The 72,089-nt window shown below is 37.5% G+C and overlaps 1 protein-coding gene across 1 annotated transcript; it reads right to left on the reverse strand.

Moving 5' to 3' along the window:
* Positions 1–16,051: 16,051 nt before the first annotated feature.
* On the reverse strand, positions 16,052–36,448 carry LOC118580067 (cold shock domain-containing protein E1-like). Its single transcript, XM_036181877.1, is given in 5 exon segments — positions 16,052–16,398; positions 30,159–30,204; positions 34,692–35,572; positions 35,575–36,270; positions 36,273–36,448. Coding segments are annotated over 5 exon segments (2,058 nt in total). The 5' UTR covers positions 36,361–36,448.
* Positions 36,449–72,089: the final 35,641 nt, after the last annotated feature.

Raw genomic sequence — 72,089 nt, forward strand, 5'->3', positions numbered from 1 at the left:
CAGCAGTGGAGGAGAGTTCCCCTTGCTCCACATCCTCTGCAGCATTATCTGTCTTCAGTGTTTTGGATCTTAGCCATTCTGATGGGTGTAAGGTGGTATCTCAGAGTCATTTTGATTTGAATTTCCCAGATAATTAGGGATGTTGAGCAATTCCTTAAATGTCTTTCAGTCATGTGAGCTTCTTCTGTTGAGAATTCTCTGTTTAGTTCTATAGCCCATTTCTTTTTTTGTTTGTTTGTTTGTTTTTGTTTTTCGAGACAGGGTTTCTCTGTGTAGCTTCGCTCATTTTCCTGGAACTCACTTGGTAGCCCAGGCTGGCCTCAAACTCACAGAGATCCACCTGGCTCTGTCTCCCAAGTGCTGGGATTAAAGGCATGTACTACCGCTGCCCAGCTGAGTTCTTTATATATTCTGGATATCAGCCCTCTGTCAGATGTGGGGTTGATAAAGACCTTTTCCCACTCTGTAGGCCATTGCTTTGTCTTGTTGACCATTTCCTTTGCTCTACAAAAGCTTCTCAGTTTCAAGAGGTCCTATTGATTGATTGTTTCTCTCAGTGTCTGTGCTACTGGTGTTATATTTAGGAAGTGATCTTGTACGCCAATGCGTTCAAGACTACTTCCTACTTTCTCTTCTATCAGGTTCAGAGTAACTGGATTTATGTTGAGGTCTTTGATCCGCTTTAAGTTAAGTTTTGTGCATGGTGACAAATATGGATCGATTTGCAGCCTTCTACACATTGACATCCAGTTATGCCAGTACCATTTGTTGAAGATGCTTATTTTTACCTAATTTTAATTGATAAAAATTAAGAGAGACAGAAAAAAGAAACCTAGACAGAGAGAGACACTTGCTGCAGTATAACTTCTACTTGCTCCATCTTTTCTTTCAGCCATTTTGCTTTATCTATATACAGTTTCACTCCCCAAAACAGATACCATCACCTTTACTTTTCATATTTCATATCTGGACATGTCCCAATGCTTCTGCAATGCACCCTACTCTCCTTTTGCCAAGACACTAGTCCAGACACCATCTGTGGGAGGCCAGCTCCGACTTTCCCCCAGCGTATTCTTGAGGGGAGAGGGATGAGAAACTTGTTGATAGAAAGGTAGTGGAGATTGAGACAGACAGAAACACAGGATAGCTTTAGGAGGACCTGAGCCAATATCCACCGGCCCTTTTTGTCTCTTCAAAAGGACTTTTTATAGCAATGCCAAGGGGTGGGGCAAAAGACCTCCCCCTTGATAGATCCAAACATATGTTTCAGAGCCCTTCCAAACACCTGGTAATCACACATGTGGTCAAGCCATCCCCTTATGCAGCCTTGCTGGGTAAAGCATGCTCAGACCTCACTAGGAATCCTCAGTGGGCCTCCACATCAGAAGTTGAATTCCACAATGTATACAAATGAATTAATATTATTTAACATACAAACTTTCTCTGACCCTCTGTGACCTTCAGCTTTGCTACATGTGACTGACCATTTACAAGAATTTTTCTTAAAGTAGCAGTTGCATAGGTTCAGAATACATTAATATACTGTAGGAAAAATTAGTTTGATGAAATCAAAATGAAAATTATAATCACAAATTTATCCACAGAAAATGGTTTTCAGACCAAAGAATGTATTCTTGCAGTGTTAAAAGGGCTTCAGGAGCCTCAGGATGAGGCAGTATACATAGAGAGGAACCCAAGCATGGACCAAGTTCCTCTGCTGAAAGGTTAACCTAAGTCTTGAGCTTTTCAGCTTTATTTGAATTAGGGGCTTAGAATGACTAGATATGGATTTACAGCTGGTGTGTAATATTGTCCATCAATTTTTATATTTAGATTTCTCCAAGGTTTACTAACCTCAAATATGTCTTAAGATCTAAGAATGAAATGAGTAGATAAATTATAACATATATAACAAACAGATTTTCTTAAAATTTTTAGTTTGTAGCTGGGAAATACTTTCTTGTCTGGAATGAATAATTAATATTGTACCATATTTTGAAATATAAGTTTGATGCACACAAATTAGGAAATAATATATTAAATGCATTTTGTACAGTGGCTATAGAAATACTGGGCACCTGGACTTGGAAGTGGCTGTGTACACTTTGACCTTGCTCCAAGTGGTGGTGCACTGATCTTCAAAGTGCACAATCTCTCACTTTCAGAATCTGCAGTCAGTCATTCTGCCCTTAAGGTAAAGAACGGCACGTGTGTCTTTTAACATTTTCCAAGCATAGCCAAGAATGCTATATGCTCATTTGACTGAAATACACAAAAGACCCAACTCTTTATCTTCAAGAGCTTTTCAGTTGAAAGCTGATGAGCCCTTAATTATACATCAGGGGGTTTTGTTCAATGGGAAGGTATTATAGAACTTTAATCCAATTTGAAAGAAGAGAGCAAATCTTGGAGACTGTCCAGGAGCTAATATGTTCTCTCCTACTCATTCTTTACCTCTTTCTTTAGTTTATATGGTGTTTGTATTATTAGCATTGTGTTTTTGACATCTTGCAAACTCAGAGCATAGGTATCAGAACATGTTTGCCAGAACAATGGCCAAGATATCCACATTCTACCCCCATAGACCTGTGCATGGTACTAAGGTAACATGCCAACAGGACTATGGTGTTGTCATTTAGATGAGGATTTGAGACAGAGAGACTATTCTGATTGTCCAGATGAACCTACTATGCAATAATATGTTCCCTTAAAGGAATGTTAAAGGTAATTTAATATAGAATAGAGAGGCCACGAGATACATAAAGACACAAAGATGCCAGACTTCTGACTTTGAAGGTGTAGAAGGAAGTTGCCAGCCGTGGAAAGGAAACAATGCAGTTCTATATGCTGGAAATGACAGGGAAGCGATTATCTAAAACTTCTGCTTTTTCAAATATCTACTTAAGTAGCAAAAGTGGTCCCTTGAAATGTCATGAGACTTTATGATGACTCTTCTAAAATTATTGAAGAGGCAGCAGAAACTTTTTTTTATCGCAAGCCTCATCCCTCTCTCTCATTGCTCCTGCCCACACTTTCTACAGTTTATTGGACTCAGCACTGACACATGATATAAATATAGCCAACCTCTGAACAACCAATAAAGCAAGGCCTGGAATAGAAAGGTCAGGGAGAAATAGCAATATCTCTATCTTCAGTATGTGGGTTTGATCATGCACAGAAAATAAGCTTTTAGTTTATGTATGTCATTATTTCAATCAGAAACATTATCCTTCCTTATTCTTTAAAAAGTGATGATGTTAGCATTGGACTACCTTTCATATTACTGAACAAACAGTTGAATATTAATCACCCTGTGTTATATGAGGTTGACACAAATCACTGAAAGCATGGACTATGAAGTCAAATGCATCTGGTTTGAGCTCATTTTGGTCCTTTAGCATTGGTGGTAGCTTGACATGCAACTGAACTGACAGAGCTCTCAACATGCTCAGTCTCAAAACCGTGTCTTTTAAGACATGCACAAAGCATCTGCCATTGGGCCTGGCCAATGTGACTATTTAAGAATACTGGAAATCTCTCTTTTGCCATGATATTATTGAAAATGCTACTTGCCTATAGAATTTATGAGGTAGGGGTGAGTGCTTGAGATGGCCAAGCTATATAAATTAATTTATTGTTACTTTCTCATTGGCTTTACCAAAAGTCATACTATAATGCTAACTCATAAAATCCCCAGTATAAGGTCAGTGTTTGGCTCAGTTGCTCTTCCTCCCACCACTCTATTTTGCAGCCGTGGAGGCTCATTAACTGTGGTTTCAGAACTCTTGGCCTGCTAGTGGTTGGCAGGAATCAGACAATATGAATGTTTCATAAACAGAATATGCGAGAGAAAGAGAAACCAAACTGTCAAATTTAAGTCTTCCCAAAGCTCTACTTCTATCTGCCACCGAATAGAAGCCCTGTGAATCAAGCTTCCCTGAGAGTACCATTATATGGACACCAACAACACTATTAAATCTCTCTGTTTATTTGTATTTAGTATCTTTTGGTATTGCTAAAATTTAGGGGGATTCCTTTTTGCTGTTTTACTTCTTAGGTCTGTCTTTACCTATTGTTTCTTTGTTTACATGTGTGCTTGTTTGTTTTACTTGAACTTTGATATATACTTTGGGGCAAAAAAAACCTCCTTTCCCTTATCTTTGAGGCTCTGTGTTACTTCATACTGTGACCTCTGTCCATCATCTCTCTGCTGTATCATTCCACTTTTGTGTCAGAATGACACCCCTACTAATTGACTTTCTCATGCATACCATGAAAGGGAAAAATGAAAATAGTCTAAATTATGATTGTTGCCTAAGTTTTGTGGTATTTGCCATTACCAGTTAATCAACATTAATTAAAGTAGTTTTCCAAACATCTGCAAAATATTTTAACGTTATAGATAGTGGTACTTTATCAGTGCATATTATCAACACAAAAGTATCACTCATGTAAGTAGTCCAGTTTTCAAAAATAAAAGTCAAAACTTAAGCTTAACAAAGTTTACTTCACAATGAAAAATCAAAGCACAGACTATGGAAAAAAGTTTATAAACAACATATCTTGTATAAAAAGACCTACATCTGAAGTGTACAGAAGAATCTTAAAATGTATCAGTAACAATTTGACAATAAGAAAACAAAGAATTCAACTACATAGGAAGCACAAGTCTAAGTCTCTGCACATTATCAAAGAAGATATACACGTGACAAATAAGTTATAAAAATGTGCTCAACATCATTTGCAATTAGGGAAGTGAAAATTCCACTTTACACTTATTAAAATGACCCAAGTTCATATAAACTTGACAATATCAGTTGCTAGTAAGAATGTAGAATATTAAACCTCATGTGTTATTGCAGGGAATTCAAAATGATGCAACCATATTGGAAGAGAATATAGCCATTTCATCAAAAGCAGAATATAGAGTACACCAATTACTCTCTGAAGCATTTTTACAGTAGACTTTGGAATCTATTATCATCCAACTCCAGGCATTAAGTCAGAGTCATCAAACTATGGAATAGCCAGTGTTTAGTAAATAGAAATTATAGAACCAAACTGTAAATATTAAGATATTAAATTTTAAAAAAAAGAAGAGATATCAGGACATTTAAAAAAAAAAACATTAATCTTTAGTATTTACCACTAAGCTAAAAAAAAAAAAATTAGGTGAACAAATAGATAAAGAGGATGAAGCCAATCTTAAGTTGCAAATTGCATGAATCTAAATGTGACATTGTATGAATGGTGAACAGCCACATCATTGGTTTGGGTGTAAGGTTAAGTTCCTTCCTGTATACTCATTTCTTTACTCACAGATTCCAGAAGCTTTTTTTCTCACTGCAAAAAGACTTTCTTTGGTCTGCAAACATTTGATGTGGGATGCATTTAGTATTATTTTCTTGATTCTGTTTCATAGAACTAAATTCTTCTACATCAGTCAGTACATCTTGACACTCTGTCCAATATGACCACTGGCTTAGAACAAGTAGCTGCAGATGGTCACATTGTAGAACACTGAAGGTCACAGAAGGTCAAGGAAAGCTTGTGAATGATATAGTATTAATTCATTTTATACATTTATACATTGTGGAATTCTGCCTCTAAGCAGAAACAATTTCACACCATAGAGAGTGGGCCACAAAGTATACAACTAAAAAAATTAAGTTAGAATAAGGAGAATCTAGGATAAAGTACCTATAGAATGTTGCAAAAACAATAAAAAAATTAAAAGCTGTATTGCAAATAATGAAAAGTCACACAGAGAAGCCTGGGAAAAGGTGCTAATCCTAGTCATTTGGGATATGCAGGAACTTCCTCTAGGAAGCTAAAGGCAAAGGAACAATGGTTAAGCAATGTGCAATATAGGATCAAGTTATGTACTACACAACTTGTATATTAAATGATCTTAAATTAAGAATATGTGTAGGTAAAGTTGTAATTAAGGAAAGGGATGAAGTGGGCTCACATGCAAGTAACTGCTAAGTTCTTGTAATAACAATAACAAAGTAAAATAACTGTAAAGTAAGTTAACTGTCAATAGAGAAATGGCTGTATTGTGAAAATTAATGAGGAGAAAATTCCATCAAAATAAATCAATCTAAAAAATTCATTAAGATACAAATTAGCTACAGGATCCTATTTCAATTTAAATTTGAAGCACATTTCAAGGAAAATTGGCATTTTTTATTATAAATTTAGCTCATAAAAATATAAAATATGCATAAGAAAGACACATGAAAATTTGAGGTGGAGAGCACCTTAGGACATAAGTAGATGAAAGAATTGAGAATAGGATGTAGGATTATTTAATCACATTTGTAATATTTTATTTCTTAACCTAGAAGGCAAGAATTTAGCAATCATTTATTTTTCAATTTATAGTGTCATTAAAACATTGCATTTCCACAAAAAAGAGGCTGATCAACAAAATTCAATAAAATGAGACATTTTAAGACTACTATAATGCTTTCGTGCTATTCAAGCAGAAATAGATAAATCAATATTTGATGTCCTCTTAGTTTTAAGGATGGTATACTTTCTGTAATTCCTTTAGGTGAATTCATTGTGTTTCAACCTATATTTGAAAATTTGTTATGACCCCACAGAGTATTCAATTTTCATTGCCACTTGAATCCCAGAGATATTTCATACATTTTGATGTATGGGATTCTTCATGGCCACCATTTCTCACCAAATCCTACCTGTAAATATGAGCCTTATAAAGAGTAAACTCTCAATTGCAAGTGGATAGCATTCAACCTGAATCTGTTTCCTTAGGCAAAAAGATGCTTCCAGGTCCAGGTTTTTAAACTAAAACTAATGTCTTTGTAAATGAATGCATGAAGCTTGTAGGTGTGAGTGAAGGTGTTAATGTAGGTGAATAGCGAATTCCAAATGCATTGTAGCACACCAAAGAACACATTGTGTGGATCTCTATTTTCATAGGCTCAAAGCAGCTCTGACTCATTTAAGGACAAGCTTGGTTTTCAAGGTATACTCCATCTGAAATTATAAGTTAAATTGATGACAAACATTATCAGCGGCCTCAGGCGTATCTGTGTCGTGGTTAACTGATGCCCATTGGCAAAGACAGATGACAGGACAGAGGCCATTTGATGTAATGAAAACTGATGGCTTCTGCCTTTGCAGAGTGAAGCCCAAGTGCCATCAGTTTAACTGCCGACAGTTCATTTCTGACAGAACCAGACAAAATAAGGATGAAAGAACAAGGGGAAGATCTGTACCTCCACCAAGTCAGAGTACAGTGACTGTAAATGTCAGTGCGTAGAATGTATACATTAAATACAAGTGAGGCAAATAGACAGTGAGAACTGTATTTTCCTCTCATTCAAACAGACATTGCCTTCTCTTAAAAAGTTCTAAGCTTTTGCATTTTGATGGTATTTGTATTTTCTATGTATGATTCTCATAAGAAAAAATACGGAAAAATAACAAAATTATCTTCAAGGAAAACTATCCAGAATCAGAACTAGAACATTATTCATACCCTTGTATATGTTTACTCTCAGTTGTCAATATTATTTAGAATGTATTCTTAAGTGTGTGTGTGTGTGTGTGTGTGTGTGTGTGAATGTGTGTGTAAGTGCTGTGTGTGTGTGCCTGTGTGTGTTTGTGTGATGCCTGAAGCCAAGTCTTAATATATAACCCCACTGACATAGTAGAATTATATAGCTTAAAATGACCCTCCTACTTCATAATACTGAGTGTTTTGTTTAGAGGCATGAGACACCACATCATGTCTAGCCAGTTACATTTACATGTATTGTAAAAAACCTATGTTCTGTTTTGTTTTTATAGCTTTGTTATTGACTATACATGTCTTTTCCTTTGTTTCCTTTCTTTAATATATTATAATTTGTTACTTTATTTTATATATTTATTCACAAGCTTAAAATTTATATTTTCTAGTCTTTTGATATTTATCCTCCAGTTTTCCACAAAACTAACCATAAGCAGCCCCTTTTGCACCTTCTTTAAGACATTGACATTACTAGATCCTTTTAGTCTAATGTTATTCCCTAGCGCACACATATTGCTTTTCTGCATTCTTAGGACCATCTTTTTAGTATTCCATAAAAGGGATTTTTTAAAACTATTTTATTCAGGGAGTAGGGCTGTTCAGTTATATTCATAACAGCTTTATTTGTAATAGCCAGAAACTGGAAACAATATGGATATTCCTCAACCTAAGAGTGGGTAAAGAAAATGTGGTTCATTTACACATTGGAGTATTATCCAACTGTTTAAAAAAAAAGCACATCTTGAAATTTACTGGCAAATCAATGGAACTAAAAAATATCATACTGAGTGAGTTAACACATACCCTGGGATACAAACATGGTATGTACTAACTTATAAGTGGATATTAGTTGTAAAGTAAAGGATAACCATGCTATAGTCTACAGACAGAGAAGCTAAGTAACAAGGAGGGCTGGGAGTGGGCACATGAATCTATCTGTGAAGGTAAATAGAACAGGCATCACAGGCAGATGGGGTAGGGGTCTGAATGTAGATAGGTGGGCATAGGATCAGGAGGGATAAGGTAGGCAAAGGATGAAGGAAGCCATGGGAAATATAGAGCTTGAACTGGCCATCTCCTGTAACCAGGCAAGACTTCCAGTGAAGGGATTGGGACACCAACCAAGCCATAAACCTTAGACCTACAATCTGTCCTGCCTACAAGACATGCTGGGATAAAGGTGGCACAGAAATTATGGGAGTGGATAACCAATGACTGGTCCAGTTTGAGACCCATGCCAAGAGAGGGTGCCCATATCTGACAGTGTCTAGAGGGCCAGCACTCAGAGGCAGGATAGTCCAGAGACCCAAAATAGAACCAAACATGGCTGACAAGAAAAGGTCAATGAAATGATTTCTAATTATATTCTGCTATACTCAGGGATTGGAGCCTAGCCCAATGGTCATCATTGAGGCTTCACCCAGCAACTGATAGAAGCAGATGAAGACCCACAGCCAAACTTTAGGCTGAGCTCCAGGAATCCTGCTGAAGAGAGGAAAGGACTGTAGGAGCCAGAAGGGTCAAGTATATCACAACAAAACCCAATCTGGGCTCTTAGAGACTCACAGAGACTCAACTAGGGAGCCTGCATGGGACTGATCTAAGCCTTCTGCATATATGTTGCAGTTGTATAGCTTGGTCATCTTGTGAGACTCCTAACAGAGCAATCAGGGCCTATCTCTGACTCTGTTGCCTGATTTGGGGACTCTTTCATCCTACCAGGTTGCCTTGTCTAGCTTTAATAGAAAAGGGGGTACCTAGTCTCACTAAAACTTGGTATATTATGGCTGGTTGATACCCAAAAAACAGAGAAGGAGTAGACTGGGGATGGTGAGCAGAGGGCAGGGAGGAGAGGATGTTTATTTTTTCTTCATTTAAAATTTTTCACAAAATATATAGATTATGTTTCCCCCTCCCCCAACTCCTCCCATATCCTTGGCACTCTCTACTTATCTGATTTCATCCTCTGTCTCTGTCTCTCTTTTCCTCTCTGTCTCTCTCTGAACAAAAAAAAAAAACAAAAACACAAACATCAAACCAAACAGACAAAAAATATGCCAAAACAAAACTAAATCCCACAACAAACAAATAAATACACAGAACCTGTTTTGTGTTGAGCAAGTACTTCTAAGCATGGGACCCATCCTGGAGTGTAGATTACATACCCAGTGACACTCTGTTGGAAAAAAAAATGATCTTCTCTTTTCTTGCAGTATCAATTGCAAATGGCTCAGAAAGAAGATTTGAATTCACTTTCCCTTTCCAGTGCTGGGATTTTGTAGGGCTTGAGCACAGGCCTTGTCACAGTCCTGTGAGTTCATGTGAATGTCCATCCTGTTGTCTCTGGAAGACAATACTTACTTGGAGTCATCCACCACTGATTCTCATAATCTTTTTACCTCCTCTTCCCCCTAGATCCCTACCCTTGAGGGAGGGTGTTTAATATAGCCATCTCATTTAGCCTTGAGTGATCCAAAGTCTCTCATTTTCTGCACATCATGCAGATCTCTTTCTTAATTGCCATCTACTACTAAGAGAAGCTTCTCTGATGTGGCTTAAGTGACACACTGATTTATGGGTATAGCTTATATGTCATTATGAGCCATATTATTGCTATTTCTTTATCAGAAAAAATAGTAGTAGATTTTCCTTTTGGCCCATGGCCTACTTGGTTTCAGACTCTTGGTGACTTCAATTGTCAGGTATGGGTTCTGTCTCATGGATTGTACCTTAAATGCAATCAAAAAGTGGTTGGTTGTTCTTGTTACATTTGTGCCACTATTGGATCAGTATATCTTGCAGTCAGGTCACCCTTGCATGTTGCAGGATTTGTAGTTGGATGAAATTAATGATTATTTTTCTTTTTCCAGCTGCATGAAGATTACCTTCCAGCAGTATGAATGCTAATCAGTAGGAGTGAAACTTCCAGATGGGCACCAGTTCAACTTCTCCACGTTTGAATATACTAGTCAGTATTATTCTCAGTAATAGGGCCTTACCATCATGTTGTAGAGAAAAACCAATAGCACTGGAATAGCCCGTGAGATTTGGAACACTTTGGGCCAGAAACTAAACAATATGTAACCTACTCCTGGCATTGGAGGTTTTACTTAGGGGGTACATAAGCTGTCTAGTTTGTCCATTGTCTCCCTGATTATATGGTTACGTTATTGAAATTCCTTTCACATATGTATGTATTTTGGGAATATTTATAGTAGTGGGTTTACATATGAGTTTTCAAAAGGTCATTTGTATTAATTGTCCTTCCCCATATTCCTTCCTTGACTCTGTTCTCCCATGCCTCTGCCCATTTAATTCTCATATTCTATCTGTCCTTTTATTTCTCCATAACACTACATTCTATTTCCCTTTCCTTGGAAGATCTCCTTCTCTTTATTGGCCCCTTACTAGACAGATAAATTCTGTAGTTATTTGGATTGTAACATACATAACAAAAATGTAAAAGTTAAAATCTACACAGAAAAACAAACATACAATATTTGTCTTTATGGATCTGGTTTGCCTCACTCAGGTTACTCTAGATCCATCCATTTACCTCCAAATTTCATTTTTCTTAACAACTGAATAATATTCTACTTTATAATTGTATTACATTTCCATTATCCATTCCATTCATCAGTTGATGTATATTTAGGCAGTTTCCAATTTGTAGCTATTATGAGTAATGTAAAAAAGAACATGGATGAATTTAATAAGAAGTAGAGTGCTTTGAGCATATGCCTAAGAGTGATATAGGTGAATCTTGGTATAGATCAAGTCTTAACTTCCTGAGAGGTTGTGTATAGACTTAAAACAGATTTGTATCTACCACCCTACATAGAACCCAACTCCAAATGGATCCAGGACCTGAACATAAGTCCAGATACCCTGAATGTGATGATAGAAGGAAAAGTGAGGCGTAGACTTGAACTTATTGACACAGAAAAGGACATTCTGAACGTGACACCAACATCACAGGCACTAAGAACACCAATTAATCAATGGGGCATTTTGAAGCTGCAGAGCTTCCATATACCAAAGGAAATCATTATTTAAGAAAAGTAGCAGCCTACAGAATGGAAAATATTTAGAAATTCTTGTATAATATTAGAGGCCCAGACTTAATATTATTCATCCCAGGGGCTCAGGAGAGAGAACTACTAATGGCAAGGACTATTTTCAGGAAATAGAATCTCAGCACACCAAGCTCTGTAGTCCACTTGCTTTAATTCCTCTGGCATAACATCCTTTATACACAGCTTCAGTTCCGTTCTCATGCCTAGCTCCTTTTTTGCCTGATTTCTCTCTATACTTATCTCTTGCTCCCTCTAAGTTCTATGTTAATTCTCTCATCTTAATTCTGTCTTATGTAGGTCCTTTTCAGATTGTTCTTACCTAGATATTTTCTTCCCCATCTGGCTCTACCCAGCTAGTACTTTCCTATCTGGCTTTTCCTCATCTTCTATCTTATTACTCCAGTACTCTCTTCTAGCCCTTCAATCTAGTTCTTCCCCATCTCAGTTTGTTCCTCTCAAGTTCTTATCTGTCTAGTTCTTCCATACTTTTTTCTCTTCTCCATCCTCCCGTGCCCAGGGAGTCCCAGTATATATACACTTATAAGCAGTATTCCCTTAGCAGTGCAACCAGGCTACCAGGGTCAAACAGAGGGGTGATAAGAATCACAGAGAGGCAGTAACCATTAATTATCATTTGCAGCCCCAAAGGGAAGTGACCAATGGGGAATGAATTGACTAAAGGCTAAATTTGGGTAATATCTAAGAAGAGAGATCTTACATGCTCAACTATAACCTCAAATGTGATTGGTAGAAAATGTTAAGAATTTATAAGTTGCTAGGTCAATGGGAAAAAATAAAACTGTCTCGTTTTTTCCTGTGGCTCCTATCTGTCCAAGCTATCTGCCGTTTTTTTCTGCAGGGTGGGTGAAAGTATGCTCAGTCGCTAGGCAACCTGTGTACAGGTAGATGCCTCTGGTGAGTTAAAGGGAAATCTGGAGGAAGTTAAGCTTAATTGGCACATCTGTCTCAAACAGGTAGCCTGGATGCTGCCAATGATGATAGTTACAAGGAGGCTTGACCTGGGGTTCTGGCTGAGCATAGCTGTCAGCACAGAAAGTTATCTAAATATTCCTAGAAGTGGTTAGGAAAGGAGTTAACGGTCTATAAAGTTAGTAAGGCTGTAAGAAAGGAGGGTCCGAGTTAAATTGTGTAAAGCTATTACTACTTTATGTCCACCTGACCTAAGCAGTGTCTCCTTGTGGAATTTATCTTAAATCAGGAGACTTGCATGTGAACTGTTATTACTGTTAGTCCTTGAGAGTAGTTAAGGGAGATATCTAATTCCAGAGGAAGCCTTTCCTGAGGCTGTTCTCCAAATACCTGGAATGTGTATGTCCAGATAGTGATCAGTCCACACTGTTAGCCCTTCTTAGAGAAAAGTCAATTGGGAAAACTATGAAGGCACACATGATTTTCATAACAGAATACAGCTGATATACAACAAGCCAAATAACACCAAAAACTCCTTGGAATTTGGCGTCCTCTGGAGGAATTCCCTGATCTCTCCAGGTAGTGACTTTGCCATAACCACCTGAGTTCTTATGATATATTCCTGCAGCCTGCAGCAAGAAATTCCACATTGTATAGAGGATTAATATCTAGAATACATGAAAAATTTTAATCTGACTATGAAAAAACCAAATGACCCAATTTTAAAAATGAGGTAGAGAACTAGAGAGAGAACTCTCAGAATATAAAGCATATATGGTTGGGAAACACTTAGGGAAATGTTCAACATCTTTAAGCCACTAGGGAAAAGGAAATATAAATCACTTTGAGATTTTCTCTTACTCCAGTTAAAATGACTAAGATCAACAAAACAAATGACAACATGTGAGGGCAAGGATATGGGGAAAGGAGAACACATTCATTGCTGATGGGATTGCAGACACATATGGCAACCATATAAATTGGTGTGGAGGGGACTCAGAGCTTATTACTGGGACACAACTATAAATTCACATTTTGTTTTTCCAATACTGCTTTGAGGATATGGTTATAAGATGTTATGATTTTCTTTTTCCATATAAGAAATCTAGAGATGCAGGATTCTTTGTTAGTAATTTGGTTTTATCTCTATTTACTTGAAAGTATCCCCTTCCCTTTGATAACCTTCAGCATCACACTTACGTATCTTGATATGGATTTCTAAGGATGCTTGCATAGGAGGATATTATAATTTTAAAAGATAATAACAATCACTCCCTAATAAGGTTCTTAGTGCCTCATATCTGATACATCTTACAAAACACGCACGGCCTCTTACATGTATGCCTTCCTTATCAGGCAGCAAACATGTCCACAGTTGTATCCATAGAACTACACATACACACAAACAAAATGATAAAAAGTAACAAAAGTATGAGAAGAAATTGATTGTTTATAAATGAATGGATTTTCAGACAGCTCTTAACTGAGAGACAAGCAAATAAAAATTAGTGAAAACAGGAAAAGTGGACAATATTGGCAAAGTAACATGAGGGTCTGAGGATGTAACTCGGTGATAGAATTCTTACCTAGCATGCTTGATGTATTGAGTTTCACCCTCAGGACTGCAAAAACAAACAAAAACAGCTGAGACTTTGACAAACCATACCATGAGCATTTGAATTTCATCAAGGTGTTTGCATAGCAATAGAGAACAAATTATACCTTTAGTAACAGATGCTGTTGTTGATTGTGTATTAATGTGAACAGAATGAAATTTGAATGCCACTTTATATCATACACACACAAAAATGACAATTTGGAAAAATTTCAATATATCTGTGATAAATATACAGCCAACTCTCTTTAGAATTTTAATTATGAGGTAATTTTTTTAAATAAGGTATACTATTTCTTAATTAGAATTAATTGAAAATTTACATTACAATTAAATTGAGGAATTTTTGCATCTGACTGCTGTTACACACACACACACACACACACACACATGACACTTTCTGTATTATGACAGTAACTTTATAATATATATAAATGAATGATGTATCAGAGCATACTTACTAAAATGGCCAGAATTAAAAGTACTGTCCAGGGACTATGTACAGGAGCACAAAACAGGGGAACCTCAGGAAACTTCATGACACAGTCTCCAATGAGTCATTATTCTAACACACTGTGGCCTAACACTCCAACTTTCAGATATATATTGAACAAACCTTCAGTGTTGGGCACCAAAAGCTATTTGCAAACACTTTCAAAGCAGTGTACTTAAGATGATCAAGAAGAAGTAATATGAAGCAGGGAGGTGATGGCACATACCTTTCATCCCAGCACTTGGGAGGCAGAGGCAGGAGGATCTCTGTGAGTTTGTAGCCTGGGATGCTACAGAGCGAGTTCCAGGACAGACACAAAGCTACACACAGAGAGAAACCCTGTCTCGAAAAACCAAAAGAAAAAAAAAAAAAAGAGTTATATGACTATCAATGACAACAGGAAAGAAATCATTCTGTGGTCTACTCTCAGAATTCAGTACTATAATATATGGGCTACAATGCTACTGGCCAACACATAGATAACAAAGAACAAAGGAGATACTCACATTGTTCAAACTTGATGCACTTCAAAATAATTAAAATTTTTATTGATTTATATTATGCAATTACTGGAGAATATAGGTGTGATCATTTTTGTCATATACAAAAGCAGCCTTGTTGTTTCTGTTTTCAAGGGAGGAGGCAGTTGTCATCCAGCACTCTATTGACAGACCTGTGAGTTGGTTACATGGACATTTGTTTGTGATATTCAAGATGCACTGTTTTTTTTTCTGTACACTTACTCTTTTTGTACTGTGTATTACAATTGAAATACTTAGAACTGAAAATGAAACCAACTGGACATAGGAACACAGTTAATCGTATTACAAGAATATTGTAATCCTCCAGGCCAAAGCTGTCAGAACTAAAGCAAGATTTTTTTTTCTATAAAAAAGGGACAGGTAAAAACAATCACTAAAAAACTGTAGTACCCAGGCATGGCAGTATACATCTAAAATCTAGCACCAAGAAGACTGGGGCAAGAATACCATGAGCTTGAGATGCCTACAATTTCTGATAAAAAAGAATTAAAACTAGGGCAGTTAAGCATACTGCAAGTATAGGAGGAACAGGACTGTTCAGTTTTAGTTCCTGTTTCTATCATGTAACAGTGACTGGACTTGAACAAAAGTTTTAAAATCCCATCTTGTTTCTTTCATTCTTTCTTTTTTCCATTTTCCTTTTTCTTTCTCTGGTTTTCCCCTCTCCTTTACCTTCTCCCCCATTCTTTGACTTTTTCCTTCTGCCCCTCTCTGCTCTTATTTTTCACCCCTCCCCCTTTATTTCATCATCCCCCTTCTTCTTCCCCTCTGTTTTTACAATGCAAAGCTGATTTATTTTCCTGGAAAATGAAAAGCAAGCATTCTTCAGGCAACTGGAAAAGACAAAGACTACAGTCGCTGACATCGGGGCCTCCACCATGTGAAGAGCTGCTGTTCTGTTCCCAGGTGTAGTTTGCTTGCCAGGGTCTGTGTCAGGCTATTTAGACAAGCCTCTGTCTCCTGTGCCTGCTCTTCTGCTTGCTTCTGATAAGCAATTTCCCATTCCAAGTGCTCATCATTCCTTGTCTGTTTAATCAGGAGTCCCCACAAGTCTTCACAAATTGTTGTTGCCAACCTCAGAGGTTGAGGTATTCTCAGTCTCCCAGGAGTTTGGTTAATAAAAATGTCTGACTTCAGAGCCCACATCAGACCTTGTCTGACATGTGCCTGGCTGTCTATTTCAGGCCTCTGAATGCCTGGAATGCAGAACCATCTCATCAGGCAAGACTGCACTTTAACCTGGTCTTGAATAAACATTGCAAAAAAAGGTATTCCTGTCTTTTCGTTTGCTAGCACGTCCCTCCCCACTTCTGTCCATCATTCTCCCCACCTCCTAGCAGAGCTTCTGTTGCCTGGTGGTCTGAAGCTCATTGGGTCATGCTGTCTGAGCACAGCTCTGATCTCAGTTTCTTTGTATATGATCCTGGAAAAATAATACAAGTGACACAGAGTTGTACATTTAAACAGAACCAAAACCAAACAAACAAACAAACAAACAATCTCATAATTGTGCCAATTCAGGAGTTAGTAGATTTTAGAAACTATTTTTAAACTCACTCTCCATTTAATTTCTTATATACATGTAGAGGCATTCTCAATGATTGGAAGGATGTAAATGTCATTATTTAAAAATATGAAAATAAAATGAGATTCTTTGAGTCTCAAGAGGTTTGAAAGCATATGATTCTTAGATGCTTCTGAATGAGAATCACTTAGGAACGCACACACACACACACACACACACACACACACACACACACACACACCACAGACTTTGGGTAAATTTAATGTCCAAAATTTAAGTGTGGTACAAACTAAAGAAACGAAAGCTTGTAGTCTTTTAACTAGCAAATATACATATTTTAGTCATCTTCTCTGAAAAGTATTTTAATTTCCAACATTTCTGTGGCTAGCAAAGATAACTTATGGGTTTTATTACAAAACAATGAACACATGTATTACTCTAGGTATGCAGCCCAGTATGGAAGCCACTTTATAATGTGTATTGATTTACATTTTGACTATTTCTAATTTTACTGAAACTTAAAATCCTCAAACATTACCTATTTTCTATTATTCAACATCTGGATATCTGTTCATGTCTCTGGCTATTGAATTAGACCACAGAAATATATTTACCATTATAGAAAGTTCTGTTGGATAGTGTATTTGCTATGTATATGTTCAAATCAGACAATTCCTTTAGATTCTAAAATCATCCCTTTTTCCAGTTTAAGTTTTGTGGATTTTCCTAATTTATACTCTGTGTTGTATTATTTTCTGTGACTGTTCTAAAATTGGAAATATTAGCAATGACCCCAGCAAGAGGTGATACTTGAGAACAGTCCATTAAGACAATCTACCCCACAAAATCAGCTGACCAGACCCTTAGTATCTTATTGCTCTGCACCCTATCCATGTAGATTCTTGCTCAGACTCTGGGGGAGCTGTCTCAACTTACCATCATCTTCCTATTCATACAAACTGACAGCAAAGAAAGAAAAAAAGTTCTGTTTCCCTTAAATCACATACATTGCTTCCTGTTTGGACAGGAAATGCTCCTATGGCCACACCTACTTATAGAGCTACCCAAGAAGAGAATCTTTAGCTTTGTACCTATGGTAGTCCATTTATGGTGCTGTCACACACAGTTGTGATATTTTATAACAAACTAAAGTTTATTTAGCTGGTGGCTCTGCAAGTTGGGGAGTCCAAAAACATGTTACAAGCATCTACTTGGCATCTGGTCCAGAACTTTTTGCTGCATCATATCATGGTAGTAGACATCACACAGGGAGATGGCTCAAATGTCTCTTTTCTCTTCTTACAAAACTACAAATACCACCACATGTTCCACTGCCATGACCTCTTTAATCTTAATTAACTCTAAAGGTCTTGTCTCTATCTGTATTTTAGAGATTAAATTTTCAACACCTAAATTTTAGAAGACTATATTTGAATCACATTAGTATCTCTGGGACTAAGATCTCTATTCCTTCAGCAGATAAAATGAATTAATACTGCCAAATACTAATACATTGAAAAGTCATCTATATACGTACTTTTAATGATCTCTTACACTTATAATTATTTTTCTATTTCTTCTTACTTATGGCTGTTTGGGTGAAGAAGATCCAAAGTTGTGAATGCAAATACTGAGAACACGTCATTTTTATTATCCTGTGACATTGTAAGACAGTTAATATACTAGTTTCATTTTCTAAACCCTATAGGTAGTGTGTAGTTGGAGAGCTTCTCTCCAGGTTCCACCAAGCCCCCGCGGTCCCACAACCCATGTATAAAATAATCATACAGACACTTATATTATTTAAACTGCTTGGCCATTAGCTCAGGCCTACCAATGTCTAGCTCTTACTCTTAAATTAACCCATTTACGTTGGTCTATACTTTGTCACGTGGCTTGTGGCTTATCATTGTCTTTACATGTTGCTTCTCCTGGCAGCAGCTGGCAGTGTCTCCTCTCAGCCTTCCTGTTCCCAGCCTTCTCCTCTTCCTTGTCCCACCTACCCTATCCTTCCTGCCTAGCTACTGGCCAATCAGAACTTTATTTATACAGAGTGATATCCACAGCACTTCCCTTTTTCTTTTTTGTTAAAAAAGGAGGGTTAACTTTTACATAGTAAAATTACAGATAACAAAACAATTATCAAGCAAGAATTATAGTTACAATATTAAAGAAAATATCATATCTATCTTATATTTGTGAGTTTAAAGTTGTATATCTAACTTATCTTTTATCATAACTGAGGAAATTATCTGGAAGATTAAAGTACGTGCACCATACCATTGACACCTATTCAGGATTTCAGTGGGCAACTCCTATGAGTTCTGAAAAGGCTGATTCTGTAATTACACACATATTAGAAGTTATGGCCATCATCACAATACCTGTACAAATTAAGACGGAAAATACCCCAGTATATGTCTCCAATAAAATGAGACAGTTCTTTGCTTATTACAACATAAAGCATGTTACAGGTATACCACACAATCCCACAGCCCAAGCAGTCACAGAAAGATCCAATTGAACTTTAAAGGATATACTAAATAAACCACAACAGGTAACAATGACTCCTAGAAATAGATTACATAGTGCTTTATTAACCTTGAATTTTCTCAATGCTGATGAGAAAGGAACAACAGCTGTGGAGAGACATTGGACGACAGACAAAACTCCTGAGCTAAACCAACTGGTTTATTTAAAAGATCTGTTGACCTCAGAATGGAAACCTGGATATGTCCTACATTGGGGAAGGGGTTTTGCTTTTGTTTCCACAGGAGAAGAAAACCTATGGATAACAAGAAAATTAATAAAAATTTGATTTGAACAGGAAAAACCCCTTGATGAGGAGAAATAAAAGGTCATCCACCAATGTGATATCTCTTCAGGTTGTAAGAAAAATTTAACAATCAAAAGTTGGGGTAGGGTTCTGTTTTTGTCTTTCCAGGATAATGGAAATACCTATCTTCCAGAAATCATAAGGCCTTGGATATCTGGATGTTTACATCAGAAAGAAAGAATCTATTTGTACCAGTCTACACAGGGTAAGATATCACTGTCTAACATCTATATCTCTATCAATCTAGAATAGTTGTGGTTCCAATTCAATTATAAACCAAGCTGGCTTTGGAGATGGAATTGGCTCACTCCTTCTCTAAACCCAAGCATATTGATAAAAGAAAAGGTTGAGAGATTCTTCAGTCCCATATCAGAAGAGCCCTCTGATGTGTGACAGAAGGAAACCAATTATAAGGGACCATTGTCTTCAAGATTCTAATTCTCTCCATGCTTACTCTTGATTTCTTGGAATCCTTTCTTACATGTCATGACATCTTTAAATCCAAACCTTCCATTCTGATAAAAAAAATAAGTTTTTCCAATAGCAATCTCTGAAGTCTCCAGAAGGAAGATGGGGCCCCAACAACAACAACTCTACCCAATCCAGAATAATGCCATGGTAATCATCATCATACTACACTTCTTGCCAGAATTTCAGACAATCTTATCCATTACTCTGAGTTGCTGCAGAATCTACATTTAGTCTAACTGAGATTTAACTATCTGAGCTTTCTCACAATACCCAACAGAGATACCATCGCCCCCTAAACAGCAGGAAGCAATTCTAAGAAAACGACGCCCCTTCTCCCTAAGGTTTCATATTTCTCAGGGTTATGGATAATGGTTCTAAGGTTGGGGGTGGAAGAAACTGTTAAACTCAGTAATCTCCTTAAGGAAAGAAAATATGTCTCAAAAAAAAGGGAAAAGAAGAAATGAAATGGATAGGTATAAGATATTATGGTAGACTATCATATGCATTAGTAAATAAATTTAGTAATATAGCAGCCTTAGATAATTTGCGGTTATGAATTCTTATATATTGATACAAATATAAACTTTTTATATTCCTATTTAAGATAATTTGTATATTGATACAAATACAGAACTATGATTGTTATATTGTATACATATTTTTACTCTTATTTGAAATATTTGTATATTGATACAAATGTAAATTTATATCTGTCATACTGTATGTATGTTCTACTTCTGTTTAAGATATTCTGTACACTCATATATATTTAGGATTATTATCATATTGAATATTGCACTATACATTCCTACCTCTGTTAAACATACTTTGGGTATTGTCACAATTTAAAGTCATTGTCCCTTTACTGTATTTTTGCTTACAGACTGTTTCCCTTACTTATAGGAAGCCTTAGTTTAGGTAGATAAGACATAGATTTATTGTCACCTATGCTTGTCATCTCTATAATTATGTTAGTTAGGTTATCCAGATTTATATACATAGGTCAGATGGACAGGTAATCTTCAAACACTTCATGGACCTAGAGAATATGGCATTTAAATAACTTAGAGTTCTGTTCACTTGAGAGGCACAATTGCTCCTAGCAGCACCAATTTGATCCCGATAGAATGTTGGGCTTCTAAGACATTTCCATTTGGAAGTTTGTCTTCTTGGCACAAAATGGCCTACTGGGCAAAGAACTGCCCTTGCCTCAACTGCTGACAGTACAAATGCTGTCCTTTCTGGACAAGCGGGACACAAGGAAAACGACCACTGTGCTTTGCCAAGACAGGGTGAGATGGTTTTTCAGAATTCCTGCTTCTGAAAATGGTCTGTCAGATACTCTAGGCCTGTAGCCAATTTGAATGCGCCAATGATGCTGAGAAACATTAGGTGACTGTCCAGGCTGCCAGCTGTCTCTGTCTACTCTTGCAAGACTCCTGAAAGTTGCTTGCGTCTTTCTCCCATTTCTCAGGTATTATTATATTCCTTCTCAGGTCTTTGATGAGGTTGAAGACTAGCAGTTATAGTTACACCTTAGTATATATACATATATAATATCTTAGATAAAATATATTAAGTATTAGACTCAGGTTCTTTAGGATAGGACACCTTTTGGAATGATCTTTATAATATGCCACCTACCAACACTCTAGACTTCCCTGGATTTTAGTATGTGTTTTTTGCTTGATATTGTTTGCATTTATTGTAATTCCAACTTATCTAGGTTATTATCTGTCATTACTCCTGGACAATATTTGATAACCATTTCTTTGTATATAGTCTTGTATTAGGTTAGAAACTTCTTATTTAGACAAAAGGGGGAGATGTAGTGGGTAGCCATCGCAGCACTGGCCTGGAAGTTCCAACCCCCATTGAGGCTTCGGTAATGGTCACGCCCATAAGGTGGGGCTGAGAGAGGAAGCAGAAAACCCAGGATTGAGAGGAGAGGTCTCTCTTGGATCTGAGACACTGGATGCAGGAGGTAGACTGAGCAGAATTCTCCAGAGAACACCGCCAGACTGTGCCATACCTTTGCCAGACCCTACAACCTATCCCTTCATTTGTAAGTTACCCCACAAAATAAACCTCCCTTTTAACTACGGGAAGTGGCCTTAATAATTCCACCAATAGTAGTGACTCTTTCTTCAAACCCAAAAGAGAAATTCACTTCCATTTAGCACAAACACTGCAGAAACAAAAAATATTAATTCAAAATGTTCTTTAGCCTGACTAGTTTATTGATCTTGATGAGCGGTGACATGTACTTTATGCCATATATTCATTTGCCTGTGTCTTAAAGCTGAATATTTGAAACAGAAGTGTATTTCTTCTTGAGCTATAGAATAGAATGTTTTAATTACATCTTTTTTGTTTGTTTGTTTTTTGAGACAGGGTTTCTCTGTGCAGTTTTGCACCTTTCCTGGAACTCGCTTTGTAGACCAGGCTGGCCTTGAACTCACAGACATCCCCCTGGCTCTGCCTCCCGAGTGCTGGGATTAAAGGCACCACCAACGCCTGGCTTTTTAATTACATCTTTAACTCAGAGTGCACATTTTATGATAAGCGTGAATTGAAGATTACTGTACATAATATCTAATGACTCAATTAATAGAACAGCATATTTTAATTTTTATAAACTACTCAGTTATGGAACTACAATATAAATGCAATTTAAAGTACATATACTTTATTATTATTTAATTAATAATTAATATAAAATTTAAATTGAGAAATCTCTTTTAATTCAGCTTCTTATTACTTTGAGATGGATTATTACTTTATGTTTGTGAAGGTAGATGAAGTGGATCTTCATGAAAAGTAGGACAGGACATAATTCTCCAGTTTGAGAACAGAGCCTTCATTAGATGGCCCTGAGTTTATGATTTACGAAGCAGCTGGCACCATAACCAGCTTGGGATGACAAGGTCGGGCTGTCTGTTGAAGCAATGACACTTTATTAATAGAGATAGATGGAATATTAAGTCATCTCTCAAAACTTCTCATTCTACTTGGAAGTGTTCATGATTTAAGCAACCAAATACCATAATTAATTACATGATACAATAACATGACTTGTAAAAGTCAGTATGCCTTTCAAAATCAAACTCTCAACAGGTGCTTTTAAGACATTAAACCTTGAGTATAACATCATAGCATCACAGTCCCCTTGACATTTCATGTGTGAAGTATTTCTGGATCAAATATTTCCTTATACTGACCATTTCACTCTGCACATGCTTATTTATTTCTACCCTCAAAATAATTCTTGCTCTCACATAAAGTTTTTATTTCCTGCAAACAGGACCAAAATTCCAAGTTTTTGCATCCTAGATGTTTACAAATATAAACATAGCTTGAATATAGCATATATGTTTTAAATAGAGAACAGAGAGGACCATGAAAGCAAATTAGAAACATTAAAATAAATCTTCCTCCAGCAAATTTAAGCTGCATGTAACTATAATCTTAAACATAAAATTGAATATTTATCTTAAAAGTCTTTTTTCTCTTGAATACAATGATTTTAAGTTCCTAATACTTAAACTTACAGAAAAACATTTCTAGTTTTTGTTTCAATTTTATATTGTTATCCTAGACACTGGGAAAATAAATAGCACCAGAAAATGAAGCATAAAATATTTTTGTTTGGTCTCCCATAGTACCCAACCATTAATTGATAAAATAAAATTTATAAAAAACAATGTTTTATAACAACTCTCTTGTAGTTGGAGAGATTCTCTCCAGGTGCCACCAAACCCCCATGGTCTCACCACCCACATATAAAATAATCATTCAGATGCTTATATTACTTATAAACTGTATGGCCGTGACAGGCTTCTTGTTATCTACTTCTTCTATCTTAAATTAACCCATTTTTATTAATCTATACTTTGCCACTTGGCTCGTAGCTTACCGGTACCTTACATCTTTCTTGTCATGGCAGTGGCTGTCAGTGTCCGTCCCCCCCCCCAGCCTTCCATTTCCCACAATTCTCCTCCTCCTTGTCCCACCTACCCTATCCTTCCTGTCTGGCTACTGGCAAATCAGCACTTTATTTTAACCAATCAAAGCAACATATTTGACATACAGAACATCCCCCAGCACTCTCTATTCAGGCTTTCCATTTATTTTTAGAATGGGAAAATAATGTCACAGTGCTTTAACTTTCTGCTGCTACAATGAAACACTTGAGATAAAACTTGTGAAGGGAACAGTATTATCTTGCCTCACCATTTTAGGCATAAATCAGTCCTTTTGCTTTGGGCCCTTGGGGAAGCAGAATACCATGAGGGGGCATGTGAGGGGGTCAAGAAGAAAAATAAGAGTGGAGATGGGGCCACAACCCCATAATTACTTTCTGAGATACACCTTGAATGACTCTATGATAGTCTTGTCTCTTGACTGGTTTGGGGGGTGCCTCAGTCTAGTGACCTTCAACACTGAATGGGAGATATTTGCAAAGATGATTGACATGTGGTAGAATAACTGAAGGGGGAAATTCCAATCTGAATGTTGGTGTACCTTCCATTAGGCTAGGAGCCACGATGGAAGAAGTTAGAAGAACAGAAGACCAGTGCATCCAAGCAAGCTCCATGATTCCCAAACAAGTATGTCTACTATTGTTACCATCTACTATTGAACATTCAATGCCAAATGTCTACAGTTGCTGCCATTGTCCATGGTCACTCAGTGCCAGCTCTCTGCCATGGCTGTCTTTGTCCTAGACACTCAGTCCCAACTCTCAGCCCATGACTGCCATTGCCCATGGATACTCAGTCCCTACTGTCAGCCCATGGCCTCCATTGCCCATGGTCACTCAGTTCCAACTCTCTGTCCATGGCTGCCATTGCCCATAGATACTTAGTGCCAGCTTCTTCAAGATTTCAATGTCATCACAAAGTCAGCAAACTTTCAGAGAGCTGTGTAGACTTCAGGGTCAGACTTGGACTACTGAGGTTTTCAACTTTGTGGACTGAGAAGATATTGGCTTTTCTGCACTTCTAATGTGCAGGTAGCCATTATTGGGTATTTACTATGAATGTTAATGCAATAAATCCCCTCTTTCACAAATGTTATATCATGTTATAATCACTTCCAATTCCTCTAAAGAACTCTAACAAAAACAAGCCTAAAGACTTTCAAATAAAGATTTTATTATCTCCTAATACATTACACACTAGGGCTAAGCCTTTAACATGTGGACTTTTGAGGACCTTAAAGACATACTTACATCAGCCACTCAGTAGTAAACATTCTTGCTATATTATGCTTATTAATTTTCTCATCATACAATGATCAAATGAAGTCTTTAGTCTGTTTTAAGTCTCCTGGACCTTTTTAGAAGCTATAAGATCACACCACTTCCATTGGCTAAATCATATATTGCTATGTTAAATAAATTTAATGGTCTGTAATTTTTAAATAATTTGAATGCTTTTTACTTTCTTGTGTTTCAATTCTCAGGCATATTACCTTAAACTCAAGTTTACTGCTTTTATAAGCATACAGAGACAGGATACATTTCTGTGTATCTTTTTCATCACATCATGTTCTTAAATAATTTTTCTACTTGCCTATAAACCATGGTTTAATTTCTGCTACAGTCCTGACACAGTCTTTTAAGCAAGTTGGCACAAGTTAGATAAAACAGACATAAAACCAACATCAGCACAACATTGCTGTCAAACTGAAGATCAGTCACTGAATATGACCTTCAAAGCTCCACCATATCAAGTGATCACCTGCACATTCAATCAACCATAAACATAAACATTATGTTTATAAAACATAAACCTATGATGCCCTTGCTCATTTCTAATCCCCATAAATGGCAGAAAATGAAGAGGTTAGTTAGATTTATAAAAAATAATTAAGAGCTTGGTATGGCTTCAGAACATGTTGAATGACCATAAAAAATATTAAGAAAAATTTATGTCATCTTAAAGAACTTAAAGTTTTATCCACTATGGTATGCAAAAACACTAAATAACTTTAGATTAATACCTTAGAAAACCATCCTTGGAAATGTGGATAATTGATCAGAGAGACAGACAGACAAACAGAGACAAAGAGAGACTGAAAAAGACACACAGAAAAACACACCAAGAAACAAAGAGATAAAGACAGAGAGAAGGCAAGACAGTTCATCTACAAGTCTAAGTGAGAGCTGATACTGAGCCAAGATAAGAAAATGATTCTAAAGAAAAAATTCTTTAAGGATAGGGTCTATTTCATATTCCTTTTTTGAGCTCTGAACACTTAAGAAAATCTTGTCACATATCCACATTTAATTTCAGATTACATCCTAAATGAAAAATGTAGCTAGTATAAGAATATGACAATATAGATTGTAAACACATTTTCTAGTTTATTCACTTAACACAAGGATACTGCTGTGATCAACCTGGAAGTAGCAATTTCATGGCCCATTTGTCTATTTCAAGACTTCCTTCAGTTGGGCTCAAATGCCTTTACAATGTGAACACCAAGAAGAAAATGACTAAGGTTTCCTATATTAGTCTATGTTCTATTGCAGTGAAGTGACACCATGACCATGGCAAGTCTCATAAAAAGAAAGCATTTGAGTGTTGCTTTAGAGGTTCAGAGGTGGAGTCCATTATCCTCATGGCAAGGAGCATGGGCAGCATCAGGCAGATATGGAAGCTAAGAATTCTACATCCAGATCCAAAGGCAGCAAGAAGAAACAGAGCTTCTGGGCCTGGCTTGGGAACTCAAAACCTCAAAGCCCACCCTCAGTGACACACACCCGACAATGCCAAACCTGTCCAAACACGGCCACACTCCAAGAAGGAGACCACTCCTAATCTTTTCAAATAGGGCCACTCTCTAAGCATTCAGACATTTAAGTCTTGTTTTAGAGCTCATTCTTATAAACTACCACACTTCCCTTTTCTGAAAAAGAGAAAAAGAAAATCTGAATGTTCCTTACTGAACAAATATGAGGATACTTAATTTCCTCAACAGATCGCATAGGTTGTTCCAGTAATGATTCTCAATTGAATTCAATTTTTTCTCAATTACAATGTCAGGATTTCATGTTTGTTTTGTTTTGTTACTTGTCTATTTTTCAATATTCTCAGAACTTCATAATGTGCCTAAAGTAATGTTGATTGATTAGTTATAAACTTAGGCATGTTTGGGTAACCAATACTCCTTTGTATTACATAAAATCTAGGGAGGATGAGTTCAATGGAATATAAAGGAGAGTGTTGTCCTAAAAAGCTTTGCATGGTCAAAGTATTTAGATTTTTGCTATCTACAGTCTCAATGTCTTCTCTTTCTATGTGCACATAGAAAGGGACTGTACTTGTGAGTGGCATGAAAATAGTGTAGTTGGATGGGATAGCTCTGAACAGAGCTTTCTCTGACAAATCCTAGCAGCTTGTAGTGTCAACCAGATTAAAGTCATGCATAGAGCATAGTTGATTCAGTTTCATGAATAGTTCATTGGGATTTATTTTGTTTCCTTTATGTAATACAGCTCACGCCATTATTTCCATTGTAATCATATAAATGTTTTTAATTTTCATATTCACTGTGATTCATTAAAAATGTTCACGACTTTAACAACCAGAGAAGATGGTGTGGATTCAGTAACTAATGCTTAGATTAGAGATAGTTGTCCAAAAGGAGGGCTCAGACCTCATAATCCTTAGTTCAGAGCAGTGTAAGAAAATAACAGTCACAGCCCAGTCCTTTTGCTACCACTAGAAATCTCTTTATCCACTTTTTTTTCTGATTAACATGCCATGTTATCATGGCAAAAATGGAGAAAAAAAACCTAGCACACAATAAACATTTATTGAGCAAGTCAATCCCAAAGACAAAAAGCAAAGTTGGCCTCAAGTTATGACAATCTGAAAGAATCAATGATAGACCTTCTCAAATAAAGACCAGCTCAAACCAGTTATTTGGGGATAAGACCATATAATCCATTCTCAACTAATGTGGTCATATGAATATTAAACATTGCATTTACTGAAGTACTGTATGCATGTAATGTATACTCTGAATACCTACCATACACTATGACTTGGAGGTTTTCACACTCTGTGATTTTACACAGTGTGAAATAGCCTATCACTGCTTTTTAAGAACTTATTCCTTTCTTTAAGTGATAGGTTATAATTAAATGACTCTTTAAACTTGTTATCTAGTTTTTATTTAACCACCTTTGTCCTTCAAACAGCATGACATTTACTTTCTTAACAAGTTAGACATAAAACAAATATACTTCAACTATCTTTTAAGTCCTTTATTCCTCAACAGCAAAAAAGTGCTTAATGACTTCACCTCTAAGTGTCCTGAATTTATCTGCATCTTTCTACTGATATTCCCCAGATCACATTAGTGGATTCAGTGTCTGTAGGGAGGCATCTATAGAGTAACCACTTAGCTAAGTCTCAAAACCCAGGAACCAGTTGAAAAGATACTGTAATAGGACTTGTGTGACAGTAGCAAAGTTGTCTGGGGCACAGGAGATTGTGAAGCAGCAGGAGGCCAGGAGTGCTTCTGTACAGAGTCTGGAGTTTTGACTGGGCCTTCCTACTTCTAGTAGCTATACTAATTTATGAAGTAAAGATGTGCTCTGAGACAATGGCGCTGAAGTGAGGAGTACACACGAGACAGGAATATTCCAGTGGGTAAAATATGAGTGAATGTAGGGCAACAACAAAGCAGGTGGGGTGGAGAAACGTGGCCCAGTAATATAATAGGTCAAGGGTTGGAGCACGACCCTGTCAGGACAGGCAAGACTCCTCTGGAAATGGCTCAGAAATGGCCACTTTTTCCTGAGGGGGAAATCTATATGTGCAGCAGCTGAATGTCTTTCTTAGGTTTTCTTTGTCTGAATTGCTAGTATTGCCTTATGGAAAAGGATTCTAATATTCTCTATGGAGCAGGCCACTATTAACCTAGTGGTTCCTCCTGCATGACTGACAACAATGGCCTTGACTTTCTTTCTTCTTCAAAACAATCTCCTGGTCTCCTAGGTATGCTGAAACCACAGCAGTCCTTCCTATTGTTATTTTCTCTCCAGTGTAACACTGTAGAATGATAAATGCAGATATTTTCTTTTTCTTGGTGTTAGTGAGGTCTTTTCAATATTTATTTCTCACAGTACTTCAGTAGTATAGGACCTAGGGTGATTACTGAAGTTATCATTTGGGGATCTGAAAGTTATGGGACCATCCTGAACTTTGAACTCTGACTCATATTTACACCCACAAAACATTGATTGGATTTTTAATTTCAAGTCTGAATTGAATATACTAATATGAAAAATTTGACATAGGAAATGAACAAGATTTTAACAATTTTCTATTTTAATGTATTTATCTATTATCTACATGAATTGTCAGATTTTAATGTTTGGCACTAAAAAAGATTGGAGATCTGGCATATATGTCCTACCACACTATGTATCAATATAATGAGTCTATTAGTAAAAAATACCTACTGATCATTACCTCAATTTGTGTATGCAATATATTTTAGAGTTGTCACAGAACATTCAGGTTTAATGTCATGATATTTAGAAATGGCCATTTACTGGGAGCAGTGTTGCCATGTAGTGCCTCATTAAACTGAGAACCACCTTTGAGAGAATGTCCATTAAAATATTTTTAGACATTAAGGGTCTAAAAATCCATTCTTGTATCTTTCAATAGACTTTTATTCATTGGTTAAAGATTGTGAAATGTTTTTATTTGATAAGATTTTATATTCTCAAAATGAACATCTTTATTATCATAACTGAAAAACTAAGCATTCCTCAAAATTAATATACATTTACTACTAGACAATTTTAGTCCATTTTTGATGGATATATCACCAAATAGTGAAAATGAAATGCATCTAAGTAGCAGAGGTCATGACCCTGGGGATGAAACACATCATAGGATCCAGCATGGATATGAGGGATGCATGTCATGAACATTCTTCAAATAGCACAAGACTCAGAAGAAGTTTTATAGAAAATACCCACTTTGCATGACAGTGATCTGCTCTGTATTCACTGCTGCTATTTTCATAATAGCATAGGTGGACTCCTACCCAACCACAGCATGGACACAGCCCATGTGTTTATGCACAACCCTCACCTGTTCGCAGAAGCTCTAGCTCCATAAGAGTCTTCTGTTCCTTCAGCTTGCAGATCAAGGCACAATCAGAAGCAATATGTCTCATCTCTGTATATAGGCATAGTGCTCTGCCTCCTGGGAAACCATTCAACTCAAGAATTAGTAAGTATTTCTTACAAAATAATTTAGAAGATTTCATTCTTTCTGTAACAGTTAGCAAACAGAGAACTCAGGCATTGACCACACCAAAAAAAAAAAAAAAGACTTATGGTACAATTCACACTATAAAATGTTATTCCCAAGTTTAGAAATTTAAGAGTCTTCAAAGGTTAGGAATTTGACTTCTTGGAAAGCAAACAAATCAAGGGTAAAGACTATAATGTGTACATGAAGGGTAGAGATGAATAAAATACCTTTGTTATGTACCAACTCAATCTATTCGGAAGAGAACATTTTCTGCAGAACGGTGGGTGTAGCTGGAGAGTTTCTCTCTGGGTCCTGCTAAGCCCCCCAGCCCCCACAGTCCTGTAGCCACTTAAAAAATAATCATTCAAATGCTTATATTATTTATAAACTGTATGGTCATGGCAGACTTCTTGTTACCTGTTCTTATATCTTAACCCATTTTCATAAATTTACATCTTGCCATGTGGCTTGTGGCTTACCAGTGTCCTACATCATTCTTCTCCTTATGGTGGCTGACCGCATCTCTCTCTCTTTGCCTTTCTGTTTTCCCAGTTCTTTTCTTTATTAGTCCCACCTATACTTCCTGCCTGGCTACTGGTCAATCAGCATTTTATTTATCAGTCAATCATAGCAACATATTCACAGCATAGAGAACATCCCACAGCAGGTGGGCCATGTCTTTAGGAGTCAGCCACATACTCTTCACCATTATAGGTATTTCATATGAACCTCCTCTTACATGGAGTTTCCTTTATCTATTCAGCTCCTAAAAACATCCCATGTTTCTTTTGCAGTTTCTATCAACATCATATTATTAATGATTTAGTCTAAGACACTTATCTGGTAATAATCCGTATGATGTCATCAAAATGTTTAGATGGCTGAATGAATGGCATTCCACATCCTGGGAAGTCATATAAAATGTCATGGGAGTGTAGTGAAGTGAGTTAGAGTACAGAGACAGACACATGCACAAATACATGAACACATAAATATAACTTTTCTGTTTGGAAATCCATCTCACCATAGTAAGGTCCTCTAGATTCATCAATCATTTTGTTACTTAAACTAGTGACTCAAATTATTTATCTACTTGGCGTTGGGAAACATATCACCCCAATTCATACCCACATCAATATCACCAAGGAATATATGGAGAATGTTGCAATTTTAAATGCTGAATTACTCACTTCCCATTTAAAGTGAATTATTGATTCTCCTTAAATCTCACATTCAGTAGATGTGTGAGTTTCTCTGTTCCATGCTGAGAATAGTCTCTTTTCTTTCCTGTAACCTACATATGAATCTAAAGTTATTTTATTTTAAATACTATAACTTAAGAAAATAACTCTAAAACTAGCTAGTGAAGCAATTTATATGAAATTAAAAGCAAAACAATTGTATGTCTTCTATCTGAAATTCATTTATAACTGAGGGTGAGTATAGTACTAAGGTATATAGAAATTGTAGTGATAATCAGTAATAATTTTCTCTTTCTTTTCCAATACATTCTTCTTTAAAACCCATAAATACAATAGATCAACCCTGCAGCTTTATTGTCCCAACCAAGCCCCAAACCAAATATACATATATGTTTATAGATATAGATGCAGATATAGATAAAATCCTAGGCTGTACTGAACTACATTTCATGGCTTGTTCAAATATTTCCTATTTATTCTTATCTCAAGACAAGAGGAATGGAGAACCTGTTGAGAGGAATGAGTTTTGTTTGTTTTTTAAATATCTTCTAGGCCTCATTTATTTGAGTGATGGTATTTACCTTAGTTTTCTTTCTTCTTCATCCAGGATTATAACAATAACAACAACAAAAAATGAGAAAGAATGGAAGAATACATACATTGACCAGCACTATAAATACTTCCTCAAGTCAATGGCTAATTATTGTTTTATAATTAAGCACTAGCAGATCAGTTTTGGATTTTAAATATCTGACCTAAAAGTTTCTCACTGAGGACTAGCTTTCATGCTACCATAAAGTGTCATAAAATCTTCCCAATGAAGGAGGCTACCAATAGTCCTATCCAGCCAGGATGGTTATGAACCAGAACAATGACTAAGATGACACTTTATAACCCTAAGTGTGCAATGGTGGTATACATACCATGCCAATAACCAACAGTTCTCTAATTGGAGTTAGGGACTGTTAAACAAGAGGGAAATCATGCCTGGTACTAAAAACATACCCAACTACTCAGTACTAGTTAAAACATAGATCTTAGAGGAAACCTCCAACAATCCCTTTATTAAACCAACAAAACCCCTAACTGACATATGTAGTGGGTAGCCATTCCAGCCTTGGCCTGGAAGTTCCAACCCCCATTGAGGCTTCGGTAATGGTCACCTACAAGGTGGGGCTGAGAGAGGACACTGAAGATGCAGAATCAAGAAGAGAGGCCTCTCTTGGTTCCAGGACCCTGGATGCTGGAGGTAGACCTAGCAGAGTTCTCCAGAGAATACCGCCAGACTGCGCCATCCCTTTCCCAGACCCTGCAACCTATCCCTTCATTTGTAAGCTACCCCACAAAATAAACCTCCCTTTTAACTACGTGGAGTGGCCTTAATAATTTTACCAATATCTGGCGTCCAACGTGGGGCAAGAGTTTCCACCTAAAACCTGAAAAAAAAGATTCTAAAATAGAGCTAAAAGCAGCTTTCTAGTTATCTCTCTCAAGTTAGTGGCAGCCCGCTGTTTTGAGCTACTATGGTGGGTTCCTGGCATATGCGTCTGACCTACAGTGTGGCTGGAATAAGGAGTCTACAAGTGGCACTTTACTCTGCTGCTTGGTGGATTAGCCTTTGCTGTTTTTTTTGTTTGTTTGTTTGTTTTTTTTTTTAAGGTTTCTGGGCTATGCACTGCTTTGATAGAACTGCTTCTGATAGTTGATGGTACACATGGCTCCAGATCCAGAGCTGGCAGTAAACTGTACCAACACAACTTTGGAAAACTGAGGTGGGCAGAGCCAACAGCCACAGAGGCATTTCAGTCTTACAAAGATGGATATTACACAGAAAATCTGGTTTGTGTTGTCTTTGGGATTTTTAACTGCAGAAAAATATTTGATCATAAAATCTGTTGAGTTAAACACATATGTAAATTTTAAAAGCACCTTGACTTCAAAATTTGGATATAAGGATATGTTGCTTTGGAAAAGAATCTCTGCTTTTGTTTCCACAGAAGGCCAGAGGCTGTGGATTTGTTCCAAATTAAGATACATCAGATTTGACCAGCCAAGACGCCCTGAATGGTCTCCAATGACACCATGGCCAAGATGATCCAACACCCAAAACAGTTTCAAGGCAACTGGTTCAAAAGATATACTCTCATGGACTACTCCATAATCCTAAAATTTTCTTTATGTCCCCATAAGATACAGCACCCCTCCTCCAGCAGGAAGTAGTAAGAGAAACTACGCCCAAATTCCCAAATATATCAAACTGGCTTTGGAGATGGAATTGGCTCACTCCTTCTCTAAACCCAAGCATATTGCTAAAAGAAAAAGTTAAAAGATTCTTATGTCCCAATCCAGAAGAGCCCTCTGATGTGAGACAGAGAAAAACCAATATTTTAATTTAAATCAGGTTGATTATGAATGTGATCTCTTTCTAAAGAAGAAAAGGGGATATGATATAGATATAATAGGATGAAAGGGTAAATTAATGAACTTACTTTTAAAGAACAACAATTTGTTTAAAATGTTTTACATTGGTATAGATTTTAGTCTATTGATACAAACTTAAAGTTAATTTTGTTATACTGTGTGTATATTTCTACTCTTGTTCAAGGTTTTATGTTTATGCAACTCATTTAGATTGTAATGGATAATTAAGAAATACAGATCAATTAGTCTTCTATGATAGTCAAACTTATAGTCATGTTAAGTTTTCTAGGTATACATTTCAGATAGACAGGTAAACTTCAAACACTTCAAAGGTCTACAGAATATGGCATTTAAAATATTTTTAAAATTTAGACTTTCTGGACAGTGAGACATGTCTGCCCCTGGCAGCACCAATTTACTTCAGAGAGGAGGATGGGCATCAAAGACATTTCATATGGAGTTTATCTTCACCTTGGCAAAAATAGCCATTTGGGCAAGAAACTGTTCTTGCCTGGACTGCTTGATCAACTGGACATACAAGACCCATAAAAAAAGGTGACCACTGAACTTTGCTTGACAAAATGGTCCTTCAGTTTCCTGCTTCGCAGAGGAAAACACCAGACATTCTACAGAACACTAAAAAAGGTAACCAAAGAGACTCTAGCTCTATAGGCTGAAGACAAATGCTCCAGCTTTACAAAGGAACATTAGGTGACTGTCCAGGCTGCCAGCTGTCTCTGTCTACCCTATCATTCACTGAGGGAGTTTTGTTTACTTTCTCAGCACTGACTTTATTGCCTTTGCCTTCGGACAAGCTGTATTCAACCATACCTCCCAGCTCTAGGCTATCAACGTCACCAGAGAACTCACTATAATGGAAAAATATTTCCTTATCATGATTAGCTGTTTCAATAAATCCAAAATTATCTTTCAGAGGTGCCACATAACCCAAGAGCCATTTAGAGTTAGAATTACAACCTAAAAGTCTCACACAAGTTGCAATCTGCTGTCCAGGCCTCTGTTTGTCACTAATACTAAATTCAACCTTATCTCCTATTTGAGGAGAAATAGATCCTTCCACCTCCTTGGCTTGAAAAGCAATAGTCAGTTTCACCCCACAGTCATCATAGGCAATAATGCCATCTTCTGCCTCCTTGTCGTTGCCTTTATGTGGGCTTGTGGTTTTAGGATTGGAAAAAGTGGCTTCTTTTTCTACAGTGCCCAGAAAATGATGATCTGAATGGGAATGGAATGAAACTGTGCCCTTGAGAAGTTTTTTAATCCTAATAGCATGATTTCTTTGGGCAGAGAGCATATTAGGAACCACAGTAAACTCTACTTCATCTGCAATGTGGAGCTGGTTCCCATCTAGAATTTCACTGAAGTGGAAGAACATACAAGCAACACGATCCACACACTTGATGAAACCAAAACCATCTCTCATGGCAGCAATCACACCCATCTCTCTGGCTTCATTAGTGAACTGAAATGTATTTGATAGGACCTCTGTGTTTGCTGCTTGTTCTAATTTGTCACGTCGGTCTGTTGAAATATTAAACCTAACATGGTCACCTTCCAGCAGGGTCACTTTGGATTTTGTGTCTTTGTCTCCAAAGGGAAGTTCTTAGGAATCACAAAGTCAACTTTGATTCATCCAGGCAATGGGTCATTCTGGTTATTACTAGGTACTTTTGGGATAACTTTGGTTACAGTTCCTTCAAAATGTTCAATGCTAATATCTTCAAAAATGACTGTTCCTTGAGGCAATAGTCTGACATCTGTTGCAACTTCTTTACCATTTCGGTCCTTGATTGTGAATTCCACATCATCTCCAGGCTGTAAGGTTTCTAGGTTACCCTTAAATTCACTATAGTGAAAGAATATCTCTTTTACAACATCACCTCTTTCAATAAAGCCAAACACCTCCTTCATGGCACAAACTACTCCTTGATAGCAAGCTTGTTTCTTTTTCAAAAGCATAATGTTACGAGTACTTACAGCACCCGTATGTTTATTGTTATCAATTGCAAAGTTAATTTTATCTCCAGTTTCCTGCTGAATGTTCCCTTCCACGTCTTCAGAGGTGTAAGTCAGATAAAACACTTCTTGTCCATTCATTCGTTCCTCAGGATGTATTTCTGGTTTTGTCTTCACCAACTTAATAGCAATAGGTTTCCCAGTCCGTCGGTCAGATGATACTTCAAATTCAACATCATCTCCTACTTTTAAGTCCTGGAGGTTGCCATTGTATTGTGAACAGTAGAAGAAAAGTCTAGCTTGCCGTTTGGAACACTGAATAAATCTATAAGAGGTCAACAGTTTTCAATAACCCCAGTTTCATGCAGTGCTGCTGAAATACCATTGGGGTACCCATTGTGTCCATTGTTGTGGAGAAGGTTTGGATCAAAGCTCATCTCGCAGTGATAATCAAATATTGCACTTTCAGTAGTATTTGCTGACTTTTCTTTTGCAGCACAAGTTCCAAAGGATGAAAGTTGCTAGTATTTAAAAAAATACAGAGAGCGAGAGGAAATGATCTATCAAGCTAATAAAGAATACAACTGCTGCTGCACCGGGCAATCTCACAGTACAGCACTGAAGAAAACAAAGACTGCTAGCAGCGTTGGCACGCGCTCTTTCAAAGCTGTTGAGTAGGCACAAACTTCTTGTTTCAGATCAAGTGTTGTGTCTTCAACTTGTGTACTCTTCTTTGGTGTTGCTGGTTGTTCCAGGTCTGTTCCTTGCCAGATGTGAACTTGAAGCAGCAGTTTCAGGTGGTAAAGTCTGTTTCGTTACACTTCATACCCAACAGCTCGGCGCCTCCATAAGCAGCACGGCCCGGTACGTAGCGAGCTAATTCATTTTTGCCTTCAGATATACTAGTTCCTTTCACTTCCTGTAGTATCTGATCTGAACCCTGAAGAGGTCTAAGGAGCTGGCCCCCAAAAGACCTTGATACAGAGCCAGATAAATCTCTGTGTCTTCAAGGCCAGCCTGCCCAAAAAGTGAGTTCCAAGGCAGCCACTTTCCTGCTTTTGGTCTTCACTTTCCAGTGGGTTTTCATTTGCAGGATCCTATTTCATTTGCTTGCTAGCCATTCTACTGCTTTTCTGTACTGCACTTGTTTCTATTCTTTATCCTTTTTTTTCTGAGATGTAGCATTTCTTTGTGTGTATGAAATGCAAAGTAACTTTTTGAAGCATCACATATTTGCAAACATTTCACTTCTTTTTCCTTGTAATCTATTTACTTTTAACAGTGTGTCTATGTAATACACGTTTTCATTTTCAAATGAAATATTTCATATTAAATTACACATTTTCTTCAACTTTCTTCCTTTTTTTTCCCATAAATATAGACTGGTTAACTTGGTACCATTCATCCAAAAGTCTATTTTTCATAGTGATTTAAAAGTGATGCTTTCTATTTGCTTACTCTTATTGGAAAACATTTCCCAATATATTATACTATTTTCTCAAACCTGCATTCCTATCCTTCCATTAGTATGCTGTGCATTGATTCAGTTGCTTTAGCACTAACACACATTTAATATAGAGTAAAATTAGATTTCCCACTAGTTATTGGACTTTCTGAACATAGCATCTCCTACATACACTGTTAATCCCTACAGACCTCTGAATGACAATTCCATCATTTAATCAGCATAAATGTCATTTTCCTTTCTATTACATAAAAAGTCAGTGTGTTATCCTATTTATTCAGTCTTTTTCAGTTCTGCAGTAGTAATTTAAAGATTTATCCAAATAGTTTATAGAATGTATTGTCATGTGTCTTTTGGAATCTTATATTGGTGGCACTGCATCTTTTTTTTTTTTTCAATTTCAGTTTCTTCTAACTGGTTATTTTTTAATTATTAAGCAATAGTTTAATATATCTAAAAAACCACTTCAGTTATTATATATAACATTTACAATATTTTTGCTTTGTGTATAATTGTTGTTGGTATTTTTGCAGAAAGAATGAAGCTTTACAGTCCAACTTTCTCTGGTCCACAGTACTAAATTCAAAAGATATCACCTGTGTTCTAAAGACCCCTGAGCATAGCTACCCTGGGAATTCCTTCTGCTGTTTCCTCTCCTGGACCCCTGCCTCTTGCCATCACACTGAGCCTCCACACTCTACCCACACTCTTTACTCACTCCTCACTGTGCTTTTGTGCTTTTACCAACTGTTGGAAAGATACTTTCCCTCAAATGATTAATTTGTAACGTAAGAATAATTATGTTATTTTCTAATCATTTTTATATCAAGGTGTTGTGCCCTAAAGGTGTATTACTACAACCAAATCTATGACCAAATTGTTTTCAAAACATTATTTCTTTCTTTAAGCATTTTTGCTATAAGTTTTCCACCAGTGATAGGTTTCTTTTTGTGCATGTGTGTGTATGTGTGTGTGTTTGTGCATGTGTATGTATGTAGCTGCAGGGTTTTTTTAGATATTTCAAAACTATTTCAAATAATAAAATTATGTAAACTATGCTGAAGTGCTGGGAGCCATCCCTGGCAGTGGATGGATCCTGCAGACGATGTACAGAATTGGCAGGGAATAAAGTGAGCCAGGCCATGGTGTTTGAGAGAATCTTACAGCCTGACTGACTGCCTGCCAGAATGTTTCTTTATTTATACAGAACTTAGTTAGCAGGGATACATTCATGATGTTCCAAAAGATAGAGCATATCATTTTTGGTTTGGGACATGTGTTTCACTTCCTTTTGCTCATCTTTTAGTCATCATTAACAAACTATGACAGAATAGACTTATCATTCCCAATCATTTTCCCTCAAGTTTTGACATCACTAATAAACAGAGTTATCATTCTTACTCATTAACCCCATGACCCACTTTTTGAGAATCTAGAGGCATATGACAGCCTGTTCTCAGGCCAGTTGCTTTGGTTGCTTCAAGAACACTAAACCAAAACAAAATCTTCAACCACTGTGGGCATTTTGCCATGTCCCAAGCAATGTATTATTAACTGTTAGTGGTCAGAGTGGCCAGGAAAAATCCTCAGGCTAAAGCTGCTGGAGTTATTATTCAAATTCTGGCATAATACAATCAATGTTCACATTTATATCTTTATTGAATTACTTTATATGTCTAATACTGGCACTATTGTTCCTTGGTCATATGACATATAGTGGCTCTACATGGGCTAACTTCTAAGAGAGGGAGGTCCTAACACCTATACTTTTATCATCTTTCTACCCCATAATTTACTTATCAACATGTCTCTATGTAGGATAGAGTTGTATGCCATGTAATTGTCCGAGTGTACAGTGTGAAGAGGCTTGAATTTTTGAACTGCAGACAATCCCCCTAGCCCACCAAATCTTTTTGACCTTTCTAATTTTACTTTGTTTTTAATATCTTGTCCTGTGTAAGTAGAGGGACAGATGTTTCAAGAATGTCTCATAGCCTCATGAAGAGACTTCTGGCTTCTTTATGTGTCACAACCTCCCAGGCATAAGGAAGACCTTCAAGTAGATAAGAATATCTCCCTCAAAGTGTGAGTGTGTTGGGGGGGGTAGTATGTTCAGGACTTTCCTGGGTAAGCTTAGAAGCAGCATTCCTGAGAGAAAGAATAAATGATTCATAAGGAATTTTCTATCAATCCAACATCCCCAAATTGTACAAATATTAAAAGTGCCCCAAGTATGTAACAGGTGGAGATGAAAACCAAAGGTGGCATGGCAGCCATCCTGTGGCTCAGCTTTGCTGGATCTTTCTCCATCATCTGTGCTGGCTTTATGACTTCTGCCATTCCATTCAGATATGACTGTGCTATCTCCCCCTTTTTTCTTTTAAAAAGATGACTGGAAGGACAAGGAATTTAATACACAATGGCTTCAGTTTCCTTAGATCTAGTTAATAGTGTTATATTATACACTTATTTTTATTTATTCTTATCTTAGATAACACATTCTGAAGGTGACCTCACCTCCCTTCATTTATTCCAGTCCCATCCCTCTACCCCAATGACCTCTCCTCTCCCGCAGATCCACTGCTCCTCCATTTACCTTCAGAAAAAAAGCAGCCCTCCCAAACACTACATAACAAGATGCAATAAGACTAGGCATAAAGTCTCATATCAAGGCTGAAAAAGACAAACCAGTAGGAGGAAAGTGGTCCCAAGAGAAGACAAAGGAGTAAGAGACACTCCCATTCCCATTGTTAGGATTCTCACAAAAATCCAAGACCCTAGGAAGGACACAGGGATTGCCCAATGACAGAGAGATGGATAAGATCTACATGAGCAAACTGGATGTGTGTGTGGGGGGGGGGGTAATGAAGGGCAGGGGTTGGGGAAAAAAGAGCTTAGAGGAGTGGGGGATCACAGCTGGATCAAGAATGGAAAGGGAGAACAGGGAAGGAGAGACCATGATAGATGAGGACCCCATGGGAATGGGAGGAGGCAGGGTGCTAGAGAGGTCCCCAGAAATCCGCAAAGATACATCCACTGTAGACTACTGGCAATGGTCGAGAGAAAGCCTGAACAGTCCTACTCTGGTGATCAGATGGCCAAACACCCTAACTGCAGTGGTAGAACTCTCACCCAGTGACTGATGGAAGTGGATGCAGAGATCCACAGCCAGGCCCCAGGTGGAGCTCCAGGAGTCCAATCGGCAAGAGAGAGGAGGGATTGTATGAGCAAGAGATGTTGAGACCATGATTCAAAAAGGCACAGGGACAAATAACCATACTAGTAGAAACACATGAACTGTGAAGCAGTAGCTGAGGAGCCCCCAACAGTTTCAGGCCCTCTGGATAAGTGAGACAGTTGATTAGCTTGAACTGTTTGGGAGGCCCCCAGGCAGTGGGACTGGGGCCTGACCTTAGTGCATAAGCTGGCTTTTTGGAGCCTGGGACCTATGCTCAGACTCTTTGTTCAGCCTGGGTGAAGGGAGGAGGGGACTGGACCGCCTCGACTGAACCTACCTGGCTGAGCTGAATCCCCAGAGGAGGGGAATCCGTGGCTGATATGTAAAATTAAATTAAACTATAAAATTTAAAAATAATAATAATAAATTTAAAAGGCACATGCTACCACCAACCTTCCATGAAACAAACAAAAAAGCAAAAAACACTTAATGTTTTAAGTATGTTTATGGTTTTGTGTTGGGCCACACTCATAGCCGTCCTCAGCTGTTGGCTGGACATGCCTTGGAGTAATAAGGTGAAAGAAGACAGTATTGTGAGATAAGAGAGTCCTCCACAGGCACGCACATTTGAACACTTGGTCATCAGTTAGTGGCACTCTTTGGGAAGGTTGTGAACCAGAGGAGGTAGAGTCTTGGTGGAGGAAATACATCACTGAGGGTGGGCTTTAAGGGCTTACATCCTTACCCTCTCACCTCTCTCTGCTTCCTATGTGGAAGTGGGTGTAGAAAACGTGGTCAACCCATTTCCTGCAATGCCATGCCATTCCCTGCCGTGATGGATTCTATCCCTCTGAACAAAAATAAACTCTTTTCTTTGCAAAAAAAATAAAAATAAAAACAAGCTAAACAACCACACATATATGCAGGTGACCTAGCTCAGTCACATACATGATCTCTGATTGTCAGTTTAGTTTCTGTGAGACCCGATGAGCTTTGCTTAGTTGATTCTGTGGACTGTGTTCTCCTGGTGTCCTTGACCTTGTGGCTCTTCTCTCCCCTTCCTCAAGATTCCTTGAACTCTGCCTAATGTTTGGCTGTGGGTCTCTGCATCTACTCCTGTCAGTTGTTGGATGCAGCTTCTTTGATGATCGTAATGCTAGTCTCTGGTCTATAAGTACAGCAGAATATTAAGAATCATTTTTGCTGATTTTTTTTTTCTCTTTTTACTTTCTTTTTTTTTTTTTTTTTTTTTTTTTTTTTTTTTGCTTTTTGTCCAGTGATGTGTGGCTCTATGATACACCACTGGTATATCCAGTCTCTAGTTGTTTGTTAGGGACCAAGATTTCAGGAACCAAACATGAACCATGGAAAGTACTAGCTAAGCCAGAGAACAAGTCATAAGCCCACTGCCCTTCCCCAGAGCAGTAACACCTGTTTGCTAACCGGAGGCTCCCAAAGATAAGAACATTCCACAGTCAGGTGCCATGGCAACCGAATGTAAAGAGCATTCCATGGTCAGGTAGCCTAGCAACAGAAGAAATGGCACCTTAGCGACTTCCTGCAGTTGCACAACCTGCACGTCTCCTCTGTTCTGCACACCTTCCACATCCCTTCCCCTTCCCTCCTTCCTGCCCCTTCCCCTCTTATGCTATATAAGTCATGTGGAGGAAAATAAAGATTGGCGGTCGCCCCCATTGAAACCCCACTGGCCAGGGCAGCAGTTGGCCATCCAGGCAGTATAGGGCCTGGGCTCTCTGCATCCTGGTTTGAATTCTCTTTGTTACCTAACCTCTCTGGGTCTGTGGATTGTATCATGGTCATCCTTTACAGCTAATGTCCACTTAAAAGTGAGTACATACTATATTTGTCTTTCTAGGTCTGGATTGCCAAACTTAGAGTGATCTTTTTCTACTTCCATCCATTTGCCTGAAAATTTCAATATGTCATTTTTTAAGAGCTGAGTAATACTACGTTGTGTAATGCACCACATTTTCTTTATCCATTCTTTGGTTTCAGGACATTTAAGTTGTTTCCAGTTTTGGGCTATTATGAATAAAGCTGCTATTGAGCAAGTGTCCTTGTGGTGGGATGGATCATCTTTTGGGTTTATGCCCAAAGTGGTATAACAGGGTCTTGAGGTAGATTTATTCCCAATTTTCTGAAAAATTGCCACATTGAGTTCCATAGATTCTATAATTGTTTAAACTACCACCAGCAATGAAAAAGTGTTTTCTTTGCTCCATATCCTCTCCAGCATAAGCTGTCACTTGCGTATTTTAATCTTAGTCATTAGACAGCTGCAAGATGGAATCTCAAAGGAGTTTTGATTTGCATTTCTCTGATGGCTAAAGATATTGAACATTTCTTTAAGTGCTTCTTGGCCATTGAGATTCCTAGCATACAGATTTTTTTTTAAACAAAAGAATCCATGTTTTAGTCCTTAAATCTTTAAAATTTAATTAATTAATTAATCAATTGTGCTTTTATGTTTGAGTTGTGAGCAGGCATGCTAGGGTGAGTGTGTGGAGGTCAGAGGATAACTAGAATGAATTCTCCCCTTCTACTAGATGGGACCAGATTACCCAACTCACATCCCAGGCTTACAGATGAACCTTTATACCCTGACAAACCATCTTGCTGCCCAGTTTAGCTCATATCATGTGAAAAAATAGTTTTATTTAGTTCTCTTAATTAAAAAAAAAAAAACTTCTAAAACTTGATGAACCTAATCAGGACCTACATCTGTTTTGAAAAGAATTCTTTTGTGTAATATGGAACAGGTAATTATCACTCAAGCATGATACATGTGTGCAACAGTGTGAAAGAGTATTGTTATTACAATTCAAGTCAGACAAAATGGATGTCCTGAAAGAAATGGTAGCCCAAGAGCCAGGGAAGAGGATGGTGTTAAGTTGACACAGTCAACAGATCTACACAGCAATGCTGTTGAATATGTAGAAGCAGACATATGATGGAAAGTTATTGCCTAGTATAAAAATAATTTAGAGAATTAAATCACACTCATTCTTATATTAAAACTATTAAGAAATAACAATGCAGATATGAATATTTTTCATTTACCAAGTTGATTACTAATTCTTTTATGTGCCCAGTAGACATCAGGAACTGTGCTAACTGCTATGGATAAAGCATGGAGCACACAGCTAAGAGTTTTGTCTTTACAAAGCTTAGTGTTTTAAGGTCTTTTAGTAAGATTTTAAGAAGAGCAATCTGAACAAGCTTGAGAAAATCAAAGGAATTTACTGAAACAGTGGGATATCCTGCACTGTGGGAAAACATGCAGTAATCTCAGACTAAGATGCATGCTTTTATTACTACTAGAAATCACAAATTCTTCATTTTCTGTCATCTGTTTCTCTGTGATTTCTGTAGTTTCTATACCCTGCTGCACTGCAAGTGACTTCCAATTTTTTGTATTACTCATGACAGAGAATGGTCACAGACATCTCCCAGTAGGTATGTTGCTAGTCCTGATTCAGAGTACCACAGTCCTAAAAGTTCCAAAATTACTAAAGAAGAGACCCTGAGATTCTATTTAGCTAGATGCTTGCCAATGGATCATCTGTAGCCAGAGAAAGAGGCACTGAATAGGATCAGTACACCAACTCTGGAAAACACAAAGAGAGTAAAATCTGGGAATTACCAGAGTGGATTCTTGAAATACTATTCAAGGAGCCCTGTAAAATGAATTGATAAATGCTCTTATTAATAAAAAACCTGGAACCAAATATTGGGGTGAAAACTGAGAGATCAGAAGAATAGGACAAGCCACAGCCAACCTCACCTCACCAATTCCTCAGCCTCCAGAGAGAGCTACTTCCTGTATACTCATGCCTGTATCCTTTCTGTCCCTGCAATCTCACTTCCTCCCTCCACCCTTCTATATCACTTCTTCTTTCTGCCTAGCTCTATCACTTCCTATCTGTCTGTACAGACCTCCAGACCTCTATGGTTAACTAGTGCTTGGAATTAAAGGTGTGTGCCACCATTCCTGGCTCTGTTCCCAGTGTGGCCTTGAACTCACAGAGATCTAGATGAATCTCTGTGAATGTTGGGATTAAGAGCATGTGCTTCCACTGCCTGACCTCTATGTTTAATATAGTACCTGACTTTTCCCTGATTCCCAGAGAAGTTTATTAGGGGGCACAATATATTGGGAACCACAATATATTACCACAGTACCCGTTACTCAGAAAACACAGACTAAGATTTTTACTGTCTGTGTCATAATAAGGAAAGTTTCAGTCAGTACTGGTAGGCTGAAAATATGGAAGAGGTGATTTTTTTTTCAGGGACAAATTAAAAGGCCTCATTTTATAAATTTCTATAAGGTCTGTATAAAGCAAGTACTAAGTCTGGTTGTCTTATCTATGATATCAGCAGGGTACCTTGCTATGGAGTGTTTAACTTCATCTAAGTGAAAATCAGTTCTAGTGCACCAGAACACTTTACTCTAATAGATCTAGAATTCATTCCTCTCCAGGACAGTGATTCTGATACTGTCACATGTGTATAACTAACTGCAGAAATCTTGCAAAACGCACGCTGTTTCCTCTGAGATGTAGATGAGGACTATGTAAACTCTGGCAATGTCAATAATAACTATTGTAAAATACCTTGAGTAAAATTTCTAGGGCATCTAAAAGAAATATCTCCATTTTGGAGATTCATAGGCTATTTCTAAATTATAAAGACTACTTAGTGTGTTATAGAATTAGATGGATGAATCAAGGGATAGCAGAAAGACATTTTAAGAACAATGTTGAGTATTTTTATGATGAAAAATTGAATAATTCTAAAAGTAATTTTGAATAAATGTGGCATGTCAGTAGATGTCCTGTAATATCTGAGGGGCCAACTGTACATAAGGCAGTTTTCATACCATGTATTTTTATATGATTTTTGTCTGTGTCATGTTTTGTATGTATGGTATCTTCTACTCATTGTTGGGAAATATTGTTTTAAGGTGTGTTACTTTTGTTTGTGTTGCATTTGTTTAACTCTATGAAGCTGTGTAACTGTGCCTTTGTAAAACACTTGACGGTCTAATAAAGAAAGGAGTGGCCAATAGCAAGTCAGAAGAAAGGACAGGTGAGGTTGGAAGGCAGAGAGAGTATATAGGAGAAAAGAGATGGAAGAGGGAAAGAAAGAAGAAGCCAGAGAAGGAGGAGGACTCCAGGGGCCAACTCCTCAGCTGCACCGCAAGCCACAGAGTAAGAGCCAAAGAAACGTATACAGGAGTAGAAAAGGAAAAGCCAAGAGGCAAAAGAAATATGGGATAATTTAAAGTTAAGAAAATCTGGCAAGAAACTAAGCCAAGCTAAGGCTCAGCATTCATAAGTAAGAATGAGCCTCCGTGTGTGATTTATTTGGGAGCTGGGGGCAGCGCCCCCCCCCCCCCCCATAAAGAGAAGAAACAACCAACAACATTTTGGTGTTCCAATGTAGGCCATATATCCACAGGCTCTGAGAAAGCTGGGGAAAAAAGATGTGGCTCCTTTAAGAGGTGCTGCTGTTCAGCTGGCAGAGCTAAATAAAAATGACAAGCTAAGTAAAAGCCGCCTGTGGCAGCACAGGTACTGGCTTCCTGAGTGGGAAGGTTGAGTGCAGTTTTCAGGCAGGAACCTCTGACCAGGGCTATGAGCTATAAGCTTTGCTTTCCCAACACAAGAAGCAGGCAGAGCCCCCGCTGAGAGCCATGTGAAGGATCAAGGCATACCTTTTCAGTCTAAAGTTTGCTCATGTAGTAAAAAAAAAGACTAGAGATATGTAGTAAAAGTAAAAGAGATCCAGAGAGAAAAAACCCTCTGAACAGGTTACAGTATGTTTACTTAAGAAAATGAAAAGGGTATAGTCACAGAAAAAAAAAATGAATAGTTTATATTAAAAAAAAAGTCTTTAAAGAGAGAGTAAAAGAAAAAGCCATGTAAGATGGGAAATACACAGGTGATTTCAATCCTGGATGTGTAGATTTTGCATTCTTTGTCTGTTGAGAAGCAAAAGACAGCTATTAGGACACAAGGAATTGGGAACTGGACTGCTAAATTGAACCAATCTGGACACTTTAGGAATTCCTTAAAGTTAAAAAAGAAGTCAAAAAATATATTTGTCAAATGGAAATAAAAAATGATTTGAAGTTTGCTTGCCACAGAAGATGAGAGGCTGTGGATTTGTTCAGGGTACTATGGATCAGGTTTTATCAGGCAAGACCTCCTGAAACATGGCAGATGATATCTATCAGCAAAGGTTACTGCTGGTCTTCCCAGGACTTGGTCATTATTTCAAAATTTTCTCTGTGACCCTAAAGATACATCATTGGCAGACAACAGGAAGAAGTATGGAGAAAACTATACCCACATTCCCAACAATTGGGATGGGGTGTAGTGGATAGCCATCCCAGCATTGGCCTGGAAGCTCCAACCCCCATTGAGTCTTCGGTAATGATCACGCCCACAAGGCGGGGCAAAGGAGGGAGAGGAAGACAGAGGATCAAGAGGAGGTCTCTCTCTTGGTTCCAGGACCCTGGATGCTGGAGGTAGACCGAGCAGAGTTCTCCAGAGAACACCGCCAGACTGCGCCATACCTTTTCCAGACCCTGCAACCTACCCCTTCACTTGTAAGTTACCCCACAAAATAAACCTCCCTTTTAACTATGTGGAGTGGCCTTAATAATTTCACCAATAATGGGGTGGGGGTAGTATTTGATTATTTGGTGAGATATGGATATTTGTTATAATTTAGAAGAGTATAGTATATTGATACAAATTTAAAGTTATTTTTCGTTTTACTGTGTATAAGTTTCTACTTTTGTTTAAAGGACTTTTGTATATTGATTAAAATTTAAGGTCATTTTTGTTACAACATATTATACATATGTTACTATTCTGGTTTAAGGTATTGTACCTATGCAGTTCATTTTAAAATGTGAAGTAAAGTTCTAGTTTTTGAAAGCTATTATTATAAACTATTTAGGATAATCAAGAAACATAGGTTAGTAGTTAGTCATTTATAACAATCAATTTTGTAGATATGTTAGGTATGCTTTCAAGATCATATAGAGGTATATTTTAGATAGAGAGGTGGCCTTCAAACATTTCAAATATCTATAGAATATGGCCTTTAAATTGTTTCACCAACTTAGAAAGTTTTTCATGACAATGAGACACATCTGCTCCTTGTAACTGAAAATTTTTTTGGTCCCACCTGGCCCCATGCTTCCACAGCTGATTATAAAATAATCATTCAGAGGCTTATATTAATTACAAACTTGGGGCTGGGGAGATGGCTCAGTGGTTAAGAGCACTGACTGCTCTTCCAAGGGTCCTTAGTTCAATTCCCAGCAACCACATGGTGGCTCACAACAACCTGTAATGAGATCTGGCGTCCTCTTCTGGCCTATTGTATACATAATAATAAAATAAATAAACAAGCAAACAAACAAACAAATAAATAAATAAATAAATAAATGCAAACTATGTGGCCTATGGCTTCAGCTTATTGCTAGCCAGCTCTTTCATCTCAAATTAACCCATTCCTATGAATCTATATGTTGCCACATGGCTGTGGTATTACCGGTCTGCTGGCATCTTGTTGCTCTTTTGGTAGCGGCTAATGTCTCTCTTGACTCTTCCCTTCTTCTCTCTCTATTTCTGCTTGGATTTCCCACCTGGCTATAAGCTTTCTTATCATAGTCCAAAACACCTTTATTTATTATCCAATAGGAGCCACATATATTCATAGCATACAGAAAGACATACCACAGCAGCTCCTGGTAGCACAATTTACTTCAAAGATGATGAGCATTGAAAAAACTCCTTATGGAGTTTCATTTTAGGGAGTTTAGCCACTAAGTAAAGAAACTTCTTGCCTTTGACTGCTGACAATGTGCTGTACAGACTAGACACAGGACACAGGAAAATAATGTTGAACTTTATAGTGATACTTTATTTGTATTGAAATGTGATTTTATTTGTATGTTAATAAAGTTGCCTTGGGGTCAAAGCAAGCCATAGCAGAAGCTGGGCGGTGGTGGTGCATGCCTTTAATCCCAGCACTTGGGGGTCAGAGCTAGGCAGATCTCTGTGTGTTCAAGTATACAGCCAGCATGGCGACACACGCCTTTAATCTCAATACCAACCATAGAAGACCTGGAGGTCTGTACACACAGGCAGTGAAAAGGAGGTCACGTGGCTGGGTTTACAACCAATGAGAAAGCAGAACAGAAAGTATATAAAAAAGAAAAAAACACACAGAAGTAGCTCTCAGGTGGAGAGGAAAGATAGAGCAGCAGTGAAGGGTAAGGTTTTCAGCTCTCAGCTATTGCTCTGACCTCTTGGTTTTTAACTCTGCAACTGGCTGTGTTTGTTATTTAACAAGATGGTTACATCTACAGAACTTTGCCAAAACAAGGCAGAACAAGTCTTTCAAAATTCTTGCTTCACAGAAAACTCTGTCAGATATTTTGCAGGGCACAGATAAAAGTGACTGGTGAACATTGCCACAACAAGGTAGGATAGTCCAAAATTCCTACTTTATATAAAAGTATTCTTAGGAATACTCCAGGCCAGTAAGGTGAAGATGGATGCTCCATCATTGCAGAGGAACTTTGGGTAACTTTCCAGGCAGCCAAATGTCTCCATTGTTAAATAATATTACATCCCTCTCGGTCTTTGATGGAGTTGAAGACTATACAGTTATAGCTGCAGTTTTTCCTACTTATGATATTGTTAGATGTAAAATTTTGGATTCACTAGGTGGGATAGAAAATGCATCATTTTCTTTGAATATGCTAACTATAAGTGGACAGAATATTGTAAATGTAATCCTTACTTGATAAATGAGTTTTCCTTGTATGTAGTTTTACTATGTTTAAGTTAAAATCTTTGTGTTTATTTAGACAAAAAGGGGGAAATGTTGGGAAATATTAAATTAAAGTGTGCTACTTTTGTTTATGTTGTATTTGTTTAACTCTGTGAAGCTGTCTTACTTTGTTCTGAGGGCCACAGAAACATGAAGCAGGAATTCAGCTGATTATAGCAAAGACTAATACCTGGAAGGCACCTGAGGGGATTTTGATAACTTTGCTTCTCTAAAACATCTGATGGTCTAATAAATAACTGAATGGTCAATAGCAAGGCAGAAGAAAGAATAGGCATGGCTGGTAGGCAGAGAGAATATATAAAAAGGGAAAAGACATGGAGGAGGGAAATAAAGAAGAAGCCAGAGAAAGCAGAGGACTCCAGAAGCCAGCCACCCAACTACATAGCAAGCCATGGAGTAAGAGAGAAAGAAAGGTATTCAGGAAAAGGGAAAGCCCTGATGCAAAAGATAGATAGGATAATTTAAAGCTGAGAAAATCTGGCAAGAAACTAAGCCAAGCTAAGGCAGGGCATTCATAAGTAGTAATAAGCCTTCGTGTGTGAATTTATTGGGAGCTGGGTAGTGGGTCCCCTAAAAAGAGTAAAAAACAACAACAATTCATCTTCTGAGGAAAAATGTATAATTCTCTGGAGTTTGTGCCAAACATGGACTGCAGTTTCCCTTAAAATTTTCAGCAGGATTAGTGAGAATATGAAGCTATTTGATATGACATACTTAAATATATATATGTAATTATATTCAAAGGCCAGGACTTAACAAATTGGGGAAAAGGATTATAACAGTTTCTCTTTATAGAGAGTGAAGTTAACCTTATAAAAGAGAGCTAGTAATGGATTAATAAATTATTTAAATTCTTTTAAACTAACAAACCAAAACTAATTCATAGTTTAAATCTAATGTAATGGGGCCAGTTCCCAGGAAAGACTGTAATAGATTTGAGGCTCCAGATTTATAATCATGGTTTATTGGAATGGATTTCCAGAAAATAGAAGTGTGTGTGAGAGAGAAAGGAAAAGAATTTTGTAAAGAAAGCAGCTAAACACTTAGGAATAATATCCATGGAATATGACACAAATTTGTGGTTTAGAATTTTTACTTAGTGAGCATGCCATGCTATAGAAGACATTACTGAATGCTCTCACAATATAATTTGTACATGAGAACTCTAAATGAGTTTTTAATGATGTCATCCTAAATTAGCAGCACCTTCCTAATTCTATAACTGTAATGAGAAGATGAGTATAATCAATGGTCATAGACTCATAGCTGCTTGTCCTTTGCTGTGAAATAAACTCCCACTTTAACAGGCTGTTGAGTAGGATTCCCTGTGAATGAGTCAGACACCAGTTAATCCCTCGGTTGAGGATGTCTGAAAACCTTTATAGAAGACAGATAAATCTATCATGGTTAATATATGTTAATTCAGGTCAGTGAAAGTGCTGCCCCTTTCAGAGGGGGAGTTCTTCAGTATAATCAACTAGCCACAAACTGGCTTCTGCCTCCTTGGGACATAGAATTGAATAACAGTTCCATCACTTTGGGCTTTGTCACTGACATGTTGGAAGTTTGGTAGCAAAAGCAATGAAACATACTCTATATTTTCCTTTTTCTGTCCCTGGGTCAAGACTGGTACAAAGCTGCTGGTGTGAGCTGAAGAAATGCACTGGGTATCAATGGTGAATAATGGAAGGCTCATCTGCTTTCTGCTCCAGTTGTGTGTATCCAAATGTGTGTAGTACATACATGATGTATTTACAACAGAAATCTAAGTCTCACACTAATACAACAAATTGCATAATATAAATATCTGAAGATAATTTATAATTTAAGACTGAAATGCATCACACTCAATAAATAAATAAAGATATATCACAAATTAGCTTCAATTTTAATGCATTCAGTGAGAAGGGCCCTTAATTCCTTTCAAAATAATGATCAACCACAAATAACTGCAAGATGAAGATAGCAAGAGTAAATTTTTAAAACATAACTTTCAATAGTATACATTTTCTGGAAGTTAGTTTCATTGGAATTTGATTTCAAAATAAATTGAAGGCTTCAAATGGAAAATCAATGAAGCAGTGATGGAAAAGAAAGGCAAAATGCTTTCAATTTCATAGGATTCTGCGTTGACAGAGACGAGCTAGTGGCTGTGCAGAAGCATCACATTCCTGACCAAAGCCAAAGTAAACCTCAAATCTCCATTTCAGTGGCAAGATAGAAAGTGTATTGCACAGTAATTTTAAGTACCTGAAAGTAATGTAGTGTAGTCTAACATTTTAACACATCTTTTTATACCATTAAAGCTGCTATGGACATGCCATAACTAAACTGATAAACTAGTGACTATTTATAAATATATGCCTGGGGAGAATGGGCAGAACTGATAGCAAAAGAAATTTTAATAATATTCATCTGAATTCACTCTATATGCATATTTCTGAATTAATAGGGAAAGTAAAAATATCCAATATCTAACTTGGCTAATTAAAAAAAATTCTAAGATATGATAAGATCTTACTTCCCAGAATTTCCCAAAAAAGCATCATCAATTACCCTTGACTATAGGACAAAAATTGTTAAAGCATTTTAAAGTCGTATATTAAAAAATTTCATAAAACATGAAATATAGACAAATCTAGTAACAGTAATATTCTGTCCTACTCCTGGTCAGCAATCAGTGTTCAACTTCTAGCCATCTTATTTTGTGTGGAACCAACTTACTTTACTATAACCTTAATTATGCTGAAACAAATGCCAAATAAACATTACCACAGGTACATATTTCAATGTGAAACTCTTAAATATATGGGTTCTTATTTTTCTAAGCAAAACCAACATTACTATATTTTGATATTAATAATTCATGAAACTTTTCATCAAATATCTGGGATTTTTGCTTCTTTATTAATCTACAATTTTATTTGATAACTTAAATACAAATAAGACTTTCCAATTACAGTAAGTTGATGACTCTCAAATTCCTAGGAAGATTTTATATATATATATATATATATATATATATATATATATATATATATAAAATTTATTATGCTATTATACATATAGCATAAAGTTGCTGAAGTCAGAGGAGAAAATCTTAAAATTTGTCATTGATGGTGTATGTATGTGTATATATATGTACATATTTCAGTCATGAGCCAAAACACCAAGCTTTTATTTCTAATTTGTGATGGGATCTGACTATGTAGCCCACAATGACCTTGAATTCATAATAATCTTACCTCTGGCTCTGCAGTAGAGAGATTTGAAACACATTTCACTATGCTAGTATAATATTTTTATGTAGAGAAATGACTATGCCTTTGATCAATTGATATCTATTCATATTGCAGTCTATGTTCTTTTTGGTATAACACTACTAGTCTTCAAGAAATATAGTGCTTGGTGAAGACTCATTTGGTACAGTTTCTGCTCAGACTAAAATCAGCCTAAGTACCAGCTCCCCCGTGTGTGTGTGTGTGTGTGTGTGTGTATAGTATATAATTGTCTATCTGTCATAAAGTGTTGTGAAGTTTAATTTGAGAAGTGTAGACTTAGGTATATTAGGGTAGAATAGGCTTTAGGTGTAAAGATATTATAAAGGCTTAAGTATAATAGTAACTAAGAGTAGAGTAGGTTTTCCTGAGCATCCCCAAGGACAGAACTGTGGCAGAGGTGGTGCAGGACCCAGGTGAAAACTGCTGGCTGACAGGATGCAGGAGGTGGGGAGGGCAGGGGAGATAAGCCTTGGTATGGAGAGAGCAGTAGAGGTTTTGAAATTGTCCCACAATGAAATATACAGGATCTGAGTCCCTAGCAGCAGCATGCAGCAGCAGCACTCCAGGATTTATGGCTGACTCACTGAAACTCGGGCTAGACTGAGCTCCCAGCAGCAGAGTAAGGTGGAGCTGCCCTGAGGATGGCAATTGGCTCTACAAGCAGGGCAGTCCACAGAGGTTTCCTGGACTCGAATGCTCCATGCAAGACCACTGGCAGAGCAGGTAATGGGACTCACAGAAGCTGCATCTCATAGAGGCTGGGTTTCCTCCAGGATTAGGGATTAGAGTACTGAATTGAGAGCTGCAGCCCATAGCAGCTGGGGTATATTGAGCCCTTGTGATGTGAGGCAGTTGAGAGCCTCATAGCCTCGGGAAACAAGGTCTCTGGTCTCTTTTGAGAGGACTTTTTGAGAGGACTATTTTGGCAGCTGACAGCTTTATCCCTGGAGCAAAATTGTCTAAGCAAAAGCACAACCAAGAGCTGAGAATCAAAGTTTCAGAGGATGTTTGAACTGAATTGTTGCATTCAGGGGAGCTGCAAAAAATTTTGGTTATGGGTTTTTCATATTTGGAACTTTAAGACTGGTATTGGAAAGTGGAACTTTAAGACTGGTGTCAGAACCAAATTGTTGAACTTTTCAGAATTAAGAAATCAGATGGACAGGAGTGACTCAATTGCAATGGGACAATTTTGACTTTACTTACACATATAGACTCTATCAACTGTGATGACTTATGAATTGTTTTGTGTATGAATATATGATTTTATTAACTGTGGTTACTAACACACTGTTAGCCCACAGAGGCTTCCTACTGAGAACTCAGTGTCAAAGAATCTCACCTTGTTTTACCCAACAGGGCTGCATAAGAAGATGATTTGATCACGGGTGTGGTTACCAGGTGCTTGGAAGGGTCTACACTTGGCTATATGGTGTGTTTTGATCTTGCAAGGGGGAGGTCTTTTGCCCCACCCCTTGGCATTGTTATAAAACAAACCCTTTTGAATAGAGCCTTGAGGCTGTTAGGCATTGATTTAGGCCCTTCCGAAGCTATCCTGTGTTTCTGTCTTTCTTCTCATTGACTAGGTCTCTCTTTCTATATAACATTTTCTCATTCCTCTCTCCTCCACCTAAGAACCCTTCAAAAGGTGGGAGCAGGTTGCCACACATATGAAGCAGGTAGGTTCCTTCCTATGAATGTCATCATTATTTTCTGGCCTTATATATGGAAATACCTAGGATATTTTTATAAAAATAATTTCCCACTTGCATTTCTAATTCTAAATTCACAGACCCAGAGTACTTTATTGATCTCATACTCATATTTCTCTTTCTCTAGGTTCCAAATATTTTATGTTTCATTAATAGCCAAACTTGATTTTTCTCAACATTCTGAATTATATACAAATATAAGGTAACACCTAAAAAACAATATAATTCTGTAATAATATAAAACAAAACATAATACTATCTTCAATATACTTGGAAGAGTTTGATTCTTAATATGTTTCTTTGAATATGTACTGTCAGAGATATACATCACTCATGTTTTAACATTCAATTTTGTCTAGCTTTTTTTAAAAGATTTTTATTCCTACTTAAAATAATTTTCACACAATACATTTTTATTATATTCTTTCCATTTCTCCCCAACTCCTCAAGATTCTCTCCACTTCCTTAGAACCCCTACGTAATATTCTTTCTCCTCTCTCTTTCAAAGGAAACTAAACAAAAAAAATGAATATCTAAATAATCAAAACTAATAATACAAAAAATACCAAACAAAAGGAAGCAAAAAGCATACACAATGCAGTCTGGTTTTGTATTGGCCAACTGCTCTTGGTCATGAGGCTTGCCCTGTAATGAGATTAATAATCCAGTGTCATCCCATTAGAGAAAACTGATAAAATCATGTACACTGAATTATTTAGATAAATGTAGCTATCAAAATGCCTTAATAAATATTTGTTACATAGAAACTCTGACACTATTTAAAAATCATCTGGTCCTATTTTACAGTGCTAATACATATTACACAAGGAAAGACAAAATAATATAAACTCACCAATTTACCAGTGAGTAAAACAAAATGGGTATGGGACAAATTATGAGAAAATGAGGGAAAGCATCCCAAAATAACAGTTGTCATCTCTTCCTTGTTTCTGTTTTCTTTGCTACCCATCTGTTTATTACTTCTTTTGAATAAATTTTCTATCTTCTTGTGGCAGACGCCAGGACTGCAATAATTTTTAATCACATATTGTACTTAATATATCAGCCTGTATGCATATCATTCAGCAAAATAGACCTTTACTTTGAGAAGACACTTTGTTAAGGATTTTACATGGCCTTGTCTGCTTTTCCTTTTTAATTCTTTCCTTTTATTTGAGATTATAATATAGTTTTATCATTTTCTCCTCTCTTTCCCTCCTCCAAACCTTCACTTCTTGTTCTTTCAATTACATGACCTCTGTTTTCATTAATTTTTGTTACATCACTATATGTATGTACAATATATATTCATATATACATATATTCCTAAATATAGCCTGCTGCCTGTTTACTTAGAATAAATACCCCCAAAAGTAGCTTGCATTACCAATATTTTGTAGATGAAGACAGAGCTTCAACCCCTTAATACTTTTTCATCTTTGTGAGCATAAAAATCAGAGAAGGAAAAGGTTGGGTCAACGGAGTTGTGCTCCACAAGAACTGTGAGGGGAAAGCTATCATATCTGTTCACGATGCCTGTCCTGGGAACTAGCATGGCTATAGTTGCCCTGTGATATTATAAAAAGCTAACATACAAAGGAAACCATCCAATGCAAGGTACTGTGCATTTGAAAGAAGATGCTTTACTTCCTGTCACTACTGTCTACTAGCATAAAATTCTCTTTCAACTACTTCACAGCTGCTCCCATTTCTGGCACCAGGGACACTTCTAGTTTTCACTGTTTCAACTGTCTTTCCTCTCATGGAACCGACATGGCACATGTGCACTGATCAAAGCTGTAAGTATTTACCATCAGCTACATGCTCAGAGTTGACAGCTCCAAAATGAGTTCATCTCCAAATGGAGTTCAGGCTTGAGAAATCAGCATTCTGCGTGATGCTTTATATACAAGGAAGAGTAGACAATGTAGTTTCTGGCTGTGCAGGAAACATTGAGACAAACTGCTGCCCTAGCTATGTATTTCCCTAAAGACATTTTCTGGAAGTAGCTCTTTAATGGTAATTAATTCAAAAGATAATCACTCTCTGCAGTTGGCCTAATGGTTTTAGTGCAGCTTTTGGTGAAAGGTCACTTACTGTCACCCTGAGTAAAAGATACCAAGGAATTTAACACTGTTATCCTTGAATAAGACTATTCCCCCACTAACCTTTTAAATACAATTATATACATTTATTGGAAAAAATCTGTTAAAGTGAAATGCAATTTGTATGACTTGTCATTTTAAAAACAAATAGATCTCACTCATATTCAAACCAATTTTGGCAATGTATATTATGTGACATACAAGCAAGAAATAAAGGTTTATTATTACCATAATACCATATACTACCATAGCATATTATTTATTACCACTACCATATTTATTATTACCAATTTTTTCAGTGTAAGTAAACACATTCTATTCAGACTGTTTTCAATAATCTCATTTGCTATTATTAGAAAGATAACATAATAAACATTAGCTTATTGAATGTAGAGATCATTGAATTAAAATTGACCACTATTTACTATCCCCTAGTAATGGTACAAGACCCCTAAATCCTTCTCACAGATCACCTAGGAATTTATGAATTAAAAGTAGTAACAAGAGGGGCAGGAGACACTGCTCAGGGGTTAAGAGCACTTGTTGCTCCTGCAGAAGACTCCAGATTTAGTTCCCAGCACTCACATATTTGACTTACAGTCACATATAATGTTCCAGGGTATCTGATGCTGTCTTCTGACCTGCGGGCACCAGACATGCAGGAGATACATGTGCTGGCAAAACATTCATGTACATAAAATATATAACTCTAAAGAGAATTGTAAATTGTCACAAGAGAAGAACACCATCAAGTAGCTTTTGTGATACTATACTCGTGGAAATCTATGCAATGGGATGAGAACATTAATTTTGAGTGTGCTTTAGATTTTATTCATTCCAGGTTATTAAATGCTCAGTTACACCCAGTCCTCTGTAGCCAATTTCATGTTGAATAGCTTCTTTTTAGTTTTTTTAAAGTCATCATTTACATTTATGAAAATAATTTTCCTAATTCATTGTTATTACCATTTATGAACATTTTTTCTTGAATAATGTTTTGTTTTGAGCCACCTGCCAGCTCTCCTCTAAAGAAGTAGCCCAATGTTGTCTCCAACTGGTGGAATTTTAGCTACTCCTGGAGACATTTTAAAATAGCCTACAAAAGGTATCTCCCCATTACAAATTGCTAGGATTTTCATAAAATGATGTTTATAAAAACTGTGGCTGCTGACACAAGGCTGTAACTCAAGCTAGTCAGGAGGCTAAGAAATGAGGATCTTACAGTCAAGGACTGCTTGGGTTCCAGACCAAGTTCACAGACAACCAGGACAAATTGGTGAGAGCTTATCTCCAAATGAAAAGTAAAAAGATATAGATCCGCATAAAGTACAGACAAAAGGCCCTAGGTTCAACCCAAACTCATGCAGAGACAAAAAACCAAATGAATAACTGCCTTTCCCTTTATTGACAGTATAGGCTAGAAATCTACAAAGTATCTGGGATGATGTAATAGCAGTGAAGATCTTCCCTGAAATAATGTCCTAACCTTCTCTTTGCCATCTTGGGGGTAAGTCATACATTTTTGACAAAGGATATATTAAATCAATAATGATATCAGTCCATAATGTATCTTAACACAATGGCAAACTTACACTCTATGCAAGGGAAACAGAAATTATGAAAGCAAACAAATAAATAGACAATTTTAGATAAACCTCAGCCTAGAAAAATAAAGCAATTTACATAATAAAATAGTGGGTTACCATGGCCTCCTCAAAAGACATTTGGGGAATCGGGCTCAAATAAAAAGACATTTAAATTAATGAAAGTGGGAAAATGTAACTTAATAGAAGGAATGAACTGATAAGCTGACAATTTTTTTATTTAAAAAATATTTTTTATTCATTTCATGTACCAACCACACCCTCTCATCCCTCTTCCTACTCCCCTGCAGCCTCCCCTCCCCACCCACCTCTCCACATCCCCTATTCCAAAAGGGTAAGGCCTCAGAAAAGCCTGGTATATTGAGTTGAGGCAGATACATGCCCCTCTCCTCTGCATCAAGGGTGAGCAAGGTGTCCAACCATAGGAAAATAGATTCAGAAAGCCAGCTCATGCACCAGGGATAGATCCTGATCCCACTGCCAGGCGTCCCTAAAACAGACCAAGCTACACAATTGGGTCCTATATGTACAGGGCCTAGTCTAGTCCCATGCAGGTTCCATAGCTGTTAATCTAAAGTTTGTGAGTTCCTACAAGCGTGGGTAAGTTGTCTCTGTGGATTTCCCCATCATGATATTGATCCCCCTTGCTCATATAATCCTTCTTCCCTTTCTTCTACTGGATTCCTGAAGGTTGGCCTGGTGTTTGGCTTTGGTCTCTGCATATGTTTCCATCAGTTACTAGATGAATGCTCTATGATGACAGTTAGGGTATTCACCTATGTGATTACCAGGGTAGGCCAGTTCAGGCGACCTCTCCACTATTACTAGGAGTCTAATGAGGGGTCGTCCTTGTGGATTCCTGGGAATTTCTCTAGCACCTAGTTTCTCCCTTATCCCATAATGTCTCCCTCTTTCCAGATATCTCTTTTCATTGCTCTCCCACTCTGTCCCTCCCCCAGTTCAATAATCCCATACCCTCATGTTCTCATCCCCCATGCCCTCCCCTCGATTGTCCATCATCCCTAGTTTACTCATGGAGATCTCAATTTTCTCCTTCCCAAGATGATCTATGCATCCCTCTTAGGGTCGTCCTTGTTTCTGAGCTTCTCTGGAGCTGTGGGTTGTAGTCTGATTATCCTTTACTTTACTCTGGTATCCACTTATGAGTGAGTACAGACCATGTTTGTCTGTCTGAGTCTGGGTTGCCTCACTCAGGATGGTACTTTCTTGTTCTATGCATTTCCCTGCAAATTTCATGATGTCAATTTTTTTTTCAATAGCTGAGTAATTCTTCATTGTGTATATGTACCACATTTTCTTTATCCATTCTTCAGTTGAGGGGCATCTAGGTTGTTTCCAAGTTCTGGCTATTACAAATAATGTTGCTATGAACATAGTTGATCAAATGTCCTTGTGGTATGATTGAATGATTGAGCATCCCTTAGGTATATGCCCAAGAGTGGTATTGCTGCGTCTTGACATAGTTTGATTCCCAATTTTTTGAGAAGTTGCTATGATGATTTTCAAAGTGACTGTACAAGTTTGAATTCCCACCAGCAGTGGAGGAGTGTTCTCCTTCCTCTACATCCTCTCCAACATACATTGTCATCAGTGTTTTAGATCTTAGCTATTCTGACAGGTATAAGATGGTATCTCAGAGTTATTTTGGTTTGCATTTCCCTAATGACTAAGAATATTGAGCAATTTCTTAAATGTCTTTCAGCCATTTGAGATTCCTCTGTTGAGAATTCTCTATTTAGCTCTGTAGCCCATTCTTTTAATTGGATTATTTGGTATTTTGATGCCTAGTTTCTTGAGTTTTTTACATATTTTTGAGATCAGCTCTCTGTCAGATGTAAAATTGAAAAAGATCTTTTCCCATTCTGTAGCCTGTCACTGTCTTATTGATCATGTCCTTTGCTCTACAAAAGTTTCTCAGTTTCAGGAGGTCCCATTAATTAATTGTTGCTCTCAGTGTCTATGCTACTGTTTTTATATGCAGGAAATGGTCTCCTGTGCCAATACATTCTAGGCTACTTCCTAATTTCTCTTCTATCAGGTTCAGTGTAGCTGGATTTATGTTGAGGTCTTTGATGCATTTAGACTTGAGTTTTGTGCATGGTAATAGACTTGGATCTATTTGCAATCCTCTACATGTTGACATCCAGTTATGCCAACACCATTTGTTGAAGATATTTTCTCTTTTACACTGTACAGCTTTGGCTTCTTTGTCAAAAATCAGATGTTCATAGGTGTGTGGATTAATGTCAGAATCTTCAATTTGATTCTGTTGGTACATATGTCAGTTTTTATGCTAATACCGAGGTATTTATCCGCTATAGGAGTTCCCTGGTAGAAAATATGGGTCACTTATGTATAGTATCATATCATTTGCAAATAGTGAAAGTTTGACTTCTTTCTTTCCAATTTGTATCCCCTTGATCTCCTTTTGTTGTCTTATTGCACTAGCTAGAATTTCGAGTACTATATTGAATAAATATGGGGAAAGTGGACAGCCTTGTCTTGTTGCTGATTTTAGTGGAATCACTGAGTTTCTCTCCATTTATTTTGATGTTGGCTGTTGGCTTGCTGTAATTGCCTTTATTATGTTTAGGTATGTTCCTTGAATTCCTGAGCTCTCCAAGACATTTATCATGAAGAGGTGCTGGATTTTGTCAAAGGCTTTTTCAGCATCTAATGAGATGATTGTGTGATTTTTTTTTCTTGCAGTTTGTTTATATGGTAGATTACATTGACATATGTTGAACCATTCCTGCATCTCTGGGTAAACCCTACTTGTTCACAGTGGATGATTTTTTTGATGTATTCTTGGGTTTGATTTGCCAGTATTTTATTGAATTTTTTTGCATCTATGTTGATGAGGAAGATTAGTCTGTAATTCTCTTTCTTTCTTACATCTTTGTGTGGTTTGGTTATCAGGGTAATTGTAGCCTCATAGAGTTTGGCAATGTTCTTTTTGTTTATATTGTGTGGAATTATTTGAGGAGTATTGGTATTAGCTATTTTTGAAGTTTTAGTAGAATCCTATGCAGAAACCATCTGGCCCTGGGCTTCTTTTTTTGTTGAGAGAGTTTTCATGACTGCTTCTATTTCCTTAGGGATTATAGGTCTATTTAAATTGTTTATCTAGTCTTGATTTAATTTGAGTATGGGGTACCTATCCAGAAAATTGTCTATTTCTTTTAGATTTTCCAATTTTATGAGTATAGATTTTTTTGAAGTATAATGTGATGATTCTCTGAATTTCCTCATTATCTGTTGTTATGTCTCCCTTTCATTTCTAATTTTGTTAATTTGGATATTCTCTCTCCTCCTTTTGGTTAATTTGGATAAGGGTTTGTCTGTCTTGTTGATTTTCTCAAAGAATGAACTCTCTGTTTCATTGATTCTTTCTACTGTTCTCTTTGTTTCTATTTTATTGATTTCAGCCCTCAATTGATTATTTCCTGGTGTCTATTAGTTCTGAGTGACTTTGCTTCTTTTTGTTCCAGAGCTTTCAGGTGTGCTATTAAGAGGTTTCTCCAGCTTCTTTATGTGGACATTTAGAGCTATGAACTTTCCTCTTAGTACTGCTTTCATAGTATCCCATAAGTTTGGGTATGTTGTGCATTTATTTTCATTGAATTCTAGGAAGCCTTTAATTTCTTTATTTCTTGCTTGACCCAGTGGTGATTCAGTTTCCATGAGTTTGTAGGCTTTCTGTAATTTGTGTTGTTGAATTCTAACTTTAGGCTATGGTGATCTGATAAGATAGAGGGGATTATTCCAATTTATTTGTGTCTGTTGACATTTACTTTGTGACTGAGTATGTAGTTAATTTTAGAGAAGGTTCCATGGGGTGCTGAGAAGAAGGTATATTCTTTTGTGTTTGGGTGGAATGTTCTGTAGATGTCTACTAAGTCCATTTGAGTCATAATGTCTGTTAGTTCCCTTATTTCTCTCAAGTTTCTGTCTGCCATATCCATTGGTAAGAGTGGGGTGCTGAAGTCTTCCACTATTAGTGTGCTGGATTTGATGTGCAATTTAAAAGCTTTAGTAATGTTATTTTACACATGTGGCTGCCCTTGTATTTGGGGCATAAATATTGAAAATTCAGACTTCATCTTGATAGATTTTTCCTGTGATAAATATGTAATTTCCTTCTTGATCTCTTTTGATTAATTTTAGTTTGAAGTCTATTTTGATAGATAATATAATAGCTATACCAGCTTGCTTCTTAAGTCCATTTGATTGAAGTCTTTTCTCAACCCTTTACTCTGAGGTAGTATCTATCTTTGAATTTGAGGTGTGTCTCTTGTATGCATAGAAAGATAGATCCTGTTTTTATATCCATTCTGTTAGCATGTGTCTTTTTATAGGCAAATTGAGTCCATTGATATTAAGAGATATTAATAACCAGTGATTATTAATCCCTGTTATTTTTTGGTGTGTGTGTGTGTATGTGTGTGTGTGTGTGTCCCTTCTTTTAGATTTGTTGGTGTGAAATTATCTATTGCTTGTGTCTTCATGGGTGCATCTAAGTTCCTTAGGTTGGATTTTCCCTTCTAGTACTTTCTGTAAGACTATATTTGTGACTATATTGTTTATATTTGGTTTTGTCATGGTATATCTTGTTCTCTCTGTCTGTGGTGACTGAGAGTTTTGCTTTGTATAATAGTCTTGGCTGACATTTCTTGTCTCTTAGTGTCTTCATAACATCTCTCCAGGACTTTCTGGCTTTCACACTCTCCACTGAGAAGTTGGGTCTTATTCTGATGGGTCTGCCTTTATATGTTACTTGGCCTTTTTCTTTTGTAGCTCTTAATATTCTTTTTTAATTCTGTATGTTTAGTGGTTTGATTGCTATGTGGTGAGGGGACTTTTTTGGGGTGTCCAGTCTATTTGGTGTTCTGAAAGCTTCTTGTATCATTTCCTTCTTTAGATTGAGAAAGTTTTCTTCTATGATTTTGTTGAATATATTTTCTGTGCCTTTGAGCTGGTATTTTTCTCCTTCTTCTATCCCTATTATTTTTATGTTTGTGTTTTTTTTCATGGTGTCCTAGATGTCCTGGACATTTTATGCTCGGATTTCGTTGCATTTAATGTTTTCTTTGACTGACAAATCTATTTTCTCTATCATATCTTGAACACCAGAGATTCCCTCTTGCATCTTTTGCATTGTGTTGGTTATGCTTACTTCTGTAGTTCTTGTTCATTTACTCAGATTTCCCACTTCCAGCATTTCCTCAGTTTGTGTCTTCTTTATTGCCTCTGTTTCATTTTTTAAGTATTGGACTGTTTCCTTCTCCTGATTGATTGCTTTTTCTTGACTTTCTTTAAGGGATTTGTAGTTAGAGTTTTCCTGCCTGGCCCAGTCAGGACAAATCTCTCTTACCCACCAGTCCCACAGTCGCTGAGACCCAACCAAGAAAGCACACAGAAACTTACATTGTTTAGAAACTGTATGGCTGTGGCAGGCTTCTTGTTATCTACTTCTATCTTAAATTAACCCATTTCTGTTAGTCTATACTTTGCCACATGGCTTGTGGCTTACCAGTGTCTTTACACATTGCTTTTCATGGCGGCGGCTGGCGGTTTGTCCCTAGCTTTCTACTTCCCAGAATTCTCTACTCTCTTGTCCCGCCTATACTTCCTGCCTGGCCACTGGCCAATCAGAACTTTATTTACACAGAGCGATATCCACAGCACTTCCCCTTTTCTTTTTTTTTTTTTTTTAAGGAAGGTTTTAACTTTTACATAGTACAATTACATATAACAAAACAATTATCAAGCAAGAATTACAGTTACAATATTAAAGAAGATATCCTATCTATCTTATATTTGTGAGTCTAAGGTTCTATATCTAACTTATCTTGTATCATAACTGAGGAAATTATAACTATCTAGTCTTCAACCACATCAAAGACATCAGAAGGATTTAATATTACCTGAGAACTGGGAGAAGGATGCAAGCAACTTTCGGGAGTCTTGCAGGGTAGACAGAGACAGCTGGCAGCCTGAACAGTCACCTAATGTTCCTTTGTAATGTTGGGGCATTTGTCTTCAGCCCACAGGGCTAGAGTCTCTCGGTCACTTCTCTCAGTGTCCTGTAGAATGTCTGTCAGTTTCCTCTGTGAAGCAGGAGCCTGAGGACCATTTTGTCAAGCAAAGTTCAGTGGTCACCTTTCTATGGGTCCTGCATGTCCAGTTGATCGAGCAGTCCAGGCAAGAACAGTTTCTTGCCCAAATGGCTATTTTTGCCAAGGTGAAGATAAACTCCATATGAAGTGTCTTCAGTGCCCATCCTCCTCTCTGAAGTAAATCAGTGCTGCCAGGAACAGACATGTCTCACTGTCCAGAAAGTCTAAATTTTAAAAGTATTTTAAATGCCATATTCTGTAGGTCTTTGAAGTATTTGAAGATTACCTATCTATCTGAAATATCTCTATGTATATCTAGAAGACTTAACTAACATGGCTACGAGTATGATTATCATAGATGACTAATTATTAATCTATTTTTAATTATCCATTTCAATTTAAAATGAGCTATACAAACATAATACCTTAAACACGATTAGAAATATACACACAGTATAACAAAATTAACTTTAAGTTTATATTGATAGACTAAAATCTATACCAATGTAAAACATTTTAAACAAGTTGTTGCTCTTTAGAAGTAAGTTCCCTAATCTACCCTTTCATCCTATTATATCTATATCATATCCCCTTTTCTTCTTTAGAAAGAGATCTCATCTAAAATCAAACTGCTTTAAAGAAAAATATTGGTTTTTCTCTGTCCCACACCAGAGGGCTCTTCTGATTTGGGACATAAGAATCTCTTAACCTTTTCTTTTAGCAATATGTCTGGGTTTAGAGAAGGAGTGAGCTAATTTCATCTCCAAAGCCAGCTTGATAATTTTGGGAATGTGGGCGTAGTTTCTCTTACTACTTCCTGCTGGAGGGGGGCGCTGCATCTTATGGGGACACAAAGAAAATTTTAGGATTATGGAGTAGTCCATTAGGGTGAACCTCTGAGCCAGTTGCCTTGAAAACATTCTGGATGTCAGATCATCTGGGCCATGGTGTCATCGGTGGTCTTGGCTGATCAAACCTGATATATCTTAATCTGGAACAAATCCACAGCCTCTGGCTTTCTGTGGAAACAAAAGCAGAGACTCCTTTCCAAAGCAACATATCCTTATATCCAAATTTTGAAGTCAAGGTACCTTTAAAATTTACATACTTGTTTAATTCAACAGCTTTTATGATCAAATCTTTTTCTGCAGTTAAAAATTCCAAAGACAAGACAAACCAGATTCTCTGTGTAATATCCATCTTTGTAAGACTGAAACGCTGCTGTGGCTGCTGGCTCCGCCCACCTCTGCTTCCCAACATGGCGGTGGTACAGTTTACTGCCAGCTCTGGGTCTTGAGCCATGTGTACCATCAACTATCAGAAGCAGTTCTATCAAAGCAGTGCATAGCCCAGAAACGTTTTTTATTTTTTTAAACTAGCAAAGGCTAAATCTACCACACAGCAGAGTAAAGTGCCGCTTGTAGACTCCTCATTCCCGCCACACTGCAGGTCAGACGCACACGCCAGGAACCAGCCATAGTAGCTCAAACAGGCAGGCTGCCACTAACTTGAGAGAGACAATTAGGAAGCTGTTTTTAGCTCCGTCTTAGAATCTTTTTTCTCAGGTTTTAGGTGGAAATTCTTGCCAACACATTGGGCGCCATTTGTAGTTAGAGTTTTCCTGCCTGGCCCAGTCAGGACAAATCTCTCTTACCCACCAGTCCCACAGTCGCTGAGACCCAACCAAGAAAGCACACAGAAACTTACATTGTTTAGAAACTGTATGGCTGTGGCAGGCTTCTTGTTATCTACTTCTATCTTAAATTAACCCATTTCTGTTAGTCTATACTTTGCCACATGGCTTGTGGCTTACCAGTGTCTTTACACATTGCTTTTCATGGCGGCGGCTGGCGGTTTGTCCCCAGCTTTCTACTTCCCAGAATTCTCTTCTCTCTTGTCCTGCCTATACTTCCTGCCTGGCCACTGGCCAATCAGAACTTTATTTACACAGAGCGATATCCACAGCAGGGATTTATTGAGTTCTTCCAATTTTTTATTTGTCTTTTCCTCAATTTCTTTAAAGGAACTTTTCATTTCCTCTTTGAAGACCTCTATGATTTTCATAAAGTCATTTTTAAGTCTGTTCTCTTCTGCTTCTTCTACGTTGAGATGTGTAGGTCTCAACTGCCAGGTTCTTGTGGTGCCATATTGCTCTTTGTGTTGTTGAATGTATTCTTGCACTGGCATCTACCCATCTTTTCTTCCAACAGGTACAAATGGTGTCTGTGTCTCAGGGAGCCACTCTTGGTCCAATTGACACTGGCAGTGTTTGTGCCTCAGGGTGCTGCTGGGGCCTCAGGGGGATGGTGTACTTGTGAGTTTTCCTGTGTCCCACCTTGCCTGCAGTCAGAATAAATGTCTCACCCAAAGTCCCGCAGCCTTTTATAAAATAATTACACAAAGGCTTATATTAATTATAACTGCCTGGCCATTACCACAGACTTATTACTGACTAGCTCTTACACTTAAATTAACTCATAATTCTCTATTTATGTTTAGTCACATGGTTTGGTACCTTTACTCAGTTCTGCCTTCATATCTTGCTTCCTCTGTGTCTGGCTGGCAACTTGTGACCCAGCCTTCCTCTTCTCAGAATTCTGCTTGTCTATTTATCCTGCCTAGACTTCCTGCCTGTCTACTGGCCAATCAGCATTTTATTTATCAACCAATCAGAGCAATACATATTCATGGCATACAAAATGGTATCACCCATCAGTATAGGTAGGTTTGGGGAACAGAGTTGGACTTGTAGATTATAGGGCCCAATGGGGAGGGGTGGGAAGGTCTGTTCACAGGAGTCTTGCCTGCTGGCCTGCAATTGAGGCTGCAATGGGTGGTATTGTTAGGGCATGAATTGTGCCCCTGGTCCTAGAGCCTAGAGGCTGGAGTGACTGGGTGGGAAAACAGTTACTTACCTCTTGGTCTAATACGGAGCTAGGGAACAGTTGTGTTGTTGGGAGATGCGTGGGTTTAGGGGATAGAGTATGACTTGTAGATTACAGTGTCCCCTGTTGGGTGGTGGTAGTTAGGCCTGCTTGTAGGAGTCTTGCCTGCTGACCTGCAACTGGCGCTGCAATGGGTGGGGGTATTGGAGAATGTGTTATGTTTTAGACAATTTTAAAACCACCATCTTCTTCAAGGTAGTCAATTGGTCTTCATCCTTGGATAACAGCTGAAGGTCAGTGCAGGACTTTTTAAGATTTGCATTTGACCTTGGTGAGGGATACCAGCTCCCTTTTTTTCCCCCAGGGTACTCTTGAGGAGAAGAAGTGAGGAGTATGTAGATAGGAATATAGAGGAGAGAGACAGTTAGAAACACAGGATAGCTTAGGAGGTCCTGGGTTAAAAACGCACCAGCCTTTCTTGTCCTCCTCCCAGCATAGCCAAGTGTAGACCATCCTAGACACCTGGTGACAATGCTCATGGTCAAGCCATTCCCTGATGCAGCCCTACTATGTAAAACAAGCTCAGCTCTCTCTAGAAAACATTTGTGGGCTCCCACAGATCCTTCCTTTTAATTTTTACAGAGCCCCTCAGGCCCCATCAGATATATGGAGGTCTGTTTTAGCTCATTCTCCATGATTATTTCTTCCATTTCCTGTCATGAAATATGCTTTCCATCAATCATAATCTTTCTTAGAATGGAAGCTAACAAGAGAAAGTTGCCCATCCTTAACTCTCAGCCTCTGGCAGGAGTGGGTACTGAACTTAACTCAGGTTCTTATTGAGCTTACAACCATTCACAGGGATCTCCATAGCTGCCACACCTCCCTGTACAGGAATAGAGGATGATAAAGATGGCATATCTATTTTGGAATGAATCTTAAGATGTCTATAGCAGCCTTAGCTATGCTGTCACTTTTAAATCAATAAACTCTTGGTGCAAACTGCATCAGATAAATTACATCAGTCTTAAAGATTCCCTTAGCTTCTATCAAATTCTGGTTCATTAACATCAACATAATCTAGTATAAATATTACATATTTAAAACTATCATGACTATTTACTATATATATTTATAACTAGAATGGCCATTTTCCATATATATTTACACTTCATACAAAATTACATCACTTACAACTCTTTACAAGCTTACCTATTTATACTTCTTATGAATTTATATTCAAGAGCAAACTATGTAACTATCTTTTAAACTTAAATTCATAAGAAAACTATTAGCACATATCTCTTAGAAGAACTATTTACCAAGTTTATATTTAAGAGGAAACTCTATATAACTATATAGACATCTAGAACTAACTTATACTAACAAGCATTTAAAAGAGATTTCTTAACATCTAAAAGAAATTTCTTAGAACAACTATTTATCAAACTAATATTAGACTATCTTAGCAAACATCTAGAAAGAATCTCTCAACAGAACTAGCCCATCAAACATCTAGAAGAGATTTTACATTATCTTCCAACAAGACAGTTAGTAATTTTCTTTGGACTTCATTTAGAAAGTAGAAATAATGCTGCTGCTAAACAGTACTGTATGCATCCCAGATCTTTTATAAAAAGTCTATTAAGAGCTATCTCAATTTACAGCAAGCTCCAAAAGGAAGACAAGAGAATGAGGGGAAAAACCTCCTAAGGAACATTCTGTTTCTGAGTTGCTTAGCTGGCAACTCCACAACAGTCAATTTTCCAATGGGAGAAGATAATTGTCTAACTTGGAATGGAGTTCTAGACCTACAGTTTTCAGCAGGTTACCTATGTACCAAAAACATTGCTAAAACTTCATGCCAAACTTCTCAGCAGTCTGGAGGATTCATTATTCTCCTCCTATCCCCAGACTGAAAGATGGAATCTCAGTATCAGGAATGTTGTTTTAGCTGCTGTTTACTTCAATTCCTCTAGTGGAGTTTCTCTGGAGCTGACATTCCTCTGCTCCATATTCCTCACCAAACTCTCAGACAATTTTCCCTCTTCTTAATTTTTTAAAGCTGTTTTTTAAGTTTACCATGATCATTTTTTTTAATGATGTCAGTGTTTCTCTCTTAGCTCTTAATCACAATTCAATCCCATAGGTTTTTACATACCTGAAACTATTTCTCAGTGTAAGGACCATTTTCCCTTGTTTTCTAAAAGGTTGTAAAATAGCTTGTTGATAAATGAATGGTATTAGCACTTTTAACAATTTCCTTAGAGGCAAGCTGTTTGCCTGTTCTTGGTTCTCAGGAGGTAAGATTAAGCTTTCTAACATTGCTTTGAAAAGAAACTTTACTTTCAGCTGGAAAACCAGAGTTGTTGGTCAGTACCACCATTTTTATCTGAAAAACCATATTTCTCATAGTACATTTCTCTATATTGGCATGCTAGGTAGTTAGGTGCTACATTTCCCATACTGCCTTGAACTAAATTTGAACTAAATTTCCAAGGTTGCCTTTCAAGTATGCCACATTTCCCATTTCGGGTTACACAGCTAAAGTCAAGTTTCTGCTTTTAGCATGGGCATCAAGATTTAGCTTTTTCACCATGGGAGACTGGGAGATTTCTGTTCTCCCTGAGCTGGCATTGATAGGTGTTTTTCTTTGTTGATACTGCCCTCAGAACTGAATTGTATCTGCCTGCTCATGCATATTCAGGCAGGTACTTTTGTGCCCAAAGCAAAATTCCCTGAGGCTTTCTCTTCTGAGTTACCAGGTCGGTGGGGAAATAAAAGTACTTAAGATAAAGACTTCCACAGCCCATTCAGAGACACTTCCTCCTCTGACAGACCTTTATCTAACCCTGCTTGTTCCTTGCCTAGGTGCAGAGCTTCAGATGTTTCCGCCACAGCTTTGTTCCTCTGATAACTGCTTCTGTAGGTAGGGGATTCTCTCACCAAATCTGCCTCAGCTTTTCCCATGCTGCCACTGCAGCTACTGCTTGGGACTTAGAACCTGTTTTTGTTTACACCAGCAGCTTTCTCTAGGTCCTGCCTCAGGGAGAAGTCTGTCCCTGATCCTTTCTCTGCCTACACTCTCCCACCAGGCCCTTGCCTCAGGGAACCCTGGTCACTGTATTTCTCTAGTTTAGAGAGACAGGACTTAGCGGAGAGAATTTGTCTAATTCCAAGAGATCTTTTTTTTTTTCCTTAGAGCAAACAACAGGTAGTTTCCCATACTTTTCTAGGTGAATCTCATTTTGCCCTTACAGAAAAAGAAATTTCTGAGAAGCAAAGCCCTGAAAGGCTTTTTAGTATTTTGGAGAGAGATTAAATTTTTCCCAAGAAAGCTTTCAGTTTTTGAGAGAGAAAGACCAGCAAGTTTTCCTAAGACTTCTGTTCTCTAAACTTTGGCTGCGTGGACAAGAGGAAACTAATTCTGTTGATATGGTGTTTCCATACAGTGAAACATTAGCAGAGTGAAAAGTTTTATTTTACCTTAATCCACCTCAGGGAAAATTCTTCCCTCTGCCACTTGATGCTGTGGGATGTTGTTCTGTATGCTATGAATATGGAAAAGCAAAATGCTGATTGACTAGTAGACAGGAAGGAAGTATAGATGGGGTGTGAGACATGGAGAATTCTGGGAAGAAGTAGGGTTGAGTCAGGAGTCACCAGCCAGACACAGAGGAAGCAAGATGTCAAGGCGGAAATGAGAAAAAGTACCAAGCTACATGGCTAAACATAGATAAGAACTATGGGTTAATTTAAGTATAACAGCTAGTCAGTAATAAGCCTGAGCTAATGGCCAAACTGTAGTTATAATTAATATAAGTTTCTGAGTGATCATTTTTATAAGCAGGCCATGGGATTGGGGGCCCTGGTGGGAGCTTCTCACTACAACTTGGGAACAAAAGCTTCCCAAAGGAGTATTTTACTACCTGTTTCTCCTCTTTGATAGATTTTTCTGATTGTTCCCCAGGATTTTGCATTTATAGCCTAATAGTTGGAAAATTAAGGATATGCTTCATCTACTTTGTTGCTTATCTTATTTTTAACTGGTATTCTTAAGCTACCTTTCTCCAGATTTTTCTTACACTATATTCTTACAATCTACCTTACACTTTTCCCTTAATTATTATAGAGAGAATTCTAAGAGAAAGAAAGAAAAGAAACTTAGATAAAGAAAATATATGCTGTAGCCTCACTTAGGGCATGTTCCAGCCCCTTTCACTCCCCAAAATAGACTATCCCCACTGTAATTTGACATGTCCTAACTTCCCACGGGGCCCTCTACCCCCCTTTTGCCAAGTTCTTGGACCCTTTTTCAGGTGCCATTTGAGGGACTCCTTTTCCCCCAGGGTACTCTTGAGGAGGGAGAAGTGAGAAGTATGTAGATAGAAATATAGAGAGAGAAAATTTGAAGCACAGTACAGATTGGGAGGTCCTGGGTCAAAACCTACCACCCCCTTCTGTCTCTACTAAAGGGCTTTTAAAGGAATGTCAAGGGATGGTACAAAATACCTGCCCCCAGCACAGCCAAATGCAGACCATCCCAGGCACCTGGTGACTATGTACATGGTCAAGCCATTCCCTGATGCAGCTCTGCTTATAAAGCAAGCTCAGATATCACTAGAAAATCTCTGTGGGCTCCCACACCTTGGGAGTCTAAGAGGCTAGCCTTCAATTGGTGACTGTTTACTGTGATAATACTGAGTGCAAAGTATTGTTCTGTGCATTTTACTTCAGTAGGTAAGCCCAAAAATTTAAGAATTTACTTGTTTTAAGGAATCAGAGACTAGGAGACAAAATCTCACAGCTACTTTCTGTTCCTCTGCCTCTCGAAATGTCCCTGGCCCACCTTCCACCATGGTCCCTAAGCCTTAGGTACAGGGGCTATATTATAA

The sequence above is a fragment of the Onychomys torridus genome, chromosome 3 (assembly GCF_903995425.1).
Source record: "Onychomys torridus chromosome 3, mOncTor1.1, whole genome shotgun sequence".
NCBI lineage: Eukaryota > Metazoa > Chordata > Mammalia > Rodentia > Cricetidae > Onychomys > Onychomys torridus.